General features: G+C 31.8%; 6 protein-coding genes across 6 annotated transcripts; 4 read left to right on the forward strand and 2 right to left on the reverse strand.

The window, feature by feature from the left end:
- Window positions 1–3,041: 3,041 nt before the first annotated feature.
- Window positions 3,042–10,984, forward strand: HELRODRAFT_105366 (hypothetical protein; the record flags this gene model as incomplete). The annotated part of the gene is made up of 16 exons (XM_009010939.1): window positions 3,042–3,157; window positions 3,315–3,366; window positions 5,833–5,946; window positions 6,191–6,290; window positions 6,405–6,534; window positions 6,626–6,867; window positions 6,941–7,040; window positions 7,267–7,402; window positions 7,834–7,919; window positions 8,402–8,497; window positions 8,605–8,765; window positions 8,903–9,047; window positions 9,138–9,282; window positions 9,961–10,142; window positions 10,473–10,590; window positions 10,767–10,984. The coding sequence occupies exons 1-16, from the start codon at window positions 3,113–3,115 to the stop codon at window positions 10,982–10,984; spliced, it is 2,070 nt and encodes a 689-aa protein (XP_009009187.1). The 5' UTR covers window positions 3,042–3,112.
- Window positions 10,985–19,448: 8,464 nt separating this feature from the next.
- Window positions 19,449–24,948, forward strand: HELRODRAFT_159003 (hypothetical protein; the record flags this gene model as incomplete). Its single annotated transcript, XM_009010940.1, has 5 exons — window positions 19,449–19,496; window positions 20,043–20,159; window positions 23,651–23,753; window positions 24,290–24,669; window positions 24,931–24,948. 5 exons carry the CDS (start codon window positions 19,449–19,451, stop codon window positions 24,946–24,948), a joined length of 666 nt encoding a protein of 221 aa, XP_009009188.1.
- Window positions 24,949–30,726: 5,778 nt separating this feature from the next.
- On the forward strand, window positions 30,727–33,638 carry HELRODRAFT_159004 (hypothetical protein; the record flags this gene model as incomplete). Its single annotated transcript, XM_009010941.1, has 2 exons — window positions 30,727–30,795; window positions 31,731–33,638. The coding sequence occupies 2 exons, from the start codon at window positions 30,727–30,729 to the stop codon at window positions 33,636–33,638; spliced, it is 1,977 nt and encodes a 658-aa protein (XP_009009189.1).
- Window positions 33,639–33,723: 85 nt separating this feature from the next.
- On the reverse strand, window positions 33,724–39,952 carry HELRODRAFT_62052 (hypothetical protein; the record flags this gene model as incomplete). Its single annotated transcript, XM_009010942.1, has 7 exons — window positions 33,724–33,887; window positions 35,094–35,199; window positions 35,283–35,429; window positions 35,852–35,923; window positions 35,994–36,065; window positions 36,342–36,507; window positions 39,792–39,952. The coding sequence occupies 7 exons, from the start codon at window positions 39,950–39,952 to the stop codon at window positions 33,724–33,726; spliced, it is 888 nt and encodes a 295-aa protein (XP_009009190.1).
- An 8,562-nt stretch (window positions 39,953–48,514) lies between these two features.
- Window positions 48,515–54,644, forward strand: HELRODRAFT_187887 (hypothetical protein). The gene is made up of 11 exons (XM_009010943.1): window positions 48,515–48,646; window positions 49,091–49,200; window positions 50,347–50,438; window positions 50,688–50,748; window positions 50,834–51,008; window positions 51,319–51,425; window positions 51,568–51,691; window positions 52,020–52,364; window positions 52,779–52,846; window positions 53,294–53,593; window positions 53,658–54,644. The coding sequence occupies exons 1-11, from the start codon at window positions 48,544–48,546 to the stop codon at window positions 54,459–54,461; spliced, it is 2,289 nt and encodes a 762-aa protein (XP_009009191.1). The 5' UTR covers window positions 48,515–48,543; the 3' UTR covers window positions 54,462–54,644.
- A 3,360-nt stretch (window positions 54,645–58,004) lies between these two features.
- HELRODRAFT_187888 (hypothetical protein) lies at window positions 58,005–68,327 on the reverse strand (the record flags this gene model as incomplete). The annotated part of the gene is made up of 21 exons (XM_009010944.1): window positions 58,005–59,114; window positions 59,257–59,337; window positions 59,490–59,571; window positions 60,822–60,971; window positions 61,091–61,191; window positions 61,897–61,960; window positions 62,141–62,286; window positions 62,501–62,566; window positions 62,930–63,188; window positions 63,311–63,371; window positions 63,584–63,642; window positions 64,557–64,691; window positions 64,909–64,967; window positions 65,091–65,147; window positions 65,220–65,558; window positions 66,154–66,269; window positions 66,603–66,666; window positions 67,337–67,506; window positions 67,740–67,818; window positions 67,952–68,006; window positions 68,271–68,327. The coding sequence occupies 21 exons, from the start codon at window positions 68,325–68,327 to the stop codon at window positions 58,888–58,890; spliced, it is 2,427 nt and encodes an 808-aa protein (XP_009009192.1). The 3' UTR covers window positions 58,005–58,887.
- Window positions 68,328–72,089: the final 3,762 nt, after the last annotated feature.

The following is a 72,089-nucleotide window of genomic DNA, read 5'->3' on the forward strand; positions in this document are numbered from 1 at the left end:
TTCGACCCAATTTTTCTGTAGCTATTCCCATTTTTTCACAAATTTTTGTAGAAAATATCAATGCATTTTCAACCAATTCATCGCGACTCTCATGCAGAAAAAGTTTTAAGGTATCTAATTTTTCAATGGTTTTATCTAAACCAATTTCTTCTGTTTGCAAGTATTTTTGAGAATGATTGACTTCCTCAAGAGTACTGCTCCAGAAATGAAGATAAGCAAGAAATTTGAAATCTTGAATATTTTTCATTAAATTTGAGCTGAACCTCTCGTATCTACATTTTCTGATGGATCACATAATTTTTCTAAAGCCTGTACCAACTTGCTGAAATGATTCATTACAGGTTTCACCGCATGATATTGCTCACTCCACCTGGTTCCTGCTAGCCTTTTTGCAGTGATCCCGACTATTTCTGACAATATATTCCATCTATGAGTTGATGAAGAAAAGAAGTTGTAAATGCTTTCAATTGTTCCAAAAAACGTTACACAAGTTGGATTGCTTCCAAATGCGTGAACCACGCTCAAGTTAAGTGAATGATTAGAACAAGGTACAAATAAAATTTTCTGATTTATTTGATGGATCCTGGCTTGTACCCCAGAATGAACACCTGACATTACCAAAGCATTGTCATAACCTTGGCTTCGACATAGGTTTATGTCCAAACCCTCTTCATCAATAATATTTACAATTCTTTGTGTGATATCAATAGCCTTCTATCTGGCAAGAGGAAAAAATCCTAAAAATGATTCTCTTACCTCTACATTTTTGTTTTTTATATGAACATATCTAATAATCTCACTTAATTGGTCTTGGTGAGATATATCAGGTGTTGAATCAAACATTATCCCGTAATACTTTGCTTGCTTTACATCATCAATAATTTTCTGTTTCACAGTATCTCCCAACATAGAAATAAATTCATTCTGAATTTTAGGGGAAAGATATGAAATCGTGTTTCCTGCCTTGCTATGTTGGACCCTCACTAAATGTTCTTTTAAGACAGGGTCGTAGTGTGAAATTAATTCAACTAACTCTAAGATATTGCCTTTGTTGTTAGAAAAGTCATCTTCTCTGTGGCCTCGAAAAGGTAAATTTTGTTTTGCTAGAAACGTGGTGACATCCAATAAGCGGTGTAAAATGTCATTCAATTTTTTAGTTTCCAGTTCTCGATTTTCTTGATGAACGGCATCAATGGTTTTATTAAGATTCAAACTTAGTTCTAATGTTTTCCATTTTTCATGATTGTTAAAGTGAATTTCAGAATTTTCGTGATGTGAAATCTTAGGGTTTAGTTTCCAATTATTAAACCCTGTAACAAATTTTGAAAAATTATTACTTTCTTTATCACAAGCAGCAAAAAGTCGACAACAAAAGCAAAATAAACATTTTTTGTAAGGAGAATAAACCATCCACTTTCTGAGAACTTTTTCACCATTTGGAAGATGCTTGTAGAACCAATGCTTTGTCAACTGTCGAGTTTGACCCTTTGTTTGCTAACCTACTCTTTGAACCCCTCTAAATGGACCATTTTTGTTCTGGAAATATTCACTCTTTAGTTTTACTATACTGATTCTGATGTTATCTGATAAAGGAATTGTCCAATTTCCCACATCACAATTTAAAAAAATATCATTTTCACTAGAAAAATTGATTTCATCCTCGCATTGTTGGTTTGACGTTTGAGTTTCGGTGGTTGTTTTTCCTTGGTCAGATTCTACGGTTGTATCTAAATCAGTCTGCTGTCTTGATGAACTAGCAATAATGGATTCTGGTTTGGCAACTTGGTTAACAAATTTAAGCATTGATCCAGGCAGAGCTTCGGTTTCTTCCCTTCTACTTTTCGAAATTTTTCGTTTTTGTGCTCCACTTGGATGATGTCTCTTCATGATCACGTATCTATCTAAAAGTTGATAGTGTTTTAATTCTAATAATTTATTTTAACTTCAGGACTTAAAATATAATTTTAAAAATTAAGTGAAAAAAATGGTGTAACATCAGTCACATAAACCAAGGAGAACAGATATCCGTCTTTATACCTATCAACACTTTTTGTACCTTAGATTTAAACTAGTGAGTCAGTACCGGTGGGTGAAAGTATATTTTCTGTTTTTCTTACCTGAAAGATAGTAGTTATATTTAAACTTATTAAAGAAGAGATTGATTGATATATAAATAAAATTTAAAACTCACTCTAATAAACCAAACGGAACAGACAACAAAAAAAGTTTGAAAAAGCCGACTCGTCCAAAAACTATATCAACTAATCACATTCAAGCATAATGATGTCAATGTCCGACTAAAAATAGACGTAGATTACCAATTCGGTCAGGATTTAAAAAAAGCGTTTATTCTAACTAAGTATATGCATTACTACAGATTATTTATAAATAAATATATTAAAAAATCAAAACACAAAATCACGTCTATACACTTACTAAATAAATAAATTATTTAAAAATTTTCGTAATTGGCTTTTTGGAGGCCCTCTCCAAATCGGAGGCCCGGGGCGATCCGCCCCCCTCGCCCCCCCTCGGTACGCCAGTGATTCTAGGTTAATACTAAATGCATTTTTCTCAGTAAATTATATACGTTTCACTTGAGGTAACGAAAGAATGTAAGATTCTGTAAAACCAAAAACAAAAAATCATTCTTTCCTATTCGAGCAATTATTACTCGCAGTCATGGATATATATATCCATGCTCGCAGTTCAACTTCAACGTTATGAAAAAAGTTGTATATATATAAATATATATATATATAGTTCGAACTACAAACATATTAACGCCAAACATTCGGTAGAATTTATAGAATATTGTAAATATTAACGCCAAACATTCGGTAGAATTTATAGAATATTGTATATATATATATATATATATATATTATGGGTACTAAGGTTGATAAATATATATATATATATATATATATTATTCTACAATTATTTTATATAAATATATCTATAAATGCTTTTGGTTAAAAGCATAGATAAAAAAATTACTAGTTTCTACATCTACGGTTAAAAGTGCATTCCTATTATTACGCTGTCCATTTTGTTTTGTTTATTTGGCAAAAGCTGAAGTGAAGATCATAAATTTCTTGCTTGTTGTAATATGCCTATTGATTTTAACAAAGATGGCAAAAGTCTAGAGCAGCAGGTTTACTAATTTTGATTTCAATTTTTTGATTGCATTGACTTAGTAAAAAGCCACACCTGACTGTTGTGTGCCACATTTTTTATTTTCCTCCATGACCCAGGTCTACAATTCATATTCGCCAACCTTTTAATTTTAACGGCCCCAATAATCATTGCAGGTCGCTGGTTTGGACTTGAAGTCTTCTGAAAATAGGGGAAGACAAGAGCCAGGTAAATGTCTGTTTTAATAATTAATTTTAATATCATTTTAATTTAATATTTAATTTCATTTTCTTTTCAAATTCATTTTCTTTTTTTTTATTCATTGGTTTCTTTGATCAGTCTTAATGATTTCAAAAATATTAAATTTTTATTATTTTAAATTATTATGTTATATATATTTTTCTTTTTGACACAATACTATAGTATTCTGTGTTCACATTTGGTTATTAAAATAAATCAGTGTGTTAAGCACAAGAAAATAAAGTTAACCTATATTTTTATTGTATTTATTTATTTATATTATAATTTTATATCAATTTAAAACAGTTTTTATTAAAACTTAATAATTTTATATAATATTATTTATAATAAATATAATTAGTTGTTGTATAATATAATATAATGATATTGTTTTAAATTAACCCTTGGAGGGCTATGCGGGGTGCTGGTGCACTCCACATATAAAAAAATCGATGGGGAAATGAAACTAGTAGCCGCAAAAGCCTTTAATTTCCTGTAATTTATCACAAGGAAAATTCAGACGCCGACATGTAATAGTAAAGATAAATTGACTGATTAGTGATAAAATGGAAGCAAAAAATTTTAATGGGGTGTACTTGCACCCCTCTTGGCCAAATATGTTCCAAAAACCAAAATTTTTACCAACTGCTATAACACTGCTTTAACATCTACAGCATAACTCCATTTTGCAGTATAGATTTACCAATCATTTTTGTGAAGTAAACAAAATACACCGGCAATTGAGCCAAATTTTAACAACACATTATTGTTTTATTATTTGGTGTGAAGATGGCTAAGCGATTATACAGTACCAGCGAAGCGTTGGATAAAAACCTAAATGAGGATGACAATATTATTGAATCGGCCAGCAGTGATTCCTTTACGATTTCTATGTAGTTTCTTGACATTTTGTAGTATGATATGTTTTTAAGTGTAACAAGTTTTAGTGAATAAAAATAAGCAATAAATGTTTCTGAAATCAATCTTTGTTTATGTTTTAAATCTGGGGCCAACGAAGTTTTTTTTATCCATTGCCCTCCAAGGGTTAAAATTAAAATTTTATCAATTATTGTAAAAGTTTTGAGTGTTTGTACAAAAAATTATAAAAATTTTGAAGTAACTAAAATTAAAATTTTTTTTTACAACTTTTTTGTTTAAATTATACTTCAAGTTCACTCTTAGGCCTGTGCTTTATTTTCTCTTCCTGCTTTGTTTTATGTTATCTTGATAATATTAAGTTTTGTTGTATAGTACTGTACTGTTAATAACCTCAAGATGACTGTCAATTTGAATGCAAATAGTTGAATAGCAAATAATTACTTATAGGACTTACTTGGAGTTTTGAAAATTGGTTTTTGTTCTTTTCAACAATATAAGCTTTGTTAAAAGTATATTACATGCTGTGTATCAGGTGAGAATGAGACTATCCTGGTCATGTTGTATTGGTGAATGCTTAACAATTTTAATCTTCTTGGGTGCAAACTATGAGTCCCAAAATGCACTATTTACACAGTCATAAGACTAATTGAATAGCAAGGCGTAAGTTTTTTCCAGAATAATAAAACTAGAACAAGTTTCTATGCAATCAGTAATTAACTGGAATCATCAATAAACATTTTTTTATATTTGCATATTAAATTTTTTTATATTGAAATAATTCAGAATCTTTACTCTTATTTATTTAGTTCATAAGTTTGATTTGAAATTTTGAAACATATATGATGGATTTATTGATAAGTTTATAGAGATATTTTTATAAAATCAGAATATATTTATGAATAAATTAAGACCAAATTAGAAATCATGGTATAAACACAAAGTCAATACACCAAAATGGCTTGCGGGAAATTGAAATTAAATTTTGGAAATTTAGAAACATTAAACATATTGCAAAATTAATTAAAAAGTAACTCCAGATCAGATTACTTTGAAAATGTTATAAGATATGAAAATTTTGAAAAAAAATGGTTTTCTTTCTGTTCTTACATAAATGAACAGAGATAATTTCAAACTGATGCATTCATCAGCAAGTTATTTATAATTTGAAGGATGTAGAAAATTCATTTTGTTAGTGCCATATCTTAGGTACTTGACATATGTATAAACTTCGTTAAATTTGACAGATACATTAATTTGAAACAAGAAAATTTTTTGAGCTTGTGCTACTTGAATTAAAAGGAATTGAAATTTTAAAAAATTTCTAGCAAAAAGAATACCGTTTTTTAAGTAATACTTGTTAGGCGAAAGTTTTCAAATGGAAAATTTTTTGAGCAAATCTTCTCTGTAGCTAAATCATCAAAATAGTGTTTTTGTGGACTATATAATTATTAAATAAATACTAAATGTCACTGTATTTTATAAATGATGTCATAAGGGACCATGGTAAAATTTTTATCAGAATATCCTCCCGGTTGTATTGTGTATTTTTGATTGACTGATTTTGTAATGACGCAGGTGTAAAGTACGTTCCACCACACTTGAGAAATCAAACAAGCAGCAAACAACCGCTTGCAGAATCAAAACCTGATTCCAATTCTTCTGATGCAAGTAATGGCCCAAAAGGCAAAGGTTGTATTAGCATTGTTGTTTTTAGTTACATTTTTTTTACACTTTTGCAAAACTATTGAGTGATAAAATATATGATGCATCCTTTCATCATGAATATTGTGTGATCTTAAAAGTAGGCTATCTCAGTTCTGCCTTGTTTGACAGAATATTTTAATACAGTTATTCAAGTGGTGTTTATGCATAAAATCATGTTTAGTGTTTGTATCGTGTTGTATGATATCTTGACTAAATTTCCAAAAAGCAGATTATAGTGGCGATTTAAATTTCAAAAGAAGCAACTCTCACATTGAGGAATCAGATTGCAACAGACGACCAGGAGGATATTCTAGTCAAAATTTGAACAGGTCTTCAAACAAACTCTGGATATTATGTAGATTGTTTATTTGTAGAGTTTATTTCGTTTGCAAAAAATTGTTCTGACTTCAAATTTTGCAAATATCCTGAAAATATCTTTGCAGAGGTTATAGAGGAGGTTCATACGATGGTGACGGAGCGAACAATGGCAACAATTACATTTCCAGATCAACAAACAACAGAGATCAGGGTGGTGGTCCTAACAGGAGATGGAATGATAGAAATGATTCCAGGTTCTTCAGGTTTTAATTTCGTTAACCTTTTATTGTTATAATATTTACAACCTTTTTTTATTGACAATAACAAATAAATAAACGTTCGACTTTTTTTAAGTTATGAGGAGAACCGAGGTTCTCGTGGGAATTACAACTCAAACAGAGATGATACGAGCAAAAGTAGATGGGACACTTTGACGTCTGAAAGTGCAAATGATGGAGGAAATCGTCGGTGGGGTGGAGGTGGCGGTGCAGGTGGAAACAGACATGGAGGAGGTAAATGGAACAGGTATGACGAGGATTCCAACGCTGATTGGTCCAAGCCGCTCAAGAGAAATGAAAAAATTGAGAAGTATGTTGGCATTATTTAGACGTGACAACATTTTTGGACTTCAATTTATTTTCACCTTATTTACTGGATTCAGTGAGTTGTTTGGCAGCTGCAACACGGGCATCAACTTTGACAAGTATGAGGACATCCCTGTTGAAGCCACAGGTCGTGACTGCCCCAATCCCATCAACTCTGTTAGTTAACTATTTAATGATAATCTTCAAGCACTTATGTTTATGAACAAATTTTTCAATACTTATTTCAATGATGTTTTATCAGCTGCTTTTATTTGCATATCTTAAGTTGGTTTTCAAATTTTTCTCAAAAGGACTCAACAGTTTTTTTCAATTACCACACTTTTTATGTTTTAGGGTGGTGAAATCTAATAAAGCTTACTATTAAAATAATTGAAATTATCAGTTCTCAGAGATCGAAATGGGTGAGATAATAGAGTACAACATTTCACTGTGCAAGTACGATAGGCCTACTCCTGTTCAGAAATATTCTATTCCAGTTGTTTTGAATAAAAGGGATCTAATGGCCTGTGCTCAAACAGGTTTTGTACATCTTTTATAATATTCATCCACACTCTACAGATCTACTGGTTACAAAATTTAGTGTTTGTCTTTGAAAGAATTAATAAAAGATTTCCTTGGAAAATAATTATTAAAATTTATTGTATATCAATCACATGTTTACATATTCAGTCAGTTCGTTTACAACATTTCATGCTTAATTATTTTTGTAAAAACAAATCACTGAAATTTAATATTCACAATGGTTGTTATTAAATGGTAAGAAGTTTAGTGCTATAACACTCATTGACTTTTCCAAGCAGCAATCTTGAAGTCAAATTATTCCTAAACGTTATTTTAATGATTCTGAGTAGCCAGTTATAAATGTTGTTAAATAGTTGAAACTTTATTATTTTATATCACATATGTAGGATCAATTTCAGTTTATAAAAATATTTTTTAACGCGAGCAGGATCTGGCAAGACAGCAGCTTTCTTGGTGCCCATATTGAGTCAGATATACAGTGGAGGACCTCCCCCTCCAAGGCAACAGCCGCAGGTCGCTTACCCATCAAACTATCCCTCTTAGAATTCATTAGATTATTCTCTAAAATAATAATTTTATATTAATTTATAACATTGTAAATGCATGCTGTTATTTATCGTAATTTTCTAACTTTTTGCTTTTGATCTTTTTTCCTTCACACTTCTGTAAACTCTCTTTGCATCATATTTTACATTTGGTATCAAATGTATGTTCGTGGTCAGGTAAATTGTTACCTATTTTTTGCAATTTTCAGTGTTCTGTTTACACGAATGAACAGTTTGTAAGAATAATGTATATCTGTAGTGTACTCAATTTTTTGTTTCTTTGATTGCTAAGTGTACTTATGCTTCTCTGGTAACTGCATGTTTAATTATGTTGAACTAGTGTATTTTTTTTTACTCTTATAAATTTTTTCATTTCAACAGGAATATCAAGTTTTGAATCGAACACATTTTTATAAAATTGCTGACTTTGTTGATGTTTAATAAATTCAGGTGGGAAGATTTAAGAATGATCGTCAATTTCCCATTGCTCTGGTACTTGCTCCAACAAGAGAGCTGGCATCACAAATATACGATGAAGCTAGGAAGGTCACATTTTCTTGCTCTTTTCATAGTTCACTCTATTTTTTTTTAATATTTTATGGCAGTTATCTTAGAAATAACCAAGAATTAATTTTCAAATGATGTTTCTCCAGTTTGCTTATCGTTCTCACATTCGTCCGTGTGTCGTGTATGGAGGAGCTGACATTGGTGAACAAATCCGTGACTTGAGCAGAGGTTGTCATTTGCTGGTGGCAACTCCCGGCAGATTGGTGGATATGATGGAAAGGGGTAGAATTGCTGTTGACAATGTAAGGTAGGTTCCCTTTAAGTCCATTAGAAACATTGGGATCTTTTTTTCTGTTTCAGATTTTTTATGAACTTTTTCAATAGCAGAAGATTATTTTGTCGGTTGAATATAAATAAACATGCCAATTAATTAATATTCATCAGGTTCTTGGTCTTGGATGAGGCAGATCGCATGTTAGACATGGGTTTTGAACCTCAGATCAGAAGGATTGTTGAAAAAGATTCCATGCCTACAACAGGAGAGAGACAAACTCTCATGTTCAGTGCCACTTTCCCCAAAGAAATTCAGGTATCCAGTTGATCATCGCCAAATTGTATTAACGGTTTTCATTGCTCGTATTGAAACTTATTTAGAAACTTTATTATAAATTATTTTCAGATGCTTGCCAAAGACTTTCTGCATGATTATATATTTTTGGCTGTAGGGAGAGTGGGCAGTACCAGTGAAAACATCACCCAGAAGGTGGTTTGGGTAGAGGAAGAAGAAAAGAGATCTTCCTTGCTCGATCTCATTGCCTCCAATGGTATGTTTCATTTTCTTCATTACCACTGAAAAATTCTGCACATTTAAGATTTTGTGTGGTGAATGTATCTAGAATAATTTAATATACTTTCTTCTTTATGAAATCTCTTAGAAGTACTTTTTTCAAATCCAAACAACCTGTTTGTTTTTTTTCTTGAGTTAGTTATGGCTGGAAAATGGAATCCGGTAAATGATAATAGAAAAAAAAGTTGTGAAATAAAATGTGATCATATTAACTGAAGAGGGGGTTTAAAATTTAATCAGGATCAATTAAAAGAACTGATTTTTTGTGATTGTTAAAAATGTAGTGTCATTAAAATAGACTTGCATGAATAATTTAAATTGAGCTATTGCAACTCCTTAAAAAAAATCAATTGCCAACTCTTTGCTATAAGTGTTGCCAGAGATATGCAATTAAGCACTTAAATTGTTCTAAACATAGGTGCATTCAACATTTTGCAATAAAACTTTAAAAACTGTTGAATAATGAAGAACTGGAAGTAGTAGGTATTGCAGCATAGAAAAGATTTGTTCTATTTTTAAAGAAATTGCAGTTAATAATTTGTGTTTGTCATTGTAAAATCTTTTCTTCCTGAATTTATCTCTAAATTGAAAGGTCTATAAAAAATAAAAGTAAAGATGCGAATGTGATTTTAATGTCATGACAATCGTTTTTTAGGACCAGATGCACTGACCTTGGTTTTTGTAGAGACCAAAAAAGGTGCGGATGCACTTGATTATTTTCTGTACAAGGAAGGCTTTCCATCCACAAGTATCCATGGAGACCGTACTCAGCAGGAGAGGGAAGATGCTTTGAGAGATTTTAGGGATGGCAGGACTCCGATACTTGTCGCCACGGCTGTTAGTGTTCATTTCTCTATCCGCTTATTTCATTTTAATTTGAACGAAACATAAAATTATTTCTTTATTACAAAATAAATTATTTCTGTCTAATTTTATCAAATTTCATGCTGTCTCGTTTTGGAGGATCTGGATCTAATTGGAAAAAATTATTGCTATTTCTTTTCTTTTTATTAGCCTACTTTTTGGACATATTTTTTTGTCAACTGCAGGAGTAACAATGCATATCTTACATAACATAATAATTTGATCTTTTTAACAAATCAATAACCTTTCAATGCTAATTATGTTTTTTTATTTATAAACAAAATTCTACTTAATTTTCAACAGGTTGCAGCTCGAGGTCTTGATATTCCCCACGTGAAGCATGTCATTAATTTTGACTTGCCAAGTGACATCGAGGAATATGTCCACAGGATCGGACGTACTGGGAGAGTGGGCAACCTTGGTTGGTTTAGCGTCATTAGCCTCATTCAATGTTTCATAACACTGGAGCTTTTTTAATCTTTTTCTTTTACTTGAACCTAATTAAACATAATAATATGAACATAATGTATGCATCGTAAAGTTTTAAAAGATAATGACGGATTCACCAACAACTTTATTGAAACGTCTGTTTTATAGGCCTGGCAACTTCGTTCTTCAATGAGAAAAATAAAAACATACTAAAGGATTTGCTGGACATTCTGGTTGAGGCTCATCAGGAAGTACCACCCTGGTTGGAATCACTTGCTTACGAATCTAGATATTCATCTTCTGGAAATAGAAGACCTCCCAATAAAAAGTATTTAGTAAAAATTGCTTATCTGAGGTTTTTAAAAACCTCTTATTTGCATTTTTGAAAGATTTTTTTAAATTATAGTTTTTTGAAATACTTCAAAAGCAATTTCTTAATTTTCTCAGAACGTATGGAATGGGTGGAAGCTCTTTTGCATCAAGGGATTATCGTCAAATGAATTCGGACAAGAAGATGGGTGGAGGAGGAGGAAGTATGAGTAGGAACAATAGCGGTGGCTCTGGAAATGGAGGCTATGGAGGTTCTTATGGTGGCTCATATCAGAGCAAGTCAGATCAGGATTGGTGGGGCAACTAATTAGTTGCTGCTGTAGCTGTAGCTGCTGCTGCCCGATACTCAAGCAGTAATTGGATAACTGATTCAACGATTGTGTGTTGTTTACATTTGGCATGTTTTGTTTTGTTCCTAAGGTAATTCAGTTAATGTTAAATATGATTTAATTTGTCAAACTTATTGTTATTTCATGTTGCATTACATATCTATATATCTGTGCACATTTTGTGTGCATATATATATATATATATATATATATATATATATATATATAGCCTGATTACAACTCTACTGTATGTTCACAAGTGTATGAATGCAACAAACATTTGTGTATGCATTATGTATGTATGTATATATATATATATATATGTATGTATGTATGCATATATATATATATATAATAAAAATGGTTATCTCTTTTGTTAATATTTCGTTATCTATATATATATATATTATATATATATATATATTATATATATATATGTGTGTGTGTGTGTGTGTGTGTGTGTGTGTGTGTGTGTGTGTGTGTGTGTGTGTGTTGGTAATAGACCATAATTTTTACAATATTCTATAAATTCTACCTGAATGTTTGGCGTTGATATGTTTGTAGTTCGTTTTTTAGTAGTGAGAAAAATCGAAAAAACGAACTTCAAACATATTAACGCCAAACATTCGGTAGAATTTATAGAATATTGTAAAAAATAAATAAATAAATATATATATATATATATGTATATATATATATATACATATATATATATATATATATATATATATATATATATATATATATATGTAGACATAGACATTGGTTATCATATAGTTTAACACTTTTTTATTGTTTACTTGTAGTTTGATCATTCAATATTGTAGTCTTATCACATTATTATTCAAAGATTTTTGTAATAAATGAGTATTCGCAGATTGAAATAAGAAAAGTTTTTGGTCTTTACAGATATATATAAATATTGGATTAAGACTCAGATATATATATATATAAATATATATATGTATATATATAAATATATATATATATATTTGAAAGTAAGTTTAGGATGTTTAAACTTTAAGATAGAACATATCAACTTAAATAAAAATTTTCTTAAGATTATGGCCTACTTTTAGTGATGATACTATTTTATCCATTTTCTTGTTACAACATTTTAAAAAATGTTCATTGAAGTTAGGTCAATGGTTCGGAATGTTATCTCCTCCTCGTGGTCGCCATTGTGTACATAACTTTTTTCACTTGTTTATTCTCGTTTAGATAGAATCGTAACTTTCTCATTCTACCTTTTTAGTAAATCTTCATTTGGATAATATTTCTGTTAAATTTTCAAAAATCTGTGACAATAGCCCTTGACCATTATTTACTTGGTAATAAATAAAATTGCATTTTAATTTCATCTTAGCAGTCGGTTGGTATATTATATATTTCTACATTTTTATAAGTTTATATATATATATATATATGTTTTCATATATATATATATATATATATATATATATATATATATATGAAGAGAAGAGTTTTGTTTATATATGTGTGTTCAACTGAATTGAAAATACGTAAATGAGTATATTAATTTTGTGTTTATATATGCAATAATGCATATATATATATAATATATAAATATATATATATGTCTATTTGTATGTACTCTGTATGTAAGACATCCAAACGTATATGTGTGTATACGTATGTGTGGTTTTCTTTGCGGAATAATTTAATAATTAAAGCTGTTTCTTGGTCAAACGAATTTTTAAGAAAGGTGTGAACCTGAATGTGAAAAACAGACGTGAGTTGGACAAAAGAGATTCATCGTCTGGAGTTGTTTGAAAATGATACAATCGGAATCAGATGCTCGGAAAATTTTTGGGTGTGCTCTTAAAAATTAAACTTGGCAACAATGCCTTGAAAAGGTTGAATCAGAGATAATGTTAAGCAGAATGTTTGATTATGATCAGACAAAAAAGCTCGCAAAAATATTGAAAAATATGAAATTATGAGGGTATAATGTAAAGATACTTGGTGGTAGAGCTGAGCTAGCTAAAATTATACCCTGTCTAGATGATTTTTTTAAACTATTTCTAAAATAATATTTACCCAGTAAAGCTTAGCAAACTAGTTTTTTATTTTATGTCTTAAGGTTATGCATTTTTTTGAATGATCCCGTGATAAAGAGTTTTCAAAGGGTGACTTAACCGACTTGGTTCCCCGATTTCTAAACAGTTACCGCCCGTATCAACTCACTTGTGTACAATCTCTTATGGAATTTATGGTTATTTCGCCCACTTTACAAAGTGCATAAGTGCTTATCGTCTGCGTATGTGAGTATATAAAATTGTATGAACTTGTTAAATATTGTATATGTTTGTATATATACATATATTAACATGTGTATAAACATATATTATATATATATATAAGATAAAATTATACAATGACGTGAAACTTAAGTTAACAGGAGTGCATCTTGTTAGTACAATATACTGTATTTAACTTGTTATATTTGTTCAACCTAGGATTATTACGGGTCGGATAAATCCATTTCTTGATATCTCTAATATATTTCGATGATTTATATATTTTTGTGTTACAAATAAAATCCAAACAAATTTTTTTCAAGTTTGATTCATTATACATTTTTTTATGTCTGAATACTGACCACAAGATGCCAATTCATAATTTTAAGATTGTTGCGTTTAGTTTCCTTAACATTTATTTGGTACTTCATCAACATTGTTTTCGTAATTATAAACAAACAATAATTATTTTGCGGTTAATGAGGATGGAAGGCAAACAAATAAATGAATATATTTATTACATATTGTATTCCCCAATAGCCAAGAAATTGAAGTGACAGTATTAAGTAAAATATAATTTTATTCATGGAATTTTGAACTGAAATCGCCCTATTATGCCTACTTTTTCTATTATGAAATTTTTGACAACATTAAGCTTTCCAAAACGATAAACGAGATGTATTGAAAAAAATCCATATTCATGATATTCGCTTCGTCTCAAATCTCATGCGATACGAGAAATCTATTGTTATACAATAAGGTAACTGTTATAAATTAACGATATAAGCAAAAGATGGAGATAAAGGGCATGTCAATATTAACTAATGATGTAGTGGCTCATAATTATATATATATATATAATTATATATATAATTATATATGTTTATATATATATATATATAACGATTAAAAGGTTATGTAACAATACGTTTAGTTTTAAAGAATTTTTCGAACTTTTTTTTAACATTTGGTATTTTGTTCTTTGGGTAAAATGAGGAGTATTTGAACTAGATCATCACGCAATAGCAATGGGCTTCGCGGATATCTACCGTCTGAGTGTTGGCCCTCGCCAGCCAATATCATATTGACATTGTAAAAAAGAACAACTGGAAAATTAGAACAACATTTAGGTTTTAATGAAGAAAATAATTTTATCATTGGTGGTCTCAACCCAATATTTATTTCGAAAATACGGACTAGTTGCGCCGACACTTGCATATATCTGAAAGATGTTAACTCTAGTCTTAGTAATAGGCTACTAGAGAAGAAAAAACTAATTGCCCAAATTAATATTGCTAAAAACGCAGTGATCTGGGTGAAGAGCAAACACGTTCAAGAAAAGACACACCAAATCTCTCGGCAAGGTGATTGACAAAAAAATGTTACAAAATTACCTACCTTAGTTTAATAGATTTTTAAAAGGCGTCTGACTTGGTCTCACACAAAGAATTGTGTGCAACTAAGAAAATTATTATTATTATAGTGACTGCATTTATAAAATTTTTGTCTTCAAATTAAAAAAAATTTAGTTTTTTCATGCAATTTAATTTTATAGTATAGGCAGTTATGTTGAGAATAAAAATATGGAAACAGTTTTACCAAAACGATGATTAGAAAAGCGGAGACCTTTTTTGATGAAATTTTAAAAGAAGAAGAAGCGACGCGTTTAGTTAGCCAATGTGATCTTTAAATAAATTATTTTTTGTTATCTTCAATGATAAAAAAACAATGAAAATTATACTTAAAAACTCTTCTTTAGCAAGTTTCTGTCCAGAAAAAACTATGATGCTCATTTCACAGAGTTAGACGACGAGCTAAAACACTTTGACAAAAAACTCAAAACCTACAGATTGAGAGTTACATGTGAAAAAAATTATTGCATTTTCATTTCAAAAAGTTGAGACATTCCTAAGAACATACGTGATTACGCACGTAGAAATACGATGACAGTCCGAAGTTGCGTTAAAACTTATCTGGTAAACGTTATAGGACAACAAAGGCTAACGTCTTTAGCAGTGTCAGAGTCGGTCGGAGATTTTTGTCGAAGTTGGAATTTTTTAAGAGACCTGAGTCGGAGTCAGATTTTTTTATCCGACTCCGAAAAATGTTATTTTTTTCTGGAAAATTTTTTTTAAGATTGTGTTTTTTAGAAGATAAACATATGTAGCAATCTTTAATATTGAAAATAAATGCCATTAATGTAAATAAAACCACATAATTTTTTAAGTATGTTGTAAAACATAAAAATAAAGCAATTATATTACGAAAAACAATTACATTTATTGATTTCAAGTTCTTTTTTCAAGTAGTTTTCATTTAGTACTGATAATAAGGTGAAATTATGAGACAAAAGTTAAAAATTTATTTTTTCTGAAATTCTGAACCCGGAGTCGGGTTTTTGTAGGGGCCGGACTAGGAGTCGGATTTTTTGGAGAGGCCGGAGTCGGATATTTTTCATCCGACTCCGACATACTGGTCTTTAGCCAATCTGTCGGACTTCACTCTGGAATAACTAATGTGTAATTTGTAGAACAACGAGAAAGGTTATCGATCGTAATCAACAATAATGTAAACGTGATATTTAATTACATTAGTCTAAATACTTAAATCGCAGTCATTGTCTTCAGCTTAACTCATGATTATTCTCATGCAAAAAATTTTCATTTGTCCAGCAATTCATTTATACAGTAATTTTTGAATTTAACTTTCAAATGTTGAGCTCATTTTTGAAAATCAAAATCCACTTTTCTCATTTGCTTATTTGGTTGAATAATTTTTGAAAAAATTTATATTATATACACGAAAAAGTTAACTTTATGCGAAGATCTTTTCTGCCTAATGGGTATGGCTGTAAAATGAATTATTGTGTTAGAAAACAAATCAGCACTTCATGCTGTTCACATGGTTTGTCACTGATTATAAACATGTTTAGTTTGCTATATTTTGCTCAATTAATAAATTTGTTTCTATTTTTTCATCATATTTTTTGGGTTACAAAAACAGTCACGACGTTTGAGATGGCCAAGAGATAGATAGAGAGTGGAGAAAGAAATGGAGAAAAAAAGAATGAGAAAGAGAGAGAGAGAGATAAAAAGAGAGCACATGGAACGAACTCTATTCCAGTTCGAGCAAATCACGCTTCATCAGCCCTACCATACGTGACTTTTATTTTCACATGATCGTTCGGCATCTGATGATGACAACACGACTGAAAGACCTAAATAAAGACTGCCACGTTTATCCGAGATTTATTCGAGCAGCGTTTCTCTGTCTGCATCTTTATCTATTCTTTCTGAAAATGTGTTCAAAATATTCTGAAACAAATATTTATTTGTTCAAATAATTTTCATGGAAATGTCTTGAAGGATGTTTTTGAAAGTTTGTTAATATTCAATTTAATTCTATATAACGCCTTGGTTTATTTTCCTTAGAAACGTTTATATATTTTCTAATTAAAAAATTTGGCGAAAATTTAACATAGATTCGAAGAATTGTGTTTTTAGCAATTTATAAAAACAAATAATTGCCCTCAAATCGTTATTTGAAATTATACCATTCAAAAATGTAACCTGAAATAAATAAAACTATGGTGAATCTGAATGGAAATGCTGCTGAGCAATAATGGAGTTCATTAAGATGCGCCGACGATGACGATATGGCGTGGCAGACACATATCTACTTGCAAGTATCATTACTCAACGCTCGCCTGTCCACTTAATTTTACGTTTGACCTATGGTCAACCTAAGGTCATCTGATTGAATTGTAATGATAACGATTACGGTTTTGAATGTGGAATAATAGTGATGATGAAACTTCTAGACCGTGAAGTACGAAAGACGATCTACTGAAAATATTATCAACAGTGCAAAATTTAATCCACCACTGACCAGTCTTAATCATCATTAAATGAAGACTTTGCAGTCAATATGTGTGAAGTTTTGAGTGACAAGCGCATGCAAGTTGTTGTTTGTGTATGTATGTGAGAAATGCAAGCCAAACAAGTCTCCTAATCACACGTCACGATGAGTATGGAGGTACACAAGCAAGCAAGCCAGAATAGAAAACAATCATGCCCGGTTAAACACAACTACCGTTTTGGGACCGCGATAGTTTTATTTGTTAACATTATCAGATTCAGCGAGTGTCTTATGTTGTTATACGTCAACTGTAAGTTAAGTTGGCTACCGCAGTTTCCGGAATTATAAATCTTCGATCGTGCCATGCCTAATGTTTCCTGCGGAATAATTTTTTGAAAAACAAAATTATTTGCTACAAAAAATGGAGAGCAAAAACTAGTTTAAAAAATAAGCAATAAAATGTGAAAGGGCACTGTTGAATTCACTTGTGCATTTAAAGCACCCAAGCTGGCTTAAATAAATCTTTAAATTTTCAAAATTGTTTTAATATTTTCAACAGTCATAAGCCTATAACTAAACATTTTCATCAAGCTAAAAAAATTATACGTTTAAAATGTTTATAACTGTGATGGTAAATGTTTAAAGGAAAAGAATACAAACAATTTTATTTTTCTGATATGTGCTCTAGGAATCATTTTTAGCAGGCACACATTCGACCATGTTGAGCAAAGAAAGAAAGAAACGTTGGTAAGGAAGGACAGAGATGGAAGGAAGAGAGGGAGGGAGATAGGGAAAGAGACAGACAAACACGGAGAGAAGCACACGCATCATGGAACTGAGTATATTATTAGTGGTTCCAGGGAGACTCGGATGAGAGTTGCTCAAGACGATCTCCAGTTGAAAATAAAGTATCGCAAACATTCGGAATTTTTTATACGAGGCAAATTTTCGTTCCTATCGACGCGACACAACATCATCCGCCTAAAACATAAAACAATGCCATTCTCTGTCAATGTTTATATAACATTAAGCAACAAATATTATTTGGTAAATTACTAAGAGTGACTCTTAATGCAAGCTTATTACAAAATGTACATGTATGTATATTTATGATATTCCTTTTTGAAGTTGTAAATGAATTGAAAATAAAAATTCCAATTTGAAAAAATTTCCAAAGGCATAGAAATCTAATTTAGTGTCCCTACCAAGAAGAAGCCGACGCTCAAAAATAAAAAATAAACGAAACCATACCTAGTAGACAGAACACACAAATTATACGTTTAAAATTAAACTATTTTAAATAATTTATGCAAATTTTACGTGAAGGTGTTTAAAGTATGTGATTAAGCTACAGAGCAATAACAACTAGACAATGACATTGAATGGAATGGCACGCTCAGACGAGCACACGACACAGGCAGGCAAAATTTGAAGATTGGTTAGATTTGTCCAGTGAGTATTTGAATGATAAATGACTGAATGGACTTCCATCATAATATTACCTTGCTCATTTCGACACATTTCACGCCTTACTTACTCTTCCTACGAGCCATGTTTTCGTTCGTTTCAACAATTATAACAGCCAAGTTTGTTACGCAGTCAGTTGACTCGATCTTATGTTATTGTAAAACCGCATAAGAATGGCTAACTTGTCAATTGTTATGTATTAATAGATATTATAAAGATATTTTGATTGCAAACAGCTGTATTGTTAAACGATTAAAAATAGTATTTTACGTTGTAAACATGAGACGTGCGTACCGACAAAAATTGAATGGCGGAAAATAATAACGTTCTATAACGTTCATCACATAACGAAGATACAGAGAGCAGAAAAAAAGTTATTTTAAAAATCGTAATCATAAATATGTGTGTTTGAGTGTATGTGTGTTTGAGTGTATGTGTGTTTTAGTGTGTATGTGTGTTTTGGTGTGTATGTGTGTTTTAGTGTATGTATGTAAGCGTAGTAGTACTTTGGCACTTATTAGAATATTCTACGTGATCCAATACAAAGACTTCAAGCAACGTCAACATCGTCGATCATATGACAAGAGCAACCAATAAGATATAAGATGCACGCAGGGGGATGGCTCAACGTTGTCTTTTATGCTCCATCTCAGGTTTCATTTTCATTTTTTCCACGCATCTCAACAACTTTTTAATTTTTTTATTGTAATAAAATGCGTTCAACGCGATTATTACGTTCAGGTAAGTAGTTTCGTAAACAAGTTAATGGCATTTACAGTCTTATAAATTTTCAAACAAAATGTTCGATTAGATAATTTCTATGAATCAATAAATTAATTCATGGCAACCTAGTTAAACTGACAGCCACCAACACGCACAAAAGTTACGTTCACAAATAACAAAAATTTAGTAAATAAGTGTGGATTATATTGGATTATATACAAACACATATACACACACACACACAAACACACACACACACACATATATATATATATATATATATATATATATATATTTCAAAATTTTGAATAACTCATTCAAGAGTAATGTTTTCCTGTTTTTGATTTCTGCAGAAAAAGTTTTGAAATGTTTCGTTAACAACAGTCTGTTACCAAAATATTTATATTTATGTATATATCGTTTTATTATTCAATCCCTGCCATCTTATATCTCTTTCCGTAATTTACCTTTTTTAGGCATCCAATCAAGACACAAAATACGTGTACTGTCGACTGTGCAGCTCTGAAGTTGGCGTTTTAAATCGGGATACTGATGAGTCCCATAAGGAACGAAACGCGTCTAGCCTAAGACGAGTAAGGTGCTCACAGTAACGTACCTTTGGTCGGCAATTCTCGCCTCATATATAAAAATTTTATTGAATGCAGGTAAAAGACCATAATTAATGCAGTAATTATGAAATCTAAAAAAAATTCTAGCGTTGGATATTTTTTTGTAACATTTCTCAAGATTTCGAACCAAATTCTTGTCGTCATTATTTATTTTATTAACATTAGAATAATATACAGTTTTCCAATTCATTCTCGATCATCATCAGCACTTGTTGCAGTTTATCTAGAGAATTTGTTTAACCCAGTACTTGTTGCAATTTATATAGGAAATTTGTATATTTCATAATCAATTAGTTTTGGAGGCAACTGAGTGACTAAATTTTGCTTCGCTGTTAATTCACGAAAAAGATGGAGCATTCGTTGCTCACGTTCTTGTTCGCATGTTAAGTTTTTTTGGTTTTTTGGTTTTGGTTCAATGATTTGCATTTATCGTTACAATAATAACGATGAATGCAAATCACAGGAACAAAGGCCTGGGTTATACAAATTCGTTATATAAATTGCAAACAGTGCTGAAGATGATTGAAAAATCGAAATAGGTCCTATACACTCGAGAATGAATTGGAAAACTGTATATTATTCTAATGTTAATAAAATAAATAATGACGATAAGAATTTAGTATATAGTGTCATATAGTTTTAGTTATTTATCTATTTATTTATATATACACATTTATACATTTATATATATATATATATATATAATGTTGAACCACGTCACGCTAGCTCTTGAAGGAAATATTTCTGATCACTACTGTGGAAAAACCATTCAAAATAAAATGATAGATGTAATGGCATCAAAAATAACAGAGATAATTATATCCAAAGCTATACAGGCTACTCTGTTATTGTTGACTGCACTCGGATTAAAATTGCAAATATATCAGAATGTTCCATAAAAATAAATAAACAATTCTTTGGTTTTTTATTGTTAACGACTCGACGGATCTTGGTTTAAAAGAAATCATAATTGGAGCCTTAAAAAAATTTGAATTGAATATAAGTCTTAGCCGAAGGTAAGGGTAAGACAATGGCGCAAATATGAAAAGCAAAAATATTGGTCTCCAGAAAAAATTTGGAATTTAAGTTATTTGGCTTTTAACCTTCCTTGTGGAAGCCACTCCCTCAATTTAGTTATTAGTGATGCTGCACAGTCTTCATTCAATTTGTCAACATTTTTGAAAGAGAGTATTCACTTTATTTTCTGCGTTCATTTCTTGTTAGAATATTTTATTCAGCCACGTAACAAATTTACTCTTAAAACGTTATGTGATATTCGTTGGGTAGCCAAAATTGAAAGTTTCCAAGCAATCCGATACCAAATAAGTACTGTGCATGATGCTTTAATTACTATATATGAAACAAATACTTAAAACTCCTGACATTGCACACGAAGAACAAATGTCGTTTAAAGGCCGTTTTAAGGCGTTTTTTTTGGTGGATATTGTATTACATTAGCAGAACAATCAAAAAATTATAGCTTTCTAATCACTTTAATTTCATGGTACAATGCACAGTTTCAAATAAACGTTGCTAGTGAAGCGATGCAGGTCAAGGACATGGATCTGGTAAAGTGCACTGAAATGCTTAAAAATATATTAAGTATTTAGAAAATTACAGAATGTTTGGCTTTAAACAAGCAATGGTTGATGCTAAATAATTAGATGAAAACTTAAACTCCTGAGTCTATACTGAGATGTCATTTTGATAAAAACGCTGCTGACGAACCAATCCAGGATCGAGAGGAGAAACTTTAAGTGGATCTTTTTAACCCTTTATTAGGCACGTGTCTGTCATCAATTAAAGAACGATTTGAACAACTGGATGAATATGTAAATATATGAGTTTGTTTATTTAGTTTAGATAATTTGTCCATCAAGTGTGAACTTTGGAAATTGTGGAAAGAATTGCAAAAAATTTGTTCAAAGTCTGATGTTGATGGTGCTATGCTATGTGACGAACTAATAAGTGTTCAGTTTTTTAAAATAGGTGAAGTGGAAGTTGAAAAAGTAGAAAAAATGACACCCTTCATTGTATTGAATTTTATTAAAAAGATATTTATTACAAGAACAAGAATTATATCCAAACACATGGATTGTTTTGCGCATTCTTCTTACAGCACCTGTAAGGAGCGGAGCTTTTCTAAACTGGAGACAATTAAAATACACTTGAAAAGCACTATGTTGCAAGATCAACTTAATTCTTTGGCAAATTATCAAGCAAGAAATAACAAAAAATTTAGATTTTTCAAGCCTAATAAAAAATTTTGCTGACAAAAAACGTAGGAGAGTTACATTTTAATAACTTTAATCAATGTTTCGTAGATTTAATTAGAAGAATTTATCCGTGTAATAAAATCGCCCTTTGTATTTGTTGCATTCCTTATTTATATACTTGTTTTCAATAAAACTTATCTTTAAAAAAATTTATTTTTAACTTAGATTAAAAATTAATTAAAAAATCTCTTTAGCATATATCTACAGTTTTTCCTTACTGGCCTTGCTTGTAGCTACTCGTTCGTTAATTTTAGGCTATCTAATGTACCTTCATTGTTAATATCAATAATACATAGGGACGCCTCTACAAGTTTTTCCCGACCCATCTGAAAAGCTAAGGTCTGTGCTGACATACATAAATATATGCATACGTACATACATACGTACATATATGCCTACATACATATATATATACATACGTACGTACATATATACATACATAAAATCATTATAAAATGCCAGACTGGCCACTCTCCCTTTTATAAATAGAATTGACAGTTGTGTAATGTGAAAGATATTGTAAAGGTGCTGTGTAAGAAGGTGATCCAGGTTTCATGGAATCGTTTATGAAAGTTTGTAGTCTGGTTTTGTTTCCGTTTTGTTATATAACGTCCATTTTTTCAATAATTTTTTCAATTTTCTAAATAGTATTTTTTGTTCGTTTATTCATTCGTTCATTAATTAATTAGTTAATTAATTTGTTTATTTATTTATTGAGTGTTTCATTCGTCAATTTATTCATTCACTTTGTTATTTTTTTATTTAATCATTTATTTATACGCTTGCCCATTTATCTTCGTAAGAACCTTGGTGGAAGTGCATGCATGCATGTGCTTATGGACTCACAATTAATGTAAAATTTTTGTTTAAAATTATGGATACGATAAGATCTTAATTATTGATAACAAAATATTACATTTTCATTTATTTTGAGTGTCTACTTTCTCTACATGCACCCTTCTGAAAGATTGGAATAATCTCATTAAGTTATGAAAATTATTGAGTGGTGCCGGAAATAAAATTATTATTTGTAATAATTTCCATTTTGTTAGAGATTAACAAGCGGAGATTTATTTGAGTATATATTCTGTGTTCTATGTTCTATGCAATCATCTCATCAATTCTCCTACAGCAAACTTTCCATCATCAAAATTACAATCAGTAAATGCGTTTTTGCAGAATTTGATCTGTGTGGTGCCGGGTTGTCAATGCTTGATGTTCAACAGCAGTGCTTTCGACACTCGCCTCTGTGGCCACTGTGGGCACACGTGGTTCGCACATGGTCAGTTAGTTGCTCATTATTTTTTATTACTAATTTAAAAAAGGTTTAAATTTTTGTTTTTCTGTATGTCTATATTTTATTTCATTTTCATTAACTGAAAATGCGATGTAACAAACAAAATAAATGTCACTTTTTTGGCTAGCAATAACGACAACAAAATTTGATAAACTCAATGCTTTCAAACTTTTTAAACGCATAACTAAATAATTAGAATTAAAAAATCTTACTTTCAATAAATTTTTAAATGAACAAAAATAAAAATTCAGTTAATAATTTGTGCTGACCTTATTTATAAAAATCAGTTAGCTAAACCCCCAAAAAGCTAAAAAAATATAATTTGCATAAAAGTAGCAGTCAATAATTTTATTGAGCACGTTTTGATACTCTTCATGATACTCTTCACGTAAGGTGATCGTATCGCCTTTTCGTCAATCTAATTTTCATAACTTGTTTATCACCAACCTTTTTAATAATTAAACTAATTTTTAATGGATGATCGTACGACGCTTAACAATTGACAAAACAACAACAATCAGTAATCAGTAGCACATGGACTCGGCAGCAGAGCAAGGTGGAAGAAAATGACGAAGACGACAACGATGACGCCAACACTGAAGAGACCAGTGGTTCTCACATTTCTGGAATGAACGAGAGATTTGACTCAAAGTCACACCAGGAACATAAAGTGGAACTCGGTCCACTGGTCGCTATGACGAGTCTCGTCCTCTTCGGAGTGCAAGCAGTTTCAGCCAAGTTGAAAATTTTATTGGATCGCATATTTGGACAATATGGCAGAGAGTGCTGTCAGATTTATAAGGAGTCAGACGATGTAATCATACATATGAAGCTGCTGGAAGATCTCCTGAAATATTTCGGCTGGACGTGGGACGACTACACAAGGGGCTATCTCTTGAAAGTAAGATTTTTTAGTCTAATTTGTGCAATAATAAAGTTTACTTACGTTTCGTGCTTTAAATCATAATCAAATTTGTTGTCTTATCAAACGTACATAGAACATTCATCAACGGCTTTTTTTTATAATTCGGCTAGAAAGGTTTAATCAGGTTTAATTAATTTTATTAGTGTGTCTTCGTTTTATTCCAAACTAAATCATTCAAAGATGAACTGGTTCAAGTTACATTACGCACATCATACAAAATTGTGCCCATCCAAACAGATGAAGTTATATTTCTAAGTTTTTTTCTATTGGTTTGTACTGACGAAAAGCATGTTTTCGTCGAAATTATGCATTTATTATTTAAATTAAACTCAAAATATTGCTGGTGTGAAAGATTTCATTGCAAATTAAGTAAATCTGCAAGAACATTTTTTTTTTCCTCTTTGTATTTTGACGTTGGTTGTTGAGTTTGTTTGTCCAAAGTTAATTTTATACAATTTTTGTAAATGTTAAGGATGAAAAACTGAATGGACTGACTTCTTTACTAATAAAAAATATAATGAAAAATCTATTCATAAAATTAATATTATGAAAGGGGTAACGATAAATTTGTCCTACAACTGCTGTTGCAAATATTACATAGCTGCAACGCGTTATTGCGACGGTTCGATGTCTTAAGATGGGCTCACCAGATTTATTGCAGGCTGACTCAGGTCAAATCTGAACGTTACGTTTTAATAGCATGCAGACGACCCTTCCTCATAGCAGGCAAATATCTCAAATGCACCTACGTATATGTGCCTGCTTATACACGAGTCCATTCATGTATGCATGTATATAATATACATTGATCTATACGTGCATTGATTTTAGGATTGTACGTTAATCTGCGATTGCACATTGTTTGAATTCCGTTGTTTTCATTGTTTTTCGTAAATTTCGAATAACTTGGGAAAAATATTTTCGGAATTTTACTAAAAATTATTTAAGAATTTAACATTGCGTTTCTGTTTTATTTAGTTTTGTAAGTTTGAAGTAATTTTTAGTTCTATTGTCTTGTTTGATTTTTATTACCAAAGAATATATCTTCATTATTTTATTTAAAAAAACCGCAATAATGTTTTCTGAAAAGAGTGAAGACCAAGCTAATTTTAAATCCATTTCCGCGTCGCAAAAAATAATGTACGTTGCTGAGGTGTAGTTGTTTTTCAGTCTGGTCTGAGTATTTGCCATTAGATGAAATTTTTTGAAAATGAATGACAAAATGCAAACTTGAAATGGTTCAAAGGTGGCTGCTCAAAAATGTCGATAGTCTCAAGAGATTCGTCAAGTTAATTTGTGATAGATTTGATTCTTCCAATGTTTACTAAAACAACTGAATAAAACAAATTTTCGGTTTGATCGATTTGAGTGCAAGATCCATGAGAAATTTTTACGTAAAAATTCTTGTACCTGAAATATAAGTACCTTGATTTTAAAAACACAAAAAATGCTAACTAACAAAGCCAAATCATAAATATTTCGTGTCGTTTTAATACATAAGAAAATAAACTGTTGTGCACGTAAATTCTTTTGTGGACAAAATATATAGAGTACCCACGTTTGAAAAAAGTTAAAAAATCTTCATGTGATTGACCAACAGTCAGGCCCGGTTCTAAGCATAGGCGACACAGGCACATTTTTAAGGTTTTCAAGGGGCGGCATTTTCACTAAAAAAATTATTAATTTTCACTAAACCTTTTCCATGCGATTATCGCTCTAATAAAAATTTTTCAGCAATGAATGAGAAAGCAAAAATGTTAGCAATTGAACAGGAAATTTGTAAAGGATTCGATGAGGAGAAATCTACACGTGTGCTCAAAAAACCGGTAATTTTTAAATGGAGACAATGATGAACCGATAGTATTACCTGAAAAAAATGTTTGGAGTATCTTTTTACAAACAACCAGATATTAGACATATCAATTAAAGCAGTAAATGATAGATTTACTCAATTACTAGAACACGAGTTATTTGGGCTTTTGTACAATATTAAACGGTATGAATTTAAAGGATGACGAGTTATTAAAGCACTGTAAGGAGTTACAATCAGATGGTGAATCAGATATCAACGGAGGGGAACTCCAATCAAAAAGTGATCCAAAAAAATGTTTAGCAATATATTTTTTCTTCAAAATTTGTCGATGTATTTCCCAACCTTTCCATAACTATTTGGATTCTACTAACATTATCAGTTACAATAGCTAGTGCCGAAAAAGTTTTTCAAAGTCAAAAATAATAAAATCATATTTGATGTCTCAAATGTACTAAGATCGTTTGGTATGTCTTGCTGCCATTTCAAACAAAAAGCAAATTGACGATCAATTGGATATGGAAGAATCAATCAAAAATTTTTGAATTTAAAGCCAGAAAAGTTTATTTTTAAATATAATTTATTTTATATAGATTAATAATTTGTAAATATGTTTTTAAATATGAATAATTTATTTGTTTAAAGTTTTCAAATGATTTTTCTAATAAAGTTGAATGAGATTGGAATAATATAGATAATCAGATTTTATTTTATTTTTCAAATAAAATATTTTTGGAGAGGGGCGACAAAGTCGCATGTTGCCTATGCACTATGCATGTTGTCGCGGTTTAAACCGCAAAAACCGCACCGCAACCGCGGTTTTTTGCGGTTGCGGTGCAAAATCATGCGGTTTTACGCGTTTGTGGTTTTGAAATAAGCGGTTTTTCCGCGGCGTGGTTTTTTTATCAAAACCGCGGTGACCGCAAAAATTTTATTGAATATTTTTGTTCGTCCATAACATTTTTAAAATTGCATTATCATTGTAATAATTTTATATATTAAAATCTTAATATCTTTGGAAGCCGTTGAAGCAACCATTTTCTTTTTCCTGTTTACTTTGAAAGAAGTAGTTATTTTATTTACGGCGTGGTTAATTATCGATTATTTTATAAAAATGTCAGAGGATGATAATGAATTTTTGATTAAATTGATGCTGTCCAAAAGTTTCGAGTGTTTCGTCAGAAAGGATAGGATCATCTAAAATTTTTGATTAAATTGATGCTGTCCAAAAGTTTCGAGTGTTTCGTCAGAAAGGGTAGGATCATCTCTCAATTATACACTGCAAAAGAGACGGTCCAGTTTAATTTAAATCCATACAAAATTGACAAAATGTTATTTATTAAGAGTAACAGTGATTTGGATGTGGATAGTTGTGATTTATAATGCCAATAAAAGCATTAATGTTGTTTTTCATTTTTTGCGGTGCGGTTGCGGTTTTCGGCGGTGCGGTTTTGTGCGGTTGCGGTTTTCGACGCTGCGGTGCGGTTGCGGTTTCAAATGTTGCGGTTTTGTGCGGTTGCGGTTTTTGAAAATTCCAACCGCGCAGGGCTCTACTATGCACAAAAAGTTTTCTGGAACCGGGCCTGCCTGTTGGCAGGCCCATGATGTTATTTAATGTTTATTAACATTAATTAATTTATAAATTAATTAATATTTAATTTAATCTATGATATATTAATATGATAATATTGTTATGATACATTGTGGCAGATAATGAATTAAGACATATAACTATACATCATAAACAATGTTAAATATTATCGCTAGTAGTAAACATCTCAGTTTGTATCCGATAAATAAAAACATGCGAAAATGTTGCGTCATGCACGTTAGGGATGAAAAAGTAAACAATGATAATGTAGCGCTATATCAAGGAACAATAATGTATTGCCTCTAATGGTATTTGATCGTAGTTAATGGGATATTAAGCGTTCGCACTTTAGAACTCCTACAGCTTCGAGTTACGTTTGATGAGAAGATTTCACAAATTTATCGCCCGTACTGACAGGGTCGCTGAGCTAAGCATTGACCACCGTCGGTCGCTTGATGGCTGCTGCTGACGTTGTTGCCGCTGCGACAATGAAGCTCACTAAACACTAAATTTATATATATATATATATATATATATATATTAATTATGAGCTTATTCTGTAGCATGGAAAATGTTTGTACTCTTTTAAAATAATTGTGATCTGATTTTTTATTTGATTTCGTGTAAGGGTTTTTTACTTTTTTAGATAAATTTTATTCAAAAACTTCAAATAAATCAAATTTTAAAACAACATTGCAACAATGGTAAAATTTCAAATCTCGCCAAAAAACCGCATAAAATCTAGTTTCAGTCTCCATTTTTTATGCTAGCACAACTTCAGTGGATCTTCAAAAGGAGAAATTTCTTGTGGGATCATAACTAGGCAATTAAGCGTAGTATGGTAAAACGTGAACAACAAATATCGCGAGGTTAAATTGTTTAGTTGTTACAGAAGCGACCTGCCATCAACCAACGATGAGCACAATCTTCACGCCTGTCTGCCGTAACAAACGAGCCAAGTGTCCTTTTGTCTCAACCTACGTCCATCAACGCACAATTACGCCTCCAGCCATCGAATTTTATTCAGTTCTTTTTCTTTTGTCAGGTCATGTTAAACGCCAAGCAGGTCATAATATAGATTCGAATAGTAGAATGCACCACGTGCACACCACATTTATTAATGTCTCTACACGGGCTTATTACTCCCGTGATTACTGGTATCGTGTATACGTTCGTATGTTCGTGTGCATTTGAATGCGCTTATTTATCTGTGTGTCTGTGTGACTCTGCGCTCATCTGTGTTGTCAAGAGCTACAGCTACCTCTACGTAATTGAGTTATGCAATGTTACCGTTATATTTGCATGTGTGCAGTTTGAACAAATGCTGAAGAGAGCCAATAAAAATTTAGTCAAATTATCTTTTTAAACCCCGTTAACCTGAATTAGCATATTTTATTTACTGCTGTTGCAAAGTACAAACACTTAGGCGCAAAAGCACATAATGTATAGGCACACACACACACACGTGCACAAGTGGTGAAATTTGCAGAAAAAATCTCGACAAATTCACGCACATTATAACAATAACTTGGCATCCATCCTCTTTGTAGATTATCAGCTGAGTTGCTGCTTACATCTTTGTTAGAATGCTCGGTTAATTGTTTCCTTTGAACATTATCTTGCTCTCGATGCTGATGACGATAGCCTTTCAAGAAATTGCACTACATAGACTCAATGCACTCTCAATTGTTTAATTAATTATTTGTTTTCTAATTTATTGACTTTTTCTTTTTTCATGTTCATCTCTTCTTATAAAAAATGTTGAGATTGAAAAAAAAATTTTGCCACAAACATATTTCTACTACGAATAACTCCACAAGACACGCAACATTTACATATCATTTGTCATAACAAACAGCAGCTAATTCCATAACTTGCACACGCATGCTTGCACTTACACTATGAAAATCGGTACACGAACACCATACATTAAACATGTATACAACACACATTCATATCAATACACACGTGTGAGTGTTCCTTTCCTTTCTTGGTCGTCGGTTATATACTCCGGTAATGAGTTTTTCTTATTCTATGACAAATTGCAAAAGAAATTGCTTGTGTAAAGAGCATGCATGCCATTATAAGTAGGCGAGATGGCGTGTTGGACGTTGTTTTAAAAATGTTTTATTTTGTGCATTCAAAAATAAAATATTGAAATATATATATTGAAATATATATATTTTTAAACTTGCGCACTGTTTTGTTGTCACACACGCACAGTTTGAATAGCATAAAAAAGTTATCAGTAGTCGATTAAGTCAAGATCAAAATGAATATTTTGTTGGCCACCAAAAAATATTATTCTTATTCGTTTTGTTTTTTTTATTAATTGCATTGTTTATACATGTGGAAGTCAGATGACCATGTATGTTGTAGATGTGTTTGTAGAAAGTGCTGCAGGAGTACGCGCACTGTGCATGTGCCGTAAACAACGTGCGCTGTGCATGTGCTGTAGAAGAGTTTGTATACACAAGAGGGTGCGAGTCTTGTCACGACTTCAGATCAGAGAGGGAAGATTGATGATGATCTTGGGGCCTGGCACGGTGTCGAGATGTGAAATTGCATAAATGCAGCCATCTAGCTTGTCCTCGCAACGGCCTATAACACCTCAGGGTGCAATCAGACACGCATGGCCTCATATTTTCTTTTTTCTCTCCTTCCTTTTTCTTCTTTTTGGCTTTTTATCGTTTTTTGCAATGTTTGAAATTTTTTATTTTTAGGTCAAGCAAAATAACAAAATACATTTATGAACTTTCTACAAATTTGAAGACTATAAAAGATACTATCACAAGTCTTGTTAAAGCCAAATCATTGTGGAGATATAATAATTTTCGAACCAATTTGTTTTTTTTAATTAATTCGTAAAAAGAAATAAACATTTTTGATGGGTAGTAGTGCAAATGTGTTGCACACATCTAAACAAGCGTTCAAGTGTGCAATGTGGGTAAAGAAAGCAAATATACATGCACGTATTTTAATCAACGACTCTGCCTTTATGTCGTTATAACGACTCGATAAATTATAAAGAATTGACAACAATTGGTCACAGATTGTTCCGAACGCGTGACTTGCCATCTTACCATAAATTAAATTTAACAGCTTTTACACTGTTTAATCAACTACTTTAATTTTCTCGCAACATTTTTATAAAAACATATATTGAAAATGTATAGTTCATTTGTCTCTTGTGCAACGATGGCACTCCATAAAAACATGCTACTTATAAATGTGTGTTGTGTTGTTACATTTAAAATTATTTGTTAACATCTTAGCATTTTAAACATATAGTGAGAAGATGAAAATCAAAATCGTCAACAAAAATATATTGCTTAAAAGCAAAACAGGCGTACGTCAATTGTTCTGTATGCAATCAAATTTGTGTTATCTGCTACAGCAACAGTGTTTGAAATACTTAGATAAAATAAACCATCTAAAATTTAGTTTTTATGTATGCAAATATATAATAGTCCCAACCATATTACACATACATACAAACACGTTTGTGTTGTGTTTATTTATTAATCTACGCTCATCCCAAAACTCACATTCATGATTATTTTGCATTTATAACTTTTAATTTAATGTTCATTATACATAGATACGTTTACATAAAACAACATTTTCAAACTACAGGACTCCAGTGGTCAAACATTATCCACTTGGAACATGATCAACACAAACGAAGAAAAACTTATTATTTACCAGTTTCTAAAATACGAAGCAACAAAATCAATAGCCGAAGAAATGATATCTCAGACCTCAACGTTGAACAGTTACAACGTGTACAACACAATAATGGCATCTATCAAAACTCACGAACTGACTTACGCGCACCTCTTAACCCGCTTTTACCCAGAATTAACAAATGCATGCTTACCAATTAGATATTTAAGAGCAGACAAAATTTGGCCGATTAATCCGTTATATATGAGCCATTTTTTGGCAGCTCAAAAATATCAGCCAATAAAAAAGTATACAAAATCGAGTCAAGATCAAGATAGAAATGATCTTCAAATAACGAAAAATGAATACAAAAGGCATGGATTGGAAAATGTTGATATCCAAAACTGCGATGAAAATCAGTCGGCTACAAATCTAACGTTGAATATAAATTCTCAGAATAGAAACATTGGCGAGGATGCTACCCACCAATACGAGTCGTTTGCCAGCTCATCAGATTTATCAGAACAGAAGCATGACAGCGTGACGTATGAAAAAACGGACAAGACATTATCTTCAGGAAAAAAAAAGTCCAGCACCGAAGGATCTTCATCAGATTCTAATTTTGGTATAAGAGAAGATACAAAATATAAACCTAAAAAATCTGGCCAGGGCGGGTTCGTTCGCCGACCGTGGCAGTCCTCCCTAGGATACGGTGGAGTTCTAATGTCATCTAATGGTAAAAAACGAGTATTGTGTTCGGCCTGTAATAAAACATTTTGCGATAAAGGAGCGTTGAAAATTCATTATAGTGCAGTGCACTTGAAAGAAATGCATCGCTGCACTATAGAGGGATGCAACATGTTGTTTAGCTCTAGACGCAGCAGAAATAGACACAGTGCAAATCCTAACACCAAACTGCACATGGATAACAAAAGAAGAAATCAAACAAACTTATCAACAATTTACCCTAACTTGGCTACAAACACCTGGCATGACAGATCGTCCGGTGGAAAAGCGTCATCTAACGATATTACCAATGAAGCCTACGATAGCGAGCTGGCTGTAAGCGGCGAAGAAACGAGAAAATTAATAACAAATGTTTCTTTTCAAAGATATTTTAACAATTTACCTAAACAAAGTGTTGGAAGCACTGAATTAATGAATGCAGGATGCTCAACTAGCACTCTATTCTCTTTCGGAAGAAACGGAATCAGATCTGATATGGTGACACCATCAAGATCGCCTTCTCAATCACCACCGCGAATTCCAATTGTTAAATGCCATACGAAATTCAGCACGGAGGAGAAGACCAAATCAGAAAACAAATGCTTTTCATACTATGCTATTTCATGCTTGCTAAACCAGAAGAAACACGAAACGAACAAAAACCAGGATGTGCAGCCAAATAAAAAACTAAATGAATTACGTCATGATTTTAACAAAATCAGAAACCCAGAGACCGCTGAAAGGATTTGGCAACACAACACAAAACTATTACAACCTGAACAGTTTGGAATGACTGTTAACGTGGATTCAAATTTGGATTCGAACATGACAAACGAATCTTTTGTTTGTCAGATATCGGGATGCAACGCATCATTCCCATCAAAACGAAGTAGAGACAGGCACAGTTCCAACATACTTCTTCATAGAAAATTGCTTTCAACAACAACTGAAACATTTACCAGGGAAATGGTTTCAGCGAAATGGAACAATCCTTACATGCCAGAAGACGAGACAATAAACGCCAAGCAATCTAAATTGAAACCTGATTTCACTGTAAATTGTTCCGGCGACGACAGCTATCATCAAAATCAAATAAAAATAGATGTAAAAGATGATGAAGGCCGTCAACCGAATTCCAACAAAAGTTTATAAATCGTGAAACATTTTTACTCCATCGTTTATTAAAACAAATTGTAGTTAAAAAGTAGATTAAATTAGATAGAAATGATTTTGGCTATTAAATTAATTCATTATTTTTCAAATGTTCTTCACTAGTTAGCTCATCAATTTTTTTTGACGTTTCTTCGTTATTAGTAAAAGCTATTTTTCTTTTAGGTATCACGGAGTAAAATGCTTCTTTCCAATCATTTCTTTCAGTAAATTTGAGCAAGATCTCGAAAACTAGAACATAAATTTTAAAATAAAAGTATTGTAAAATAAATAAAAGCATTTCAAATGCCACTTTTAGTTTCAATGACTAAGATAACAAAAAATTATCATTGTCACTATAACAAAGTTCACACAAACTATATATATATATATATATATATATATATATATATATATATATATATCCAGAAAATTCTAGTAAGGATAATTGAAAAGACAAACTTTAAATTGATTAATGCCAACAATTCGGTAGAATTCATACAAAGCTGTATAAAATATGGTCTCCTTCCAACACACACACACACACACACACACACACACACACACACACACACACACACACACACACACACACACACACACACACACACACACACACACACACATATATATATATATATAAAGAAAAAAAAACAAACTTAGTTGCATTCATAAATTCAAAAAAAGTAGGATCAATAAATTGCATGGCTAAGTAAGAAGAAAGAAAGGACGTTGTTCAGGTTGATTGTATAAAAGATTAAAAAGGTAACAACTGTTTAGATCCCGAAGAAAGCAAAAGATATGGAGAAAAAATTTGAAAAATTATTAAAAGAGGAAAATGAATGGAATATAAATCGTTAATATAGATGATGCAGAGGTAGAGCTAATAAAAAACATAAAATTAAATAGGAATTGAAAAAAAAACGAAAATTGGCATAGCTCTAGGTCGTTCCAAGGTTGTGGTACAAATTGCGGAAGGCAGGAGGCAAACGTAAAGCAGATAAATTGACAGATCTATTCAACAAAATAATAGAAATGGAGAAACATATTCGGGAAGACATTTTGATAGTTCCCATCCATGAAGAGAAAAGAGATTATTAATAATTTTCTTCACAAGTAGACATGAAAATGATGAAGCGCATTAATGAAGAGGATATTTGAAAGCATTAAAGTTAAACCCTTGATGGCTATAAATATATATATAATATAAAATATGAACTTAAACTAACTTAACATGACTCACAATTTATAGTGCATAAAACTGTGAGTGATGTTGAGTTAGTCTTGAATAAATGACCCCAAATGGAGGTTTTTAACTGCTATTAATATTTACCGTTATGTTTCTAAGTAAAAATTAGTGAGGTATTAATCTTAATCAATCTTACAAATCTTAACACGTCAACAACAACGAACAGTTTTTATTGAAAGAAAAAAGTAAAAAAGTGAAATGAAAATAACCATGATTGACAGCTAGCACATTTCGACTGGCCAACTGCAAAAAATTACCAATGGGCAGTTGTGCATGACTGATGTTTCGTTCAACAGCCAGGTTGTAACACAAACTCTAAGTTCAAAATCAAACAAAGTAATATGAAAATCGATACTACTACTCCAATTTAATGCAGACATATAGCAAGTCAGTCCAACCTTATGATGGTTATGGTCCACGAGACCACCAATAATGTATACTTTCTCAGGCGATAGCTCACTCAACACGTTTGGCGAATCACTGGTCAAATATACTATTTCTTCTTTTTGGAAAGTTTCCAAATAACATTTGTGACCAATGTTGATCTAATCATTAAAATGTATACAAATATATAAATTTCAAGGATATATTCAATTAAAAAGCAAGAACCTATTAAAAATGCAATTGAGGCATTAAAGGCTAATCCCTAATCTGGTTTGATCATTGGTGAAAACCTGATTTATGTACCTGCTCCCTTTTATAGCGCAAACAGGAGCCATTAACACATTCGAAATATGTGAATATATATAACGTATAAAAAATCAAAACCATAAAAAATAATGACGAAAATTCAACTTTGCACCGCAGTTGGAAATAAAAATTATCGACATAGCAAAAATTGCAAAGCTGCATTCTGGGACGTTGTTTCAAGAAATGAGGCAAATAATTATTTAAAAAGAACAAAAATAATTGAAAAAGAAACAAAGTTAATTCAGCATTAATGATTATAAAATTAAAAACAACTAACATCCCAAGATTTATAGGACCCGATCTGATTCAATCTTGATAAAGTTTTTTTTTCAAGACTTGTAATGTAGAACTGAAAATCAATTTATGAAAATTTTTATAAAAAATAAACAATTTTATACAATGAAAATACCTCAAAAGACCTGCAATGGATTGGCAGCCCTCCTGTTCCTTGCATAGCAATACTGCAACTGCTGACTGAACTTCATTACATCCTACAAACAAAAAGGTTAAAGGTCTATCACACCTTTTCAAACTTCAGAAAAATCAACAATACACAAACAGCGAATATGAATATGTGCTAAACGACGCATTACACACTATGCATTTGATATACGGGGAACCTTTTGCCATATTCGAACCTGTTCACTGTGTAACTGGATTAGGCTACTTTAACCACTAGACCATTATGCCGCCCAAACAAACAAGCAACAAACAGGTAAATTCACGATTTGACCTTATTTCAACAAAAATGTAAAACAGAACATAACCTTTTCAGACATATAATCATCAAAAGAGCAATCAATGACAACCCTTATTTTGCATTGGGAATTTTGCATTGAATTCAACTTCAATTGTTTCTTTGATGGCCCTAAAACTTCATTGTTAGCTATTTTTTTAGCCCTTTTTAATTTCTTCTTTTGCCTTTCTTCAAGTCTTTATGAAAATGAATTAAATTAAGATTTTAAACAATCAGATAAAAAATAATTTAATGATAATAAGTTATGTTGACATTCATGTTCGGACGTGGCTTTTTGGCAATTCTAGGCTGCGGAAATGTTTTTCGGATTGCTTTTCGTCAAAAATATGTCAATTAAACTCTATTGCCAACATTGCTAAAGTTTCATCGTCGACCGGAAAGCTAAAGCCAACGGAACGGCTCTAGCTTGTTATCGCTCACAAAGTTTCCTCTCGTAAAGAGTCCTTCCTGCGTGTTGCATGTGAGATACTCTTCTATCAATCTTCTACCTCTACACATTTCTACCTCTATACATTCACCAACAACTACTCAATGAACATTATAGGGAACTTCCGAAGCATTTTTATTGACAGCAGAAATCTAGGACTTCTGCCAACAGTAGCCATGCGCTCCCAAGAGTAGGGCGCTATAAAAATTAAGAGCGCTCCTGACGCTATGCATCATGGATATATATGGATTATATATATCCATGCTATGCATAGGATGCTTTATAAATGAAACATTATTATTATTATCTACAGCTCATCCTGTTTTTTAATATTGAAAGACACGATACGTCAATTACAACTCTGGGGATGCTTTATTCTGAATGGAGAAGTTGATGAGCAAAAGACCGTCGAACATGAAACGAAAGCGATTAGAACTATCGGATTCCATCATGCATCATTTTTTTTATAACTACATCACAAGTGAATATAAAAGAACCATACTAAAGAAAAGGTTGAAAAAGCGGTTTCTGCTAATGACTAAGAAGAAAATTGGGCCAATAGTAAAAAATAGTCGGAAATGTTAGCAAAACACGACCAAATTCGCTACATTTAAAAAAAAAAAAAGAATAAATCTTGAGTGAAATAGAATTAATCGTTTGACATTGACAACAACGTTTGATATGCCTGACTATATTATGTGTAAATGTGCCTATATATGTAATTGTGCTTATGCGTCGTTGTATCTAAGTTAGAGACTTGCTGAGAAATATTTTTATTTCACAGAATGTTTCGATAACAGATTCAAAGGCTGAGAAAAGCAAAAAAGAAATATGCGCTACTTAGGTCGAAATTGCAACATCATTTATTAATATTAGTTATTCTATGACGATCACTATTTTAATATCAGAATCAGAAAAAGCAAAAGATTGTGATGTGAGAGAGAAAGTTATTGACAATAAAAATGGAGCTGCTGAAAAAAAAGGTTTTCAGAAGAACTTTCAATATTTTATTTTTCATTTCACTGTAAAATAATATACAATTTTATTATAGTGTAAGTAAGTAGTAAGGATTTCCCTATTTCACAATTTTGGTTCTGTATTTCTTCCTCATTTGAATCTTGATAATTCCGGATTATTAGCATCACAGTCGTAATTCCAACATACTCTGGGCCTAAGCTATGTTGCACACACTCACCAATATAATAATTAAATAAATATATCAAATGGATAGATTATGCTTAATAATGTAATGCCTCTATATTGATGCAACGTGACATCCCACTACCACTACGATCAAGACTTTATAAATCTGTGATACATCCGATCTTGTCATATGTTGCAGAAACAGGGCCAATGACAACCAAACTGGAACAACAACTTCAACGAACCGACATGAAAATGCTCCGATAGATGCAACGAATTAGTCTGAAGGACCACATCAAATCTACTGAAATCCCGCGTCGTGCTGATTTAAATGATATAAAGGACGAATGCCGGCAACACCGTCTGCGATGGTTTGGTCATGTCAAACGAAGTGGAAACAGTGCCATAACTTTTCTTGCAGATGTTGAAGTATTTGGCACACGTCCCAAAGGCCGTCCAAAGAAGTCCTGATCGCAAACAATTGAGCAAGACAAGAAAGCTCTAAATTTAAATGAAATGGATACAATTGATCGTCTAATTTGGCGCAAAAAATTGATGAGAAAGAAAACAATGCCCTACCACGGGGAACTAAATTTCTTGACGCTAAACAAAGATTGATTGATTGAATGTAATAAGCTTCAAAAATAACACAAACAATATATTTTTTAAACTTAGGTGACAAAAATCCAGCTCAAATCTGACTTTTTCAAAAATTCTCCCTTAATTTCTTTTCAAAATTTTGACATCTTAGTCTCGTTTTTGAAAAAGTTGAAATCTATTAACATTTTTATTTTTAAATAACCTGTTTAATTATTCAACTTTCGAAAGAATCTGGAATCATTATCGTTTTAGATTTTGTATAAAATTACAACATGAACCCCAAAAAATCTAAAAAATTTAGTGTTTTTGCTAAAACTGATAGCTTATGTTTTTAAAAGGTAATAAAACCTAAGTGTAGGAGTCGGATGAAAAATATCTAAATCTGACCCTTCAAAAAATTTTAACTCTGAGTAAAAAATTTTAGCTCCAACTTTGACTCCTGACTCAGAGTTCCGACTCGCAAAAAAAATTTTCAACTTTTGCATTATAATTTCACCTTATTATCACTAGTAAATAGTAAATACTTAGAAAGAAAACATAAAATCAGTTAATATAATTGTTGTTTGAAGTAAAATTACTGTATTATTATGTTTTAAAGCAGACTGAAAAAAAATTTTTCAACTTTTGGATCATAATTTCTCCACTTCATCACTAATAAAAAAAATACTTTAAAAACACTTAAAATTAATCAATATTTTCCTTAGTAAAATTATCACTTTTATGTATCAAAACTAAAAAAAATTATGTGATTTTATTGACATTATTTATTTTCTGAGTCAAAGTCGAATGAAAAAATCTGATTCCGACTCTAGCCCTTCAAAAAATCTTACTCCAACTCTGGGCCCTTAAGAAATTCTGACTCCGGCCAAAATCTCTGACTCCGACTAACACTAATGACCGATTCATGACCCCAACACTGAATAAAACTCATATAGAAGACGTATATTTAGTTTAGTCTTTTTTAGTCTCATAAATTATAAATAGATCTGCAATATAACATTTTTTGTATGAAAAGTTATTAAAAAAAGATTAAATTAAAATTAATTCAAATTTTCCAATAAATTCTAAATTGTCATGCTACCCAATTTATGAATTTAAATTTAAAAACATGTTTTTGCTCATTCTAAGAAAACGCTTTGTTCCCTTACATTACACAGGGAGCAATGTGCCCTGCATATAGTAGTATAACCTGTTTTTAAATTTACTGAGCGAGCGATGTGCCGGACTCCTATTAAAATTAAATATATATGAATACATATGAATATGAAATTTGCAAAAATTCAAACAAACCTTTTCTGTGACTTTATTTTCAGATATTCTTGTCGCTTTTTCATCTTTTTTAACTGCCTCTTGGAAATATTAGCAGTAGAAAATGATAACGAGTCTTGTTTATCATTACGCTCAAAATTGTCATTTGAACTAAACGTCTCCAACCGACCCTGCTCGGACATGCTGCCAACCTATATATCTTATTATTTTTCAAGAAAAAAAGAAGTGTCGTTTATCTTTTTTAAATGTGAACTTTCAAACAGTAATGTGTAGTGATACTTAGATACTTGATAGCTCAATTACTAATTTCAAGTAACTGTACTCACACCAGAGTTCGGTTTTTTATACCAGTCCAACCATGCTTTGGAGGGGGGCCAACTTTTTTGATGATGGGGTCAAATTGTTACTTACGATCTTTTTTGTAGTTTATAACGTTAATTTTTTCTTTTTTTCTTTCAAAAACACTACTTTTTTTGTTTAAACAACGACTTTTACTAACTTCGGACACAAATATAGCGCTAACAACGGGGCCCCCAATATATCCGCCACTGTTCATATATCGAAACATTTAATTTTTTTAAGTAAAATAATTTTAGTTGTGTTTTTAATAATCATCCAGCATTCAGCTCCTCCTTAGTTAATCATTTTCTTTCTTTTCAGATCTTACTAGAAACTTTTTGACTAAAAACTAAGTTTTACTGAATTTTAATAAAATTATTGTTCACAACGGGGGTTCATGGCCGCCTCTAAAACACTGCATGAATCTATTAAAAAAAATACCAGCTTAATTTATTATATCAGCGTCACATTCAAAAAAACCAAGCTGTGCGTGTTCAGTATTACATAATGATAACTAACAATATTTTGTCGACTCAAAATTCTATATATCAAAAACGTCGAGATCTCCATTACCAAATTATACATTTTCATTCTCAGGAGATTGAGTACTACACGAATCTAGTAACAAACTACAGGTTTTCAACCCAAAAAATCAAACTATAGTGTTTTTTCAGTAATACATAATAATAGCTATTTTTTCAATTCATGAGATTATATATCAAAAACAACAAGATTTCAACTACCAAATAATACGTTTTTATGCTCAGGAGATTGAGTACAAAATGAATCCAATAAAAACACTTTTATATCAGCGCCAAATTCCAAAATAACATATCGAACTGATAATATTCAGAAGGCAACAAGAATGATAAAGTTGTGTCTCGGTATGCCTTATGAAGACAGATTACAAGTTTGTGGTTTGACAGCATTAGAAAAAAGAAGAACAAAAGGAGATTTGATTCATGCATAAACAATCATCACTATGAAGGAGAATTTGGAACCAGTAAAATTTTTTGAGCTTAGGGTGAACATAAAACCAGAATTCATAAACATAAGAATTTTTAAAAAAGCTCGCAGGATCGATAAAGCAAAATTTCGTTATATCTTTTACTCCTACGCCTGGTGCCTGCAAAAATTTGTGATTTTTGAAGATAGTTTTCAGATGCACTAATGTTTTGATGGCCTAGCAGTTAAAGGTGCCTAGTCCTGTTGCGCAATGCGGGCCGTGACCAGAATTTAACAGGAAAAAGGGATTCATACCTTGCATATGGTGTGTCGTTTAGCACTCATTCAAATATGCTGTTTGTATGTTGTGGATTCCTCTGAAATTTAGGATGAGTTTATAAAACTTTTAACCATTATGAAGTGTTGATAAAAAATAATTGTAGCGATAAGACTTTAAAGTTCAAAAATAACTGTAGTACTTTTAACAATAATGCAACAAGAAAGATAATGTAACTTCAAGTGATTTTTCGATTAAATATTTGTCAAATATATTTAAAATTTTAAAAATTAGAGACATCATCTAAATTAAATGCAAAGTAACTGTTCAAATAAGGCCTTCCACTTCTCCGTACCTAGGGCCTCCACTATTGTAATTTACCGTGTCTTGGACTGGTCTGGCCATGGATATATTATATCCATGGGCCTGGCCTTGTTTGTACATGTACGTTAATACTTTAAAATGTCTATGTTGTTTTTGTTAGTAGCGATATTAAATGCATCACAGCTCAACTCAATTTGACAACTTCAATAATTATTTAGTTAGTGAACGTTTACTTGCCCGGTGAACGCGTGTGTCATGGAGAGGTGTGCATACCAAAACGCTGAATTAGAGCTGCCTGAAGAATTAATAGAAAACGTAAATATCTTGTTGCGTTGATGTGTATATGTATACTTATACTATAATTAATAAATATATTTTAAAATTTAAAATAATAATATTTAATAAATATACATTATATTATACAAATATTTTTTGGAAATGAAATAAAACTACGCTACGTATATTTATTTAGCATTTAGCTATTTTAAATTTTAAAATTAAACATTTAAATTAATTAAAATATGATTGTTGATTAAAAGTTAAAACATTTAAAATTTTAATTTAATTAAATTTAAATAATTAATTAATTTAATATTAATATTAAATTAAACAATATATAGTTAATTATTTAAATTTAATCTTTAATGAAAATATAGTAAAAACTAATTTTTAAAAAGAATCACAAAAAATTGTGATTTGTAATCACATTTTTTTATGATTCTTTCATTTCATCTTAAGACAAACCAAGCCTAAACAAAACATTAAGAATATAAATAAACAAGTAAATTAAGTAAGTTTAATTTTAATGATATTAAAATTAATAACTGATGACTTGAAATGAAATATCTATTACAATTACATGCCATAATGAATATATATATATTATATATTGATGAAAATCACAGCATGTTCGGCATTAGTTAACTTCCAACTTAACTTTTCAATTTTTCTAATGGTTGATTGTAAATCATTTTCAAGTTCAAAACCAAAATTTTTGTTTGTTTTATGCATGATAGAACAGAAAAGCTTTTTTCAGTATTCCTATACCATCTTCGGTGTTCAAATTGATATGTTGTGGTTGTGCCCAGATGATTAAATATTTGTATACTGTGCCTATTTATTGGTTCCTTGTTTATTCAAAGTGAATATTTGGTTTTACAGTCTTTCAACATCATAAAATATAACACTTTTACGTGTTCTCATTAGGGATGATTCCTCTGTTTCTAAATTTATTGGTCAGAAGAATTCCAATTGCCCCTTGTTGAATATTTATTATTGGATGTCTTTGTTCTATGAATATTAGTTCGGCTAGTCGTAAATTATAATCGTTGTTATTGTAATGTAAGATTTCAACATTGTGATCCAAGATTTGTCTAATAATTTTAGCTTTGTTTCTCTTTCATGTGATTCTTTATAGTGCAAGTTTGTATGTGCATCGTGAGTCTTCTTGATAACTTAGTCATCGTCATACCAATATATTCAGAATTATGGTGCCCACACTCACCAATATTACATTTGAACAAATATATTCTGGCTATGATCCATTATCAATTCTGGTTTACTAGTGCAGTTGTTTTTCATCACAAGAGATGACGTTCTTTGGTTGGAGTAGTATACTCATAGTTTAATACTATCACTCTCATTGATTACTTGGACATTATTTTTTATGATTTTTTTCATAATTTTTTTGTCATGTTCGAAAGCGGTTGACATATGATTCTTATATTATATTACTATGCTATTTTGTTACTATTGTTGATTGCATTGTTGTTGTTGCTACTTTTTTGTTCTTTGCGTTTTATTATTTTCTGGATCATGGAATTTTTATATCCATTATTAATAACAACTTGATATGTAGTTAGAATGTAGATAGAATCACTAAACTACTTATTAATAATGGATATAAAAATTCCATGATCCAGAAAATAATAGAATAATAAAATTTAAAAGCAGAGGAGTCATCCATAATGAAAACACATAAAAGTGTTATATTTATGGATAATGAAAACACATAAAAGTGCTTATTTATTGATAATGAAATCACGTAAAAGTATCATATATATCATTAACAAGATTATTTTGAGTTGAAGTATTATTACAGCTTAATATTCTTCAAGACCATTGTCTTGCATTTTTACAGTTTGAAATATTCAAAGGTGTGGCTTGTAAAGAAACGTGGGAGAACTGTCTATCGAATGACGAAAGATCTAGATTGATGGTTTGTTTGGACTTAGCTATTCTATAATGATAGGGATTATTCCTTCTTCTTAAGAATGCTTTTTATTGTGAACCGTTTATGATGAATATTTTTAACTTTAAGTCATTGTTGCCTGCATCACTGTTTGAAGACGGATCTAATGAGGCAGTCAAAACAATAAAGTAAATAAAAATTATGTTACAACTTTTTTGTAAACTGCAAAGTAATTTATTCTTTATTGTGTTAAGCATGCTCTTCTCATATGAAAACTTCTTTTTTGGGAATCCTCTTGAGAAATTCCACACAAAACTAAAAAGTAAGTTCCTTTTTCATTGTTAATTTTTTTGTAGTGTCTCCAAGTTTACAATTAATATATCCACTGAAACAGACGGGTCCTTTCAGCCAGACATCAGCAAGTTCATGTCCTTGTGTCAACTGGCTAGCCAAAAAGAATACAGATTGAATATCGAGCTCTATTATGAAAAGTTACTGAGGCAGATTTTGATTAATCGACAGGTGATCTGATGGATGATGGCGACCTGCGCATTTCTATGTCTATTTACATGTTGATGTTTAGATAGAACATTCTCTCTTCTGCAATATTTAGGTGTTTCAATGACACAGTGCTCGTGAATACGCCTGAAACCAGGCATCACACGCATTGAATATGATAGGCGGGAATCTTCTTTCGCATTTGAACCCAGCTACTTACTGCAAGCAGGATTACCTGCCTTTGACCACTTCTCCATCGCGTTGGATATTTTGCATAGATGAGATAATTTTGCGTTTTGGTTGGCCAATTAGCTCATGTGGTAGAAGCACAATGTCTTGTATTCAATCTGTCTTGTATACCAAGGAACTTGGTATGCCTGTATATTACAATGCAGTGCTTGCTGATGCGTTCTATTGAGTATACTAGGTGTAGCACAACCTCTGTCTGTGGCACAAAACTTTAATTAGAACAAAGTAAATAAGGGTTCGTGAAAAAAGAGTCCTAGAAATGATGACGTATATGGCACGATTCTGATGGTTTGAGAGAAAAAAGAAATGTCTCAAAGTTATCAACTGACTTTATTAATTGCCTTTGTACAGACGTTCAATGACAACAAAAAACTGTATGTGCATGTTTTATCTGAAGCTTCAAAGTCAATATATATGTAACCGCTTTGAAAAATTTTGTTGAATAAATCGAAATTCCAAGTTTAGCTATGAAATGGTTACAACTGCTGTAAGAGCAGTTACGGGACTGGCACGTTGATCCTGACTGCCGAACAGATAGTTTCATAGTTTATAGTTTCATAGTCATATCTTTAGGCAGTGTGGACGCGACATTGCTGATTATGATTGTCAATGTTTTAAATATAATTTTAATCATCATCTTACTTTTCACATTATGTTTCACCAAAATCTTTCTTTCTTTCTAGCAAATTCTCGATGAAGCTCACTATGGGTCGAGAGCTGGTGCCAAACAAAAGTCCGATCACTTGTACAGCGCCTGTGACCGAAACAGATGCAATGAGAGGAGTATCAAATTCAGAGTTAATAAATTATGCCGAGAGTCAGTTTGTTTTGGAATTTTAACTATTAAATTTTTCTTAAATGTTGACACATAATCCTAATTATAGAATGAGGTATATTCATGCTGATAATATCAATACTTTTTATGTCTAATTAATTAATTTCTTGCTTTAAATTGTTTCGACGATTAATATACAACTTTAAATAGTTTGCAAAATGTAATCAGTTATTCATAGTTACCCTTATTTTGTTTTTAGATCTGATAGTTTTGTTATAAAAGCTTAAGCTACATACATCTTAATTACGTGTCCGTATGCAGGCATCTAAATGAAATAAGAGAAAAGCTAGGAGAAAGGAGTGAATGCTATTCTTCAGATGATGACGATGACGATGAAAATGCTGATGATTATGAATATGACAGTGATGTTTGCAAAACGGATGACTCAGATAATGAACATTTCTCCACTTCCGGTAACAATTTTTTAAATTTGATTACATAAATTTATTTTCATTATAGTTTGGTCTACGTTCTGAAGGATATTAACAAATTTTGATGAACATCGGCCAGAAATTCGTGGTTCTATAATTTTTTGCTAACATTCTTCCTCCTAATTCCATCTGATGTCACGTTTTTAAACATTGCATTTCAAGCCACTGAGTTGCACTACTCATTTTTCTCTTTGTCTTTTCAGTAATTTTGATTTGCAGGATAGATTACAAAAGGTCAAGCAATGATTAGTTATTTTCTAAAACAAAAAAGATCGCAATTATTTACATGAAATTACGTGTCTTATTTTTATTTATTTTTTAATATTTTGTTATAATATAATAATAAACTTAGTTTTCAATTCAACCAACCATCGTAGAATGTAAAGCGAAGAGGAGTGACTGGAGAGTTACTGAGGAGCACTTGCAGTCCATGGTGCGAAAGCATAGGAGACGGAAATTGGAAATGCCCGTTAGTTCGCCAGCTTCCTCTCGTTGCTATTTCTTTATTAAATTTTATTCACTTTTAAAATTAGATTATTGTTATCCATAAATATATGGAACTATAATTATGCTAAATTTTTTTTATTAGAATTAATTATTTGATGTGAAAGTGTGAATGGTTAATTATCGGTCTAACATTATATGGTAATATGATTAAACAAAATTTGTTTATTAGAATTAGTTATACATTTACATTCAATATGTAGATAGTTTCTCTGCTATTATATTTATGTAGGGCCATATTTATTTCGATTATTCGTTATGAATTGTTATTATTATTTACCTTTTATTTTACTGTTCATTACGATTTAACTTGCGTCTTTGGTTTTTATGTTTTTTTTCCATCATATGGTTTGACAATTCTTGTCTAGTTAGTATTTTTTCTCTTTCATGTTCTATTTTTTTTTTTTTTTTTCATTAGTATTTATGATTATTTAAATATTTTTTTTATTATTTGTATATTTATTTATTTTATTAAATTGGGTCATCATTATTTGATTAAATTACCTGGATGTGAGCATATGGTCCTGGCCTGAACTCACGATTTTTTCATTTTTGAATAATAATAACATCTCATTGTGATATATTTCCAAGATAGGAAATATGAAATGATTTCTTGCGTTAATAATTTAACGATTCAGTGTCATTTCTGCTTAAACAGAACCTTGATGAACTTGACACAACAGGAATCACTCTGGATGACATCATTTCAAAAACTGAACTCTCGTGCAACTATGATTTTCCAGGTTAGAATTAATTCTTGTCATATATCTATGATTAATTTGTGAATATATTTTCTTATTTAAAATGTTTGTTATTCTTCAAAACAAACAGATCTGAAGCCCAAGAAAGCCAAGAAACCGTTAAAAATGAAAGGATTACATCACGGCCATCCACTGGATACTACCGACAAGACTGTTGTCGAAAATGAGCATGACGGCAACAAAGTTACATATTTCAGCAGCCACAACGACGCTGGCAACAATGAGGATTTGAACATGCACATCGATGACAACAGCCACCTCAACCAATACAACCTCAAAACTACTTTTCCATTTCTCAATATCATTGATAGGTTATCACAAGCGTGTGTTTATAGTTGAGTCCTAGTTTAATTAAACGGCATAGAAATAAAATTAATTTAACGAAAAAATGTATAATTAAAAAAGGAATTAGATTTGATAATTCAATTTGAAATAAGCCAATTAATTAATCAATTAGTCATTCAATCAATTGCTCAATGAAGTGAGAGATACATGTTAGAATAAAAAGTAAAACAAAAACTGCGAAAATTATGACAAAAATGAAGGGGTTGAGAATTCAGGTAAGATGTCAATAGGAGGAATGGTAATAAAGTGTTAGACCTATTAGCATAGTGGTTCAAATTAAGAAGGATGTAATCTTTATTTAATACGGAATCGCGTAACTCCAAGTGATGATAGGGAAAGGAGAACGATAAATGAAGAATAATATTAAAATAAGATGTAGGAAAGGAAGTATAGTCGTAAGAGTCATCAGCATGTAGTTAACTGTGGTAAAAGAAAACTTATAATTTTTTACACTTCCGTATATTTAAATTATTTGATATACATTAATACTTTTTTTTTATTTCATTCAATTCTTTCAGACCAAAGCCTGTATCACATTCAAACTTTTTTTCTCTTCTGAAAGAACTGATGTGTTCCGAATTCGAACGGGTTTCAAACTTGGAAAAGGTAAAACTTGGAAAAACATGTGCATTGTATTTTTTTAAATAGAATCTTCAATTAGAGGCTTAGTTTGGAAGGGTAAGATTTAATCAATCAATCAATCTTCGTTTTGCGTCCAGAGACCCGGTTTCCCGAGGTAGGACGTTGTTTTCTTTGCCATCAACTTTTACAAGATGAATACATTTATTTTTGGATTTTTTATATTTTTGTGATAGTCACAGTTTTGTTTATGTAAAGGAACTTACAGATAGGTTAGAAATAGGTTTCCGCCTTCGTTGCTGTATTTTTTTGTGCCAGAGTTATGTATTTTTATATAGCGTGATAAGTTCTACAGTTTGACTATGTCGATGGTTAATCGTTGTATACTTGCAGAGTAATTATTTTAGTATTTCAAGAATAAACAAATCAAATGATTACTTTTTTCCGCAATTTTTTGTTACCACTCAGCTCGAGGCACTGGTGAGAGAGTGGCAGATGAATGAACCGGACACAACGAACAACGCATGGAAACTGGAGTATAATGATTGGGTGGAGTTGGTGCTTCCTGCCCTCAAGTTTCTCTCAAATCAATCAATTGGTCTCATTGTTTGTGTGTATTGCATCAATTTGTTTCACTCGTCATTGGTATTGCGACTCATCAATTCTGAGCTTAAAAAATTGTCAGATTGTCAAGGACAAAATTAAGCCACTGAAAAATGAAAGATTAAATTTGTTGGCATGTGAAAGAAAATCTGACTAACACTTACCTGGGTTGTACTATTTGCTTGCATAAATAAGCCGGCGAACTACGTACTTTACATCATCATCGTCATCATCATCCAATCAAAGCGGTTCTCGTTGTTGTCAGTTTGAACAATGCTAACAGTTTGAAGATCCTTCTTTTCATCATCACTATCGTCATCATCATCATCATCATCATCATTGCCATCACCATCATCATCTTCATCATCGTCATCACCATCATCATGGTCATCATCACCAGTCATCATCACCATCGTCATATTGGTTAACATGTTCACAGGCACGAGTTCATCTTATGAAGCATTCAATCCGTTCGTAGCCTTCGACGAGAGTAGTCAATCGTGGAGGTGGGTCAGCGAGGAAATGTTCGACAACGACGATCAGTTATCAGTAAGAGTGTTCATCGCTGTTGTTCCTTTCTTTTTCATGTAGATATGCTGTTGTTATGCAGCCTTTTTAATAATGATAATAATAATAAATTATTGTAATGAATTTTGAAAATAAAATATTGAAATAAATTGAATTTTGAAAACCACAAAGTAGAGATGCATCGAATATTCGGTCTGAAATTAATATTTGGCTAATTCTGTAATTGAAAGGCCAAAATAGCCGAACACACTATCACGCCACACATTGCTAAAATATTTTACTTTAGAGTGCTCCAAATATTGGTTTTTAAAATGGCCGAATAGTCGAACGTCAGTTAAAATATTTGTTAAGCGCTTTTTACTACGCTCACAGTGGTAAGAAGGGCTGAGAAGACGAGTGGTAGCATTCTGTAGCAACTGACTTTCGCAATCATTGGTAAAATACAATTTCAGTCAGTTATACCGAATGAAACTTTCACCGGTTGGGGTGTAAGATGTTTACTTAACTTTTGAAAACTTGTGAATGCTATTTATAATTGCCGCAAAAAGTTGATGGCAAAGAAAACAACGTCTTTCCTCGTGAAACTGGGTCTCTGGACGCTAAACGAAGATTGATTGATTATATATATATATGCAGTTATTGATAAAAATCACAACATGTTCCGCGTCAGTTAGTTTTCTGTTTAATTTTTTGATTTTTCTACCTGTAGATCGTGAATCAAAACCAAAATTGTTTGTTTTAACTTGACTTACAATTTACCGTTAGAAAAATCGAAAATTTAAACAGGAAGCTATGCCGTGATTGTCATCAATGATTGCATTTCTGACAATGTTAATCCAATATATATTAATATATATATATTGGCGTAAATGTTGGAAGGAGACCATATTTTATACACGATGAATTTGGATAATTCTATTTTCAATAAATTGAACATTTTCCAGAAAATTTTGTAAGGAAAATTGAAAAGATAAACTTTAAACAGATTAATGCCAACATTTCGGTAGAATTCATACTTGGTATATATGTGTATATATAAGTGTATATATAATATGTATATAGTAATCTTTATAAATCTCTGTGGTTACCAGTGTTCAGGAGCGTTGAAATTTTTAACGTTATCCGACTTAAGTTTTCACGTACATTTAATGTCTGTTGTGTTGATAGGTGTTGTATTATCATTGGATGGAAGAAAGAAATAGTTTGCAGTTGGACAGTTCAATAGCTGAATCGTCTGCCGTTGTCCCTGAAGCAAGATTGTTGGTTATAGTCATTATTATTCCTGTTTGTGTGTGTGTGTGTGTGTGTGTGTGTGTGTGTGTGTGTGTGGTGTGTGTGTATTTATGATTTATAACCTGCATATATCAATAAACAGGGCATCCCAAAAATGTATAGACGTTTTAAAAATTGTCGACTTGGTGTTATCATATTAATTAAAAATCGTAAAAATATTTTTCAGTATTTTTTTAAATTTTTTTCTGTACCTAAATTAACGTCCATTTTTAAAGTCGCACAGATTACATCGTGCAAGTGAGCACATTCGAGGAACGTGAAACATTCAGAGAACAGGTGGGTGTAGTATTTTTTATATAGCGTGTTGACATCTCATTTACCGGTTCACTCAAATGGCCTACATTTCTGATTGTGATTGCAGGAGCGCCAAAGATTTAACAATCCACATCGTTCGTTCACTTACCGTCAACATGGTTACGAATCGACAGTCGGTCCTGTCAAAGGAGTGTATTCAAGAGAGAGCAACATGATGAAAGCCAGAGGACACGCCTTGCTCGTCAGGGACAGACCCGCTTGTGTCAATATTTTGACGCTAGGTTGGTTGTCCAGTTGCATCCTATTTTTATTATAAATAGTTTTAAAATGTTTGGTAGGCTAGTTTGAAGAAATCTATTTTGGTTAATCTATTTTGATTAATTATCACCTTTCAAGAAAGTCGGAAATTTTGAAGATCACAATTAAAAAGATGCAAAAACAATAGTGAATGTTGCTTGTGAAAACGTTTATGTTTAAGAACTTCAGTTTTTCACAAGAGAATTTCAGTTTAACACATTCCGGTTTCTGTTTAATAACCTAATAAACACTCTAGGATACTTATGATGAACATGTACTGTTTAAAATATTCAGTTCACGACAGTGCTGCTCGTCTGCCAAATGGACAGGGAACCAGAGCAGATATTTGCACCCTTCTGAAAGATTCACAGTATCTTGCTGATGACATAGCTGAGGCGCAGGTTATTTTAATGACGACCGTCACCATCATGGTGCAATGGTGGTGGTTGTCTTTATTAAAAGCAACATTTTATAGAAAGTATAACCTGCATACATCATTGAATCAATCATTTAAATTTGTCTAGTTTGATTACACTTAATCAGTTGCACACTGTTGTCAGTGGAGCTTTGGACCGGCTGCATTATGAGAAGGACCCATGCGTAAAATATGATGGCGCCCAGAAAGTCTGGATACACAGGCATCGCAACAGGACTGAGGAAGAATTTGGTGAGATACGTTGGTTAAACATCTGCAATCTGATTGATGTGCACAATTTGACTTCAAATTAACAGTTGTTATTGTTATTCCGTTTTTCTGGAAGGGCAGATCATCTGAAGTTTCGTTTCTATTATTTCTACTGTTATGCATTTCTATAGGCAATATGGGCAATATTATTATTATAGGCAATGTAAAAGCAATTTTCTTTATGAGCTTAAATAGAATTATTTCTAAGTAGAGTTTTTCTTGTAGTTTTAAAAGTTTTATTATTATCGCCTTCACTCTAAATAATACTCGTTAAAGTTAAGATGTTTTTATTAAAACTGCCGTCATACAGAACGAATCCACCAAATGCAACGAGCCGCCATTAGAGCCAAAAAATTAGCATCAACGATGAAATCAAACATGAGGAAGATACAGCAGCAACAAATAAAACTACAACAGCAACAAAATCAAGTTCAGTCAAACGTTGATTCAACAGTTAAAGGTTGTCCTCAAAATGTGCCACATGCTCACAAGAAACAAAAGCAATCAAAATTATGCGCCAAACTGAGTGAATCTGCCGAATCTTCATCGGCCATCGTCAATGCAAATGATTCCGTTAATTTAAACAAACAGCTGTTGAATTATCAAGAGGTGCCACAGAAGCAATCAAAGATTCAAGCGATATTGCAGCTGCCAGGTATATGCTTGGGTATTCTTGATTATTTTATTAATTATTATTAAGCTGCTTCGACTCGCTTGCATTCCTTTCAGTGGCTAATATTTATAAATTACGGAAAGAGTATCGTTTGTGCTCTGTTGAACGTTGCACGGTGTGATGTATATTATTACGTCAACAGTTAACAAGTGATCAGTTTTCAGTATCATGTTATTATTGTAGTAAAACATCGACTGTCATATGCTGCGTATGTATCGTAGCAAACATATTTTAAGGAGACTAGAGTAGTTGTTGGAATTATGTTAAATATGAAAATGATTTAATTTTATGTTTATAATGCTGCATCGTTCCATGCACAATATTCTTGGATTTACTGTCTTCGAAGCTTTCACATTGAAATGTTTTTACATAGTGAAATGTGCTGCTACATTGCAGATAATACTTTGCCCGACGTAGCATTCACTGAGAGGAAACATCTACTACAGCAGACATCACGTCTCCAGGTTAGTTGCATTCATATGTTCTTTACCTTCTTATCATGCAAATCAATAGTTATTTATTTATTTTATTATCAGTTACATTTTTATATATATAGTTAATGTACATTTTTATTAATATAAATAGTATATAGGCATTCAAGAAATACGTCTCTATGGTTATAGCTATATGTATATGTTTATATTTTTCATCTATATATTTTTGTACTTAAAGAAAATCACCAACCTAACTTATCACTGTTTGAGGATGGTTAAGTTTTCGTCTTCTGCATTAGTGACCGAGTTCAAATGCTAACACGCCTATCCATTGCACGTATAATGTGATGTTTATGCACACGCACACATGGGCACGCTACCTTTCTGGAAAACTTATTGCAAACGCCTCTGAACGCTAACCACGGAGCGCTGTATAAGTAGAACATCATTATTTGTTAATTTTTATCTCTTATTTAGGCCCAACAACTGTTGGCTAATAGAAAACCGTCCACCTCTGGGATTCCCAATTTGAACGTTCAACAACATGACTCAACTATGGAACTGGTTAAAGCATCATCATTGATGAGCGATTTTCAGCTTGCTAATCAGCAGAAACAAGCATCGGGGTTAAATGTCTGCGCCGCAACATCAGTAACTCTGCAACACATCTCCAGGCCACAAATTTCCAACTCTTCCAAGCAGCTCTTTTCACAGCACAATCTAATATTAATGTCACAAAAAAAGCAGGACAAGCAGTACAGCACTATTACAACTTCGGTAAATTAATTTAATAAAAATTTTGTAATGAAAATTTCGAAAATGATAAATTTAATTTCCGTAGGCGACCGAGCGGGTCAATCCATCATCTCCCTGGAACAACGAATATGTTGCAAAGTTATTGAAAAGTAACAAGTTTAATACTACTACAACACTCCAGCAACAAGTAGCAACGTCATCAGCAGCCTTGTTAACATCTTCAGTAGTTAATTTGCTAAGCAATGTTCAAAACATTAACAGCCCCAGTGTTAAGAGAAATGTATTGAATTTGAACGCTATCAGGTTGTTGTCATTACCTCCTAGACTTGTTAACGTCGACCAGTCAAAACTATTGAAAGCAGATCAATCCATGGTCTTGCGAAGTACGTCAAATAATGTTCCTATAGTTCAGTCCAATATTTCATCCACTAACATGCTGATGGTATCGCACAATATTACAAATACTTCTCAGCTTATGACATCTAGATTACCAACTTTAGATAATGCACAACTTCCAGTGCTGAACGTAAAGCCGTCATCATCATTAAATTCACTCATGGCATCATTGGCACCAGTAACCATGAAGCAAGTACAACAGCAAAAACAAATTGGTCAAATGCAAACACTTAGACCACAAATACTCTCAACAAACGTTCAGCCACAGCAGCAAGCACAACAAATACGGACGCTTTTTCTCTCTCCTCAACAACAGCAACAGTTGAAACAATTGCAACAACTAAGGTCACCTGCATCACAACCGTTAGCAGCACAACAAGCGACATCGCCAGCTCACCTGCCAATCACATTGCAAGGGTTTCTACAATTGATTAACCAGAATCAGATCAATATCAACAACCATGCAGCTTCTGTGCCAACAACTAAAAGATAGACATTTTTATTCTAACGCATTTTTATGAGAAGTTTTTCATGCATTTCAACGTAAAAGTGTTTTTTGTAACAACAAGAAGCTCAACAAAATAATAATTTCAACTTGTTTCTTATATTTGTTTTCTGTTTTTTATATATTTGGTTTTTAGTACTTTTGGCTTGAATAATTAATGAATAATAGAAAAGTCGCAACAAAATTTCAGTCACCCCATCGTTGATGTTGAAATTCACGCATCATTTTAAGGTTTCCAAAGGTTTCGACTTCTTTGCGCGTGTATCTCATATTGGTAATCTCTTCCCACTAATCACAAAAGAATGAGCCCCTTTTATCTTTAGCCGACCGACCGCCGTTATTATTTTCTCCATTTCTGTATTTGACTTTTGGCTATTAAATGCATAAATCAATCATTAAACGCTAACAGTGTTTGGAAGACATTGGTAAATTACAAAATGCACTTAGTGTCTTAAAGAAATTAACATAAATAATTAACAATTAAAGTCGAATTCAGATAAATGTAATATACTTACATTACATAAGCAATCAACTTTAAGTTATAATTATAAAGTTGAAAACAAACTAATTGGTCACGTGAAATGTACAGGGTATCATAGTATAAGTAAATTTTCGACTGAACTTCGAAGTACACACAAGTCATTAAAACCTACGGTGTGCTTGACAAATGGATCAAGACATTTTTGCAACGCGGTACAAGGTCAGGTGAAATAGGAAAGGTTTGGTTAGAAAAGAACAAAGCTAGTAAAAAATTGCCAAAATCTTATAAAGAGAGAATGAAGTTTTTAAATTTGATGACATCAAAATATTGCAGATACAGAGGTGGTAAGATTGATGTATATAAAATACTATATAATAACTCTCCGACCTCGAACCAGTATTTTTTCTGTCTACTATATACATATATTATATTGTTAGTTAATAGTTAGTAATTTCAACTATAAGTAGCCTATAATAACTTTCATTGTAATTCGATTGGCCGGTCAATAATTACACTTTCCAGAACATCATTCAGGTTCATTTCAATCGGAAGACCAACATTAATTTGTTTTTGTTGCTTTTGATGGCTTTGTTGTTGCTGTTTTTGTTGCTGAGCTTGTTATTTGTTTTTACGTTGTTGTTGTTGAGAAGTTCAGTAAATCAATAACTCGATCAAAAAAACTCTTGGGAAAAAAATTAATTCTTATTATAATTGCCATCCATTTGTATAACTTAAGACATGGAATATTATGAGTTTAAACAAAAATGTTTAAATTTCATGGGATTTATGACCGCATTCAATGCCAGATTCGTTTCAGTTTATTTTAAGTTAAGTCAATTCACAGTAAAGCATACTAGAATTACTATTTGTACAATAACTACTACCACCATTACTAACATTAATAATAATAAAATTATTATTACTATTACCACTACTATCACTATTATTACTAGTACTACTACACAGCTCTTGCCAAAGCCACTACTTCTACAAGTAATACTACTACTTCTAAGTGCACGTGTATGAATGTGTGTCCAACCTAGCCTGACGATATTGTTGATTTTATACAAAGTTGATTTGCGCTGGCGCATAAATTTTAAATCACTAGCTCCCGGAGAAATAAATTCACGATAGTTCTACTCCACAAAGGTCTATACTATACTATAGATTCTATAGGTTATACATTATTCTTGAAAATGTAATAATAATTGATGATCGTCCTTTAAATGTGAGACTATCCATGCAAAACAACAGTTTGTTGAAATATTAAATTTTCTTGTCATGAAGCTTGGTATTTCAGTTGAGTTTTTATTTATCTAAAACATGATATTTTTACATTACATGAATAAGCGACTTTCAGTACAACACTAACCAGAATTGTGCTAAGAAAATTTAGTACAAGGGCCACTTGGCCCAAAATTGATAAGTCGAACGGTAACTATAACTTCAACTGTAACTTAAATAAGCATCAAAACTGTAACTTTAACTTGACCTAAGAACTAACTGAGTAACTAACTTTAACTATAACTGAGGTCAAATTAAATGACTAGAACACTGTTTCAAACATATTTAAAAATTAATTGGGTAATTTTTGCGTTAACCAACTATATGGAAGATACCGCTGGTATTATTAGTAATGTACCTATTAAATATGGTTGTTATAGATAGATGCATGATGTCCACCCCGCATTTATTAATCTCTTCTAATTCTAATAAAACCAGTTTAGCATATCATCTTATTATTTCTGCATATAGAATTTTCCATGAATTTCTTATTAGGCGGAATGAAATTACACGTTGGTATCTAAAATTGAAGAATTACCAATATGAAACAACAAGATCGAACCACTGCTTGTCATCGAAATTCGTAAATAAAACGGATCAAGTTAACAAGCTATGCAAATGTAAATTTCTATTATTTACAACAATATAAAAAAGTTAAATTTTACAAATGTTGAGATTTTTTTGAGAATTTCAAAATTCTATTTTTCAAATTTACTAAGTGTTAACGTAAAAATGTTTGCTAAGAACAAAATACATTTAAACTCAGGTACATTTAACTAAACAAAGGTTCAGCAAAATAAGTTTCCGTGGGATGGGTTCTTGTAAAGAAATGATCAAAAATGATCAAAATGGATTTGTCATTGCTGATTGAAAATCAAACAGGTATAAGGAATTGAAAGTTTACATCCAATCCAGTTGCTCAGAAGTTTTAACGTATTTTCCGTCAGTTACGGCGTAGAGCTGAGTAAAATAGATATAAAACAAAATTTTTGATAAAAATACAATCACAGTTAAACAATTAAATGTCTAAGAAATTAAAACAATACGTAAAATAATGTTAATTTAATCCACGTAGAGTCGTAAACTATTCAGCAATTTTTTGTTAGATAGTTAACATGATTCGAAAAAAAACCATGAACAATTACATTGATTGAAAAACTGATTGAAATAAAAACGATGAAACGTCTAACAAACACAAATGCTAGTCAAGTTCACTTATAATATCATGAACATCAAATTCAAATAAAATCATATATGTTCTTATGACAAACTTTAAGAGTTGTCATGAAACGATTCAAATATTTTATGTAACAGATTCCATCATTCGACGCTAACATAGTAGCTCAAACCATGTGAAATTACAAAAACTGCATTAAATTGAAACTACAGATCAAAACAACTAATTTATTATTTAAGATATGCAGACCAAATAACATTTAAGACATAAACCTAAAACCATCTCACATTATTCAATGTAATAACACTTTCAATATAAATGCAGCATAATCATGATCTTAAAGGACGATTATCATTGAAAATACAAAAATCATAAGAATGATTAAAACAAATTATGAACGCAGCACAATTTTAACTATAAACTTTTGCCAGAACTTCCAAAATATATTTTTCAATAAAAAACGCTGTGATCTACTGTGTCAGATAAATGTTTACGTTTAGGAAATGTTAAGGGACGCTGATGTAATGAAGAGTAAGGTAAGAGTGCTGGTACTCTGCAAACTCGAAGAAATAAATTTTTAAGCCCAGCATTTCAATTTAAGAAGACTCTGGTATACGAAATTTTCTGTTAGATAGAATTAAAGTCCAAACTGAATTCAATGCCTCCACAATGTCGCATGAGTATTTCAGGTTAGACTAAATTTTTCTCTCTTTGCATATTATAATATAAAAAAATTCTACGCGCAGGTATAAATAAAACGCGCGCGCTCAAACATGCAAACACACATTTGTGCACATTATAATATGCATGTATGTACGAATGAATGTATGTATAATATGTATGAATGAATGAATGTATGTGTGTGTATGCACGTACGTATTCTATGTGCATACATAATATTTGAAATCATGGCAAAACAAGGACAGAACTAAGTTGTGGATCAATAAGTTTCGTCCACATGAACATTTATAATTTCACGCAAAAAAAATAATGAAATGTGCTGTAGATAGCAAGAAAGTCCTCGTGAACACTGATTGATACGAGGAAACATGCGTTTGAGAGTACGAACGTCGTTCAATACAAATTTAGGCTTTTATGAAAAAATAGTTCTACAACCATTCCAACTGCCGAGAAACGCGTTCAATTACATTTTAATGTTTATAGCTGCTCTTATTTGTCCGAATGGTGATATGTCAGTGCATGTATGAATGAAAAAAGTCAGAATGATTAAAGAGTATGCAAAACGTATCAGTATCTTATATACGAAATTACAGAGAACTGTTTGCAATATAAATTTGTAAGATTAATAAGAAGCATGTAAACCATAAACTAGTTGCATGATGAACAATATGGAACATGCATTGCTAAAGATCATCCATCCTTCGTATGACTAGCATCCATACAGAAAAATGTTACAATTTTGAATAATAATTTATGTGCTTTTGATACCATTATTACAATTCTCCCACCAATCACCAGTTCCTCGAAGAGAGTCCAGGTCTGTTTAGCGACATGAAATAGATTTGAGATGATCCAGTTTTATCTGAAGAGAAAAAGACTTTATCATTTCTCTCACAAAGATATTTGAGTTTCTGTTCTTTCTTGTGCATGAAGACTCCATCCAAGTGACCCGTCTCTGCTGACCTGATCTCAATTGCCTTGTTGCCCCAACCCATTATTTGGCCGGTACCTATGTAGGCTGCGAAAAATTAAATGAATGGACAGTTTTGTATGGAGTACAACTGTAATTTTTATAAAAAGTTGGAACGATGAACAACTCAAACTATCTGAACAGCACAACAAAATTTTAAATAATTGCAAAAAAGAAGACTTAAACCGACCAACAGATGTCGGTTCTTCGCCCCACTGCAGGACCATGTTCTTCGTCGGCTTGCCATTCGGGTCTACATACACACCTTCATCTTCAATTGAAACATCAAATTTGAATTTAATACATATCAGAATATCATCAAAAGCCATCGAGCAAAATATATCTTAAAAAGTGTCAAGGCGTTTAAAAATTGAAACATTTTGATAATAAGAATTGATTTATGAACAAGAAGAGACATCTAACTGTTATAGCAGAGTAGCAGCTGTGAACCATTTGAATTAGGCAGAAGAACGATTGCTTGTGGAATCATTGCAACAAAGTTCAACTTGATAAAAATGAACATCAAATTAAAAAATAAGTTACTTTATCACTACGCAAAGAAAAACTGATTTGATATATATCTATCTGAACCAAATAACGGAAAATAATGAAATGTTCATGCACACGGACACGCGCGCGTAAACACACACACCACACACACACACACACACACACACACACACACACACACAGGCAAGCATGTAGATAGATAGGTACGTCAATTACACAGCCAATGAATGAAGCTGGTACAGCAGCTCTGAAAGCAGCCCATTTCAAAACCAGCAAACATAAAAAGTTAAGTAAAAATATGAAAATAACACAAAAACGTTTCTCCCATTATGCAAATTATATTGTACATCGTAACTATACTAATTAACAGATATTTCAAGAAAATAAAACATCAACTGTCTTTTTTAATTAATTACAAACAATCAAACAACTTTAATCACTTGAATAACGAGATTGATTATTTACTAAATCAATTAAGAATGAAGCAGATTATGAACAATTAAGGGCTTAAATTTGTTTGAAACGTAGGTGGTCATAAATTTAATGTACAAAAATATTGGTTGGTTTAAATAAACAGAACATAATTGTGAAACGTATCTCTTCATAGCGAAAAGATCTCACGCTTATTGGAAAAACTAAATGAAAATATCATGCTGAACAGGACATAATACATGTCGATGTTGAGTTAAAACCCTTCCTAGGTGTCAAGAGCAACAATGAAAATTGTAGCAAGTTTGTCACGTTGTAAATTAAAACGAGATTATAAAAGTACAAACAACCAAATCATTGTTTGTAAACATATTTGAAACTTTTTCATTCAGCAAGCAGGGACAACGGTTTTTCATGCATTAAACAGAAAAAACAATAAACAAAATGATAAAAAATTAAATAAAATGAACAAAAACTACCAGAAATTTTGTTTAAGTAATTTCACATGCACTAAAATTCAATCAACAATTGAAAATTAAAGATAAAAAACAAACTAAATTGTAATAGTAAAATAAACATTTGAACATTTGAAGACTTACTTGACTCCGAAACTATTGAAGACAAAAAGGGTTAAATATTTTAAACTTCAAGCAAATTATTTAAATAGATTTTATATTGAAAAATAAAGTTTAACATAGTGAGAAAGTGATGTTACATTTTGTTAGATTAATTTACTAATGCGAAAAGCATCAATTTCGTTTGAAAAGGTTATAGTCAATTGTTTCTATATCTACATGTCAAGGTCAACAAACTTACGTGAGCAGGTATGTAGAGGTCGAACACTGCAGATGTGTCAAGGTCAATCCCGTGAAAGCCTCTGCTGGAGGCATAAAGGATTTTGATCTTCTGTCCATCTTCTACTATAAGATCCACCATGATCGGTCGATCGGGAATGTTGGTAAACATCTAAGTTTTTAGACATCGAATTCACAATTGAAAATAAAATACCGCGTTTAAATTTTTAATACTACCCACTCGAAAACCATTATTGATATTTTGAAAAGTTTTGCATGAATATCACAAACTTTGAAAAGCATGAACTTGCAATAAGGCTTCGGTGCCCATGCATATATCTCGATCCTGTCCTTCAGTCCCATCACCAGAAACCAAATTCGCTCGTAGTGTACTGAACAACAAGGAAATCATTAGAGACTTTCAAACAATTTTATATTACATCTCAATACATAATATATATATATTGATATATATATATATATTTTTTACAATATTCTAGAGACCAAAGAAGATGACCAGCCAATTAAGAAACCTGACACCTAATTCGCATCAAAGTTCAATTTTACAACACCAAAGTTAATTTTTACAACGTCAAAGTTAATCTTGACAAAGTCAATATTTCCCTATATATACAACAAGGAGCACGGACATTCGGAATCGAAATATGGCCTTATTTGCAGCATGAATTCGAAAAATAAGTTTATTTTGAATTTTAATAAACTAAACGTTCAAACGTTCACCAAAAAACTTTAGTGAGAAAAATCGAAAAAACGAACTACAAACATATTAACGCCAAACATTCGGTAGAATTTATAGAATATTGTAAAAATTATGGTCTATTACCATCATATATATATATATATATATATATATATATATATATATATATATATATATTTACATACATATCAAAAATATTATTGTAGTAATTTATGAATAAATGAGTAATCATGGTCTTTACCAGCATTCACCAAAGTATAATATATATATATATATTAGTGCACATTGTGTGTGTATGCGTATGTGTTACTAATATGTGGTTCATGAAAACCACAGCAGTAAATAATTTTCTGAAAGTGAGACTTCAAATACAAACCGATCTTGAAGTGTATACAGTTTTCAATTTCTCCAACTGTCACCCAACCTCCCTGTTTATCATTCTGCAGTTGAACGTTCAAACGTTGAACGTTTTTAAATACAATTTTTGACACTTCAGATGAAAAGACATAAATAAGAACTTTGAAAAAATTTAACTGTTTGTTAACTGTTACCAACAAATGTTTGCAGTTCAACTCTTGAAAGCAGTGAGAATGAGGCAAGAGAAAGAAATTTAAACTAACATCATCACTCCTTAGAATCTTGTTCTTTAAATAGTTCATGTTGTAGATTCTTATCTTATTTTTTTTCCCGGAATTCGTAACCAAAATGCAGCATTTTTCTATCAATTCCATTTGAAAAAATCGTCTCCTATTGATCAGCGGATAAACTGTACAAAAAAGTAGAGTAACAAAGACATCAAAGAGTATTGAATATAAAAACAAAACGATAACAATACATGGAGAAAAAAAAACAAGACGTGTTAATGTGTTTTTAATAATCACAGTCTCTGGTTTAGCGCTGGTTAGTTGCATGTGGTTGCATACACAACGACAAGAACAAAAGTCAGGTTGCACATACAACGACGAAACAACAAAACTTACCTTTTCCAGCACCACTTCTGTCCAACAGCATCAATCCATTCTCCGTGCCCACCAATAAATTCACACCTTAAATTGCAATTTTATGAAAAATGATCAAGACATTAATGCTTAAACACCAACAAAAAATGACAGCATTGGGTAAGATGTGAGTCGAAACGATTAAGTGAAACAATTTTTTTCATAAAATATTTTTAATTAAAAATTTCAAGAATTAAAATTCCAATAGCGTTAACTTAATTACTACCGTAATATTTCAAGAATTGTGAAATTTTATAATTTTAAATTAGCAAGTCGTAAAACGGAAAAATAACTGTCAATTTTTCATATGAAACAGAGAAACATAAAAATTTTTAATGAAAAGTCCAAAATATTTGCAGTTTGTAAAAGGTGAGTGCATTTGAAGGACAAATTCATAAAAACGCAGCTAACCCCACAACGTTGCACACAAAATGGTGGTGTTGAATTTCTTCTTGTATTTCCTGATCTCTGGTGGCTCGCAATCGGTTGGTGCATTGGACGACACATTGACATTGATCCTCGAGTCCCTGCGGTCGATGGCATTGCTCGATGGTGAGTTACTGATGGCCCCACCGTGACCTTCGCCTGGAGTTGTACCAAACCCGAATGGGATGAATGGACTCGACCCAACACCTGCTTTTGGGCCCTCCAAATTCAATGCCCTCATTTGCTGTTGTTGGTTTGAGTATCAATATTGTTGTTCAAAAGAATAATTCCTAAAACCTAGTATTTAGATTCTATGAATAAAAAACGAGAGTTTCATAAGATAGAAAAACGTGGAGAGAGACAGACCTCGTTGTTTTCACGAATCATTCGAGAATCGCGAGGCGGTGATACAACGTCAGGTAGCTGGCTGTTTGGAGGACGACGTGGAGGAGCTTTCTGTTTGATTAGGAGGTCATAATTTTCTATCTTACTGTTAGTTACGTAGTTACATTCATGTATTCGTTTTTTCATCATTTACACTGTAACTTTTCTGAATAACAAAATGTTTGCCGCGTAATTAAAATTTGCAATGAAATAACTGTCAATCAAAAATTAAGAAAAATAAAAAAACAAACTGACGTTTTTGTCTTGTATGGGCTGGCGAGGTGGAACTTGAGGGGCTGGATCAGAAGGAGGATCTGTTGTCGTTAGTTGCATATTCATTTTATGGGTGATATGTTTTTGCCGAAATAACAAAAATAAATGAATAAATAAATAAATGGGATAATTGTAATGCTCATAAAGAAGAGTGTAGGAAGAAGAGAGAGGAATGGAAGATATGGTGACCGTAGAGATCTAGCCAAATTTTATCCTCACGAAAAATGAAAATATTTAATGGAATTGGATTTCCTATGAGCAAACAATGTCATGGAATGCGGGAGGTAGGAAAGTGATGAAAGTTTAGAATCACTGTTAATGAAGGGATAATCTTGCACTTGCCCAAAAAGATAACAAAAATGAACACGACATTCAAGTTCTCTTCAAAGATAATAAAATATGTTGGTTAAATGATGAAATAGTTTGGTTTAGTGGTCATGGTTTCAGGTAGTGGTCTAGTTGGTGATTTGCTGGGTAGAAGGAAGATGACTGGGTGCACAAATGAAAAATTTAATTCGCTATATAAAATAGCCTGCATTAACCCAGAACCACGCCAAATCTGTTACAGCTTGCTTTTGCAAATTTATGACAAAAGTATTTAAATATTAAAAATTAAATAATAAATGGAGATAGTTGAATAATGAAAAAAAACCACCTTTCAAAATCTTTTCAAACTCCTCTTTGTTACGAGGCCTACATGAATTGTTATAATAAATTGAATCAGCAACTAGGTTTTGTTACTGTTATATGAAGATGTGTGCCTAGATTGATTCCTTACAAAATTATAGAAAAAAAAATGAAAAGTGACATAACGAACAACATTAAATAATTATCTCAAGCAGAATTTTGCAGACTTTAACCAAAAAAATTAAGCTTAACCGAGCGTAATTGAAAACACATGCAGTCAGAATGAAAACAAAGCGATATAGGGATAAATGTAAGGAATGTAATGGACTAGCAGAGGTCTTGGATGGCCTGAAACAACGAGGGTACCATCAGGGGCTGCCTCTTCATCTGAATCATCTTCAACCAGGTTGTCCGGGGTGCCTGCTGGATGCTTCATTGGATGGAGTTGCTGGCTCTCCAACTTCTAATTAAAAAAACAATAACCAAGTCTTATATGTTTATTTATTATCTTCTACTTGAACCCTTTTTTCAACACAAACAAAAATAAAAGATTCATTTGGCAAGTTCATTTGCTTCTGAAAAGGTGGATTACATAAAAAAATTCACAAATGATTACATCGTAGTTTTGAAAATTAGAAATTATCGACCGAGAGTTTCAAAATGAATAAACTGTCGACGACCTGTCTGACTTGATCAGATCTTGGGAAGTATGATGGGGGGTGAACATCTGCTCCTGCAACTGGTCATGATAATGACGACGATTATTATTACAATGACGGCCGTAAGTGACCAGATCAAATTTAGCATTTAGCAAACAAACAGACGAACAGACAAACAAGCAGAGAGACAGACATCAACCAACCATTTCGGCGAGGCTGATGAGGTGATTGGTGGTGTGCTTGATGAAACTGAGGAGAGGCTGAGTGGTGTTGTTGCTGATGAGGATGATTGTGGTGATGATTGTTCTGCTGCGGCATGCCACCAGGCCTACCTGGAGAGGCCATCTGTTTGATTGCAATGCAATATTTTTTCAACAGAGGCGAAACAATTCCAATTTTTTGTGATTTTGGTATTATCGACGATTGAATGCATTTGATGATGTTAACATAATATGGCAGCAGTGTACCCAACAATTTTGTGACAATAAACGTTGGTGTTGGATTCAGGCTACAAGATTTTGTTGGTGACGACTGAATTACGTTTTTAATATCGTCTAATGTAACTGTGCTGAAGCTGTTAAACCGAGAGATAACCATTTGATAATCAGGAGCAATGTCATTACCAAACGATATGCTGGATTCCTCTGCTAAATATCGCTGGTAGCCATGGGCTGTTATAGAATCATTAGCCGAATTGGAAGAGTTATTTTTAATGAGAGATGAGTCTCTGGTCTACAGTATCTACCAAATTAGAATTAAACTAATTCTAAATTATAAAAAAAATAAAATCATGTTTTCCTGATTTACCATGCTGGATCCCCACTGAATTATTATTAATAATTTAAAAAAACTAAGTTTCTTTTTTTATTCCGGTAAATAATACTTTTAAGAGCCTATACGGGTGAAAATTCAGGACTAAGAATGAAATATAATTTTTGAAAGTGCTGTATGATAAGGTGCTGTATGATTATTATCTACCTAAATAATGAATAAAAACAAAAGAATAAACATTTCAAAGTCATTTGTATGCAGTCATCCATCGTAATATATTAGATAAACTAAACACTGTCACGTAATATGTTAAATCACTTTCTGTGTATGCCATGATATGTCGTCACCAATTTATTTAAAACTTTTCATAGATATTGAAAGACGACAAGAAATATGGCTTTGGAAACTACTTGTTTTTGAAAATCCAATTAATGCATTTGAATTCAATCCTCTAATAACCCACCTGCATAGCTCCGGACCGATTCTGGGGCATACTTGGCTGGGCTTGTGGCATGTTGATTAAGTTCTGTTGTGGCAGTCTCGACTTTTCATTGTTCTGAATATTCTGAAAAGTTTTCCTCAGTGTTGTATCGCCCTGAGCTGCCATGGAACTATTCCAGGATTAAAACAACTTCATTAAATAATAAATTGAGTGAGCTTTAAATTCAAAGTTATTATTATAGTTTATTTGTGAAAATCGCCATCTATTGATTTTTCACTGCAGTCAAAAACAGAGAAGGATTTTAAAATGAGCAAAATGGTAAATGCCGCAGGTTTCATCAGTCCCTCAGGGGATTGATTGATTGAAGAGGATTATTACGTAACTTCCAAATGCAAAAACATAATTTGGCATGAAGTACACCTACGCTCTAATAATAATAATAATAATAATAATAATAATAATAATAATAATAATAATAAGTGAAATGACAAATGAGACCAACTTGTCATCATATTTCGTGTCCTCCTCCTCTTCTTCCCCGAACATGTACTCACTCGACACATCATCTGCATTGTGTTCAAATCAAAAATCTAAATTACTAAAAACTGACTGCAGTCATTCACGTTTTTAATAACAACAAACAACAACAACACACGTTTAGACGACATTTTCCCCGAGATCGGGGTTGCCGTTTGGCTACCTATGATGAAACTTCTGTCATCATAAGTAATTTATTTGGCTAATTTTTACGCAGGACGCCCTTCCTTATGCAACCACAGTTATAAGCGGTGGGCCTAGCCTTTGATGATCCAACATTGCTCACAAGGCAGTGAGGGTCAGTTTAATGTCATAACCAGGACAAAGTCATTCACGTTCTTTTTTAATGATAATAAAAATTATCATTATTATTATAATTATAATTACTATAATAATTATTACTACAATGATAATAATACTAAATACAAATTTTTTTTTAACAATTATAATAATAAATAATATAAATTTTTTTAAACTTTTTCTAAATTGTTTCTAGCTTTAAAAATTAATTAATCCAGCAAAAAAAATTAATTTTGTATTTGATAAGTGGTTGACATTTTTATTTATTTTTGAAAACAATTGTAACAATTCCAGAGTTGCAGAACACTGAAATAAATGCAACGATGATGAATCATGTTTGTGAAAAATAAGTGGAAATAAAGATAACTAAAAGGTAGCTGCAGAGACAGATAAACAAACCTCTTCTCGTTCTGGCATGTTTGTCGATATGTTCCCTGATTTCTCGAAGTACTTGCTTCTCTGTTGGCAAGTCCTTAACAAATGGATGTTTGATCAGCTGATCAGTTGATGGTCGCTTTGTGTGGTCTTTCATCAAAGATAAGTCTATAAAATTTGTGAAATTTTTTGACCTGTGGACGAAAAAAAACCATCAGTTATTTGTTTCATAATGAAGACATGTTTAAATCAGTATTTAATATTTAGTGGCCTATAACAATATTCAAGTTCATTCGTTATATTTAAAAATATGTGTATCTGGTAAAGATCTGTCAAATGATGCAATCTTTTTGCATATTTAAGACAGGATGTTGGCAAAAGAACAAATCAATAACAAAGCAAATAAAGTTATAAACAATAAACAAACCATTTCTTGGATTTCAGCTTGGGGGCAGGATTACGAGGAATGAGGAAAAGTGCTCGCATTGGATGCATCTCACACAGTGCTACAAGTAGCAATCGATTTTAATCAAATTATATCGGCTATAATAGCTTGAATGATTGTTTTGCAATTTATTTCATTAAAAATATTTTTTTTAAATATTGTACAATTTTTTAAAATGAATTCTGTTCACATACGTGGTTTCCCTTCAGCCATTTCAATGGCAGTAATGCCTAATGACCACAGATCACTCTGAAAAAATGATCGGGCAATCTATGCTAATTTTGATCGACATTAATCTTTTTTATAAACATAATTGAACAACCAATTTAAAGCAATGATAAAAATGAATAAACTAAATGATGTTACAAGAAAACAAAACAATTGAGGTTACTGGTAATTAATACATTCTAGATAAAAATTCAAATGAAAAATAAGCAACATCTGAACGTAACAAACCAGTCTGCAGAAAAATGCAATACAAAAACCAACAGCAACGCAAAATTTTCTAGCAACCTTGAAGTCATAAGTTCTTCTTGGGTCCTCATCACATGCAATTACTTCTGGAGCCATCCTGCAGTCATATTTTAAACGATAAAAAGAATTATTAGTGTCAAGTTGCAGCTAATGCTAATCCGCAAATGTTTCACAATCAAAGTGTTCGCACAGATGTTAATTTTTTATCCGTAGTAAAATGACAGATGAACCTTTGCAACTAAATGTTAATATGTTCAAACATTCAACATAAAACTCAAGTAAAACCGCTAGATTTTCCAATGCATCCACAATTTGCGTTTTCAATGTTATGATGAGAAATTGATGATTGCAATATAAAAGTTATGAAAGGGATGATGACAACAACTTGATAGGACAACAATGTAAAAATGATGATGAAATATTGACACATTGTTGATGCATTAGAACAGGGATGGACAAACTTTTGGCCGTGAGGGCCGCATTGAGAACTATTTGACTTTTGAAGAGCCGAATATGTATTTAAATAGCAATACATACATATGCATTTCACTCGGAGTGAAAATTTTTTGACATGTTTTTTGTTGCTGACGACTTTTTTTTTGGTCGTAATGTTGTTCGAACGTTAGTTTTTTCGATATTTGTCTATGAGAGAGATAAAAAAAAAGTTTTTATGTCGATAATATTTTAAATTTTAACAAAAAATTTGTGAGTTTATTAAAATAATATCTCTAATCAATAACAAAAGAATTATTAAAATAGGATAGACAATTTTAGCGAAACCGTTGGCAGAAATGACGTGCTCTTGGCACCTATTTATACAATACAATAAAATATTTTTTACTATTTGTAGCAAAATCGTTGGCGGAAATGACGTCATTTTAATAGTAAAAAATATTGAAATGTACGATGGTAAATTAGCCGGCATAAACATTACATTCGATTCCTATAAAATAAATTTTACCAAATATTATATACACACAAAACTAAATAAATAAACAGATAGATATGTGTAGTTATTAAATATATTTATATTTTTATATTTATACATTCAAATTATACAATTAAAGTAAAGTAAAGTGTGTGCTGTCAAATTATTTTGAATTCTCTCAGAATAATTTGAACCGCGCGCGTACATACATACATGTACATACATATATAACACTGATTACTGTTGGTTTTATAAGAAAGTTATATCATAAATATATATAAAGTATTTTGAATCCATGTATACAGATAATTACTAAGATTATATGTTTACATAAAAAAAAAATACAGCAGTTCCAACCAGTCAATCAGAACGTTTCGAAGTATGAGTGGCTCTGTTGTCAAGAATGTATATTATTGTATTACATAAAATCACAAATCGATAAACTTTTTACTGATGTGAATGGATGAATTGATAATGGATGGATGAATATATAAAGAAATGAAATAAAAAAAAAACACAAATTTTTATTTTTCGATTGTTATGTGAAAAAGGAGTGATCTCAATTAAATTTGAATTTAACTAGATAAACAAGTACAAATTCTCAAACCATCCCCAGTTCGTTGGCGTTCGTTGAATTCATTTTAGTATAGTTAATATATTGTTGTTAAGCACTTATAATATTGTTTCATATACATTAAACAATGTTTTTTATTGATGTCAATGATTGAAATGATAAGAATATATGAATGGAACTGGTATAAAGAGGATCCGAAAACACGTTGAAATCTGACCTTTGTTATTTATTTGTATATATGTATAGAGTTTGCGCGGTTGGTATAGAGTTATATAGAGTGCGGAGTTATATAGAGTTGCGCGGTTATATAGAGTTGCGCGGTTATATAGAGTTGCGCGGTTATAAAGTTGCGCGGCTATATAGAACTTGCATGTTTGTCTGTGATCTGTGTTTGTATTTCTTGACGTGATAATTAAAACTTTGACCGAAACGTGTAATTCATTCGTGGTTAGCTTCTCGTACGTCTTGTTGATATTGTAATTTCTCGATTTAAAACTTAAAATTTCTTATTTATTCTAGTTATAGCATATTTAATTTCTACCGCAAAACAGTTAATTTGTTAAGTCACTTCTAAAAATATAAAAAATTGTTTAAATTAAATATTTTCAAACTGTTCTACTGTTTTGTTTTCCTGTCCTGTCTTATTAGTGCTTCGTCATCATGGCAAAAAATGTCTCAGCCGAAAGTTTTGAAGTTCTTGTGTCAAAAATTTTGGACAAATCAAACGAAAATTTATTGAAATGTATAGATAAATTATTGAAAAAATCAAATGACAATCTGAAAAAAATTATTGATGTTTCCAATAAAAACCTAGAAAAATTGATTGAAAAGACAGACCAGAATCTAATTCTAGTATTAGAAAAATGTAATGACAACCTGCGCAAAATAGTAGCCCATTCCGAGAGCCTTATGAGCAAGCTGTTTGAAACAACAATAATCAGAATGGAAGCTCTAAGTAATAGCTTCGAAAATGCCGTTAAGAGCATGTCCGATGCCGTGACTGGTAGTATGAAAGAACTTCACTCCGCTATGTCAACACTGGCCACCAGTGTTACTGATTGTCAAAAGCAGGTAACTAAACTTACTGAATCTCCCATGCTTGAGACAGTGACTAGGGCCCTTTGGTCAGTGGAGCAGGAAAAGAAAGATGAAGAACGTCGGTCTAAAAATGTTATCATTTCCGGTCTCGAGTTGCAGCCAGGATGTAACGACAAAGATATGGTTTTATCGTTATGCGAGAACCACCTCACGGTCAAGCCAACAATTGCTAGAACTCGCCGTATCGGAAACCACAGGTTATGTGTCACGTTAGACAATTCATCGGCAGCTGAGGACCTGATTGCCTCATCAAGGATCCTCCGCTCTTCTTCAACAACAAAAGGTATCTTCATCAACCCTGACCTTTCCAAAAGGCAGGCCGAACAAGCCTTCTTGATCAGACAGGAGAGACGTCGCATCAGAACTACCAACAACAACTCTAAAAATGCCCAGCCCTTTCTTTCAGTCCTACAACAATAAACACATTCGTATGGCCTTAGCTAATGTTCGTAGCATTCAAAAGAAGCAAAATGATCTCAATTTATTTTTGTCAGTTTACAGACCAAAAATATTTTCTGTTATAGAAACATGGCTTACTCCAAATGATCCTGACAACTTATTTTTACCTAGCGGTTATTCTTTTGTTCGCAGAGATCGTGCAACACGTGGTGGCGGCGTGGCTTTCATCATCAATGACACTATTCAATACAAGATCGTTTCAATACCATCCCAGTTCTCCCACATAGAAATAGTTTCAATTGATGTTTCCATTTCAAAGAAAAATTATCGCTTCATCTCGTACTATCGAAGTGGTGGTTTTGATAAATCAGCAGAGGAATATGCGTTTGATAGTGCCAGGTGCATCAAAGAACTTAGCAAGGGAGATGTGATTTGCTTGTTAGGTGATTTCAATCTCCCACTAATTAATTGGAATAATTATTCTGCACCAAATAACGTCATCTACAATACTTTTATCGAACTTTTCAATGAATTAGGTCTCTACCAACTTGTCGATCAACCAATTCGTGGAAATAATATTTTAGATTTGATCCTATCTGATGATGCCAGCCTACTTGTCGAGTTAGAGATTTCCTGTCCGTTTTCTTCCAGTGATCACAACTGCCTTACCTATCAAGTTAACTGCATCACTCATAACTCAACTGACAAATTCTCTAACAATGATAACGACACTTCCTTTTATAATTACAACAGTGCAGACTTCACTAATATGAATGAATGCCTGAGGCTAATCAACTGGGACAATATTTTTCAGCACTGCTTCGACGTCAACACATGTTGGGACATTTTTGAGCGTTTG

This window comes from Helobdella robusta (assembly GCF_000326865.2).
Source record: "Helobdella robusta unplaced genomic scaffold HELROscaffold_1, whole genome shotgun sequence".
Lineage (NCBI taxonomy): Eukaryota > Metazoa > Annelida > Clitellata > Rhynchobdellida > Glossiphoniidae > Helobdella > Helobdella robusta.

Excerpts from the sequence above, each read along its gene's own strand:
- HELRODRAFT_187887 (XM_009010943.1), top strand. The coding sequence starts at position 48,544 with ATGAATGAACCGGACACAACGAACAACGCATGGAAACTGGAGTATAAT. Across the intron at positions 48,647-49,090 it reads TCTCTCAAATCAATCAATTG|GCACGAGTTCATCTTATGAA; the intron begins GTCTCATTGTTT and ends ACATGTTCACAG. Across the intron at positions 52,365-52,778 it reads AGCGATATTGCAGCTGCCAG|ATAATACTTTGCCCGACGTA; the intron begins GTATATGCTTGG and ends GCTACATTGCAG.